The 60,581-nt window shown below is 52.0% G+C and overlaps 25 protein-coding genes across 25 annotated transcripts; 12 read left to right on the forward strand and 13 right to left on the reverse strand.

Annotated features, from left to right (window-relative positions):
* Window positions 1–438: 438 nt before the first annotated feature.
* Window positions 439–2,158, reverse strand: CYP-8 (putative P450 monooxygenase; the record flags this gene model as incomplete). Its single annotated transcript, XM_003848978.1, has 6 exons — window positions 439–594; window positions 645–1,045; window positions 1,103–1,495; window positions 1,527–1,528; window positions 1,551–1,871; window positions 1,923–2,158. 6 exons carry the CDS (start codon window positions 2,156–2,158, stop codon window positions 439–441), a joined length of 1,509 nt encoding a protein of 502 aa, XP_003849026.1.
* Window positions 2,159–4,373: 2,215 nt separating this feature from the next.
* MYCGRDRAFT_76577 (uncharacterized protein) lies at window positions 4,374–5,761 on the forward strand (the record flags this gene model as incomplete). The annotated part of the gene is made up of 2 exons (XM_003848927.1): window positions 4,374–4,543; window positions 4,606–5,761. 2 exons carry the CDS (start codon window positions 4,374–4,376, stop codon window positions 5,759–5,761), a joined length of 1,326 nt encoding a protein of 441 aa, XP_003848975.1.
* A 406-nt stretch (window positions 5,762–6,167) lies between these two features.
* CYP-19 (putative P450 monooxygenase) lies at window positions 6,168–7,991 on the forward strand (the record flags this gene model as incomplete). The annotated part of the gene is made up of 4 exons (XM_003848928.1): window positions 6,168–6,466; window positions 6,523–6,599; window positions 6,664–6,907; window positions 6,961–7,991. The coding sequence occupies 4 exons, from the start codon at window positions 6,256–6,258 to the stop codon at window positions 7,989–7,991; spliced, it is 1,563 nt and encodes a 520-aa protein (XP_003848976.1).
* A 381-nt stretch (window positions 7,992–8,372) lies between these two features.
* MYCGRDRAFT_29567 (uncharacterized protein) lies at window positions 8,373–8,621 on the reverse strand (the record flags this gene model as incomplete). The annotated part of the gene is made up of 1 exon (XM_003848977.1): window positions 8,373–8,621. A coding segment is annotated over one exon (249 nt), but the record flags the coding sequence as incomplete, so codon positions are not given.
* Window positions 8,622–8,813: 192 nt separating this feature from the next.
* MYCGRDRAFT_49046 (uncharacterized protein) lies at window positions 8,814–9,494 on the forward strand (the record flags this gene model as incomplete). The annotated part of the gene is made up of 2 exons (XM_003848929.1): window positions 8,814–9,167; window positions 9,240–9,494. 2 exons carry the CDS (start codon window positions 8,814–8,816, stop codon window positions 9,492–9,494), a joined length of 609 nt encoding a protein of 202 aa, XP_003848977.1.
* Window positions 9,495–10,266: 772 nt separating this feature from the next.
* MYCGRDRAFT_106026 (uncharacterized protein) lies at window positions 10,267–10,957 on the forward strand (the record flags this gene model as incomplete). The annotated part of the gene is made up of 1 exon (XM_003848930.1): window positions 10,267–10,957. The coding sequence occupies one exon, from the start codon at window positions 10,538–10,540 to the stop codon at window positions 10,781–10,783; it is 246 nt and encodes an 81-aa protein (XP_003848978.1).
* A 1,708-nt stretch (window positions 10,958–12,665) lies between these two features.
* Window positions 12,666–14,228, reverse strand: MYCGRDRAFT_96400 (uncharacterized protein; the record flags this gene model as incomplete). The annotated part of the gene is made up of 1 exon (XM_003848976.1): window positions 12,666–14,228. The coding sequence occupies one exon, from the start codon at window positions 14,226–14,228 to the stop codon at window positions 12,666–12,668; it is 1,563 nt and encodes a 520-aa protein (XP_003849024.1).
* Window positions 14,229–14,754: 526 nt separating this feature from the next.
* Window positions 14,755–15,663, reverse strand: MYCGRDRAFT_96401 (uncharacterized protein; the record flags this gene model as incomplete). Its single annotated transcript, XM_003848975.1, has 1 exon — window positions 14,755–15,663. One exon carries the CDS (start codon window positions 15,661–15,663, stop codon window positions 14,755–14,757), a length of 909 nt encoding a protein of 302 aa, XP_003849023.1.
* A 372-nt stretch (window positions 15,664–16,035) lies between these two features.
* Window positions 16,036–16,917, reverse strand: MYCGRDRAFT_96402 (uncharacterized protein; the record flags this gene model as incomplete). Its single annotated transcript, XM_003848974.1, has 1 exon — window positions 16,036–16,917. One exon carries the CDS (start codon window positions 16,915–16,917, stop codon window positions 16,036–16,038), a length of 882 nt encoding a protein of 293 aa, XP_003849022.1.
* Window positions 16,918–17,298: 381 nt separating this feature from the next.
* MYCGRDRAFT_49158 (uncharacterized protein) lies at window positions 17,299–18,517 on the reverse strand (the record flags this gene model as incomplete). The annotated part of the gene is made up of 2 exons (XM_003848973.1): window positions 17,299–18,147; window positions 18,203–18,517. The coding sequence occupies 2 exons, from the start codon at window positions 18,515–18,517 to the stop codon at window positions 17,299–17,301; spliced, it is 1,164 nt and encodes a 387-aa protein (XP_003849021.1).
* A 514-nt stretch (window positions 18,518–19,031) lies between these two features.
* MYCGRDRAFT_48517 (uncharacterized protein) lies at window positions 19,032–20,165 on the reverse strand (the record flags this gene model as incomplete). Its single annotated transcript, XM_003848972.1, has 1 exon — window positions 19,032–20,165. One exon carries the CDS (start codon window positions 20,163–20,165, stop codon window positions 19,032–19,034), a length of 1,134 nt encoding a protein of 377 aa, XP_003849020.1.
* Window positions 20,166–20,825: 660 nt separating this feature from the next.
* On the forward strand, window positions 20,826–21,278 carry MYCGRDRAFT_28234 (uncharacterized protein; the record flags this gene model as incomplete). Its single annotated transcript, XM_003848931.1, has 1 exon — window positions 20,826–21,278. A coding segment is annotated over one exon (453 nt), but the record flags the coding sequence as incomplete, so codon positions are not given.
* A 24-nt stretch (window positions 21,279–21,302) lies between these two features.
* MYCGRDRAFT_48308 (uncharacterized protein) lies at window positions 21,303–21,614 on the forward strand (the record flags this gene model as incomplete). Its single annotated transcript, XM_003848932.1, has 1 exon — window positions 21,303–21,614. The coding sequence occupies one exon, from the start codon at window positions 21,303–21,305 to the stop codon at window positions 21,612–21,614; it is 312 nt and encodes a 103-aa protein (XP_003848980.1).
* Window positions 21,615–24,874: 3,260 nt separating this feature from the next.
* On the forward strand, window positions 24,875–25,492 carry MYCGRDRAFT_111138 (uncharacterized protein; the record flags this gene model as incomplete). Its single annotated transcript, XM_003848933.1, has 1 exon — window positions 24,875–25,492. The coding sequence occupies one exon, from the start codon at window positions 24,992–24,994 to the stop codon at window positions 25,490–25,492; it is 501 nt and encodes a 166-aa protein (XP_003848981.1).
* A 196-nt stretch (window positions 25,493–25,688) lies between these two features.
* On the reverse strand, window positions 25,689–27,056 carry MYCGRDRAFT_63400 (uncharacterized protein; the record flags this gene model as incomplete). The annotated part of the gene is made up of 3 exons (XM_003848971.1): window positions 25,689–26,450; window positions 26,508–26,636; window positions 26,710–27,056. 3 exons carry the CDS (start codon window positions 26,983–26,985, stop codon window positions 25,935–25,937), a joined length of 921 nt encoding a protein of 306 aa, XP_003849019.1.
* Window positions 27,057–27,455: 399 nt separating this feature from the next.
* MYCGRDRAFT_48799 (uncharacterized protein) lies at window positions 27,456–27,935 on the forward strand (the record flags this gene model as incomplete). The annotated part of the gene is made up of 1 exon (XM_003848934.1): window positions 27,456–27,935. The coding sequence occupies one exon, from the start codon at window positions 27,456–27,458 to the stop codon at window positions 27,933–27,935; it is 480 nt and encodes a 159-aa protein (XP_003848982.1).
* Window positions 27,936–28,173: 238 nt separating this feature from the next.
* On the reverse strand, window positions 28,174–28,909 carry P3,4O (protocatechuate 3,4-dioxygenase, P3,4O; the record flags this gene model as incomplete). Its single annotated transcript, XM_003848970.1, has 3 exons — window positions 28,174–28,314; window positions 28,418–28,636; window positions 28,757–28,909. 3 exons carry the CDS (start codon window positions 28,907–28,909, stop codon window positions 28,174–28,176), a joined length of 513 nt encoding a protein of 170 aa, XP_003849018.1.
* A 7,642-nt stretch (window positions 28,910–36,551) lies between these two features.
* Window positions 36,552–39,958, reverse strand: MYCGRDRAFT_48791 (uncharacterized protein; the record flags this gene model as incomplete). Its single annotated transcript, XM_003848969.1, has 3 exons — window positions 36,552–37,559; window positions 37,689–38,939; window positions 39,011–39,958. Coding segments are annotated over 3 exons (3,207 nt in total), but the record flags the coding sequence as incomplete, so codon positions are not given.
* Window positions 39,959–40,438: 480 nt separating this feature from the next.
* Window positions 40,439–41,365, forward strand: MYCGRDRAFT_49006 (uncharacterized protein; the record flags this gene model as incomplete). The annotated part of the gene is made up of 1 exon (XM_003848935.1): window positions 40,439–41,365. The coding sequence occupies one exon, from the start codon at window positions 40,439–40,441 to the stop codon at window positions 41,363–41,365; it is 927 nt and encodes a 308-aa protein (XP_003848983.1).
* Window positions 41,366–41,568: 203 nt separating this feature from the next.
* MYCGRDRAFT_96410 (uncharacterized protein) lies at window positions 41,569–41,961 on the forward strand (the record flags this gene model as incomplete). The annotated part of the gene is made up of 1 exon (XM_003848936.1): window positions 41,569–41,961. The coding sequence occupies one exon, from the start codon at window positions 41,569–41,571 to the stop codon at window positions 41,959–41,961; it is 393 nt and encodes a 130-aa protein (XP_003848984.1).
* Window positions 41,962–42,154: 193 nt separating this feature from the next.
* Window positions 42,155–43,315, reverse strand: MYCGRDRAFT_48921 (uncharacterized protein; the record flags this gene model as incomplete). Its single annotated transcript, XM_003848968.1, has 1 exon — window positions 42,155–43,315. The coding sequence occupies one exon, from the start codon at window positions 43,313–43,315 to the stop codon at window positions 42,155–42,157; it is 1,161 nt and encodes a 386-aa protein (XP_003849016.1).
* A 3,294-nt stretch (window positions 43,316–46,609) lies between these two features.
* MgNTC2 (putative neutral trehalase) lies at window positions 46,610–48,523 on the forward strand (the record flags this gene model as incomplete). Its single annotated transcript, XM_003848937.1, has 1 exon — window positions 46,610–48,523. One exon carries the CDS (start codon window positions 46,610–46,612, stop codon window positions 48,521–48,523), a length of 1,914 nt encoding a protein of 637 aa, XP_003848985.1.
* A 1,623-nt stretch (window positions 48,524–50,146) lies between these two features.
* Window positions 50,147–51,055, forward strand: MYCGRDRAFT_48353 (uncharacterized protein; the record flags this gene model as incomplete). Its single annotated transcript, XM_003848938.1, has 1 exon — window positions 50,147–51,055. One exon carries the CDS (start codon window positions 50,147–50,149, stop codon window positions 51,053–51,055), a length of 909 nt encoding a protein of 302 aa, XP_003848986.1.
* Window positions 51,056–52,751: 1,696 nt separating this feature from the next.
* Window positions 52,752–53,511, reverse strand: MYCGRDRAFT_96414 (uncharacterized protein; the record flags this gene model as incomplete). The annotated part of the gene is made up of 2 exons (XM_003848967.1): window positions 52,752–53,320; window positions 53,373–53,511. The coding sequence occupies 2 exons, from the start codon at window positions 53,509–53,511 to the stop codon at window positions 52,752–52,754; spliced, it is 708 nt and encodes a 235-aa protein (XP_003849015.1).
* Window positions 53,512–54,943: 1,432 nt separating this feature from the next.
* Window positions 54,944–58,391, reverse strand: MYCGRDRAFT_96415 (uncharacterized protein; the record flags this gene model as incomplete). Its single annotated transcript, XM_003848966.1, has 3 exons — window positions 54,944–56,724; window positions 56,842–57,185; window positions 57,283–58,391. The coding sequence occupies 3 exons, from the start codon at window positions 58,389–58,391 to the stop codon at window positions 54,944–54,946; spliced, it is 3,234 nt and encodes a 1,077-aa protein (XP_003849014.1).
* Window positions 58,392–60,581: the final 2,190 nt, after the last annotated feature.

The raw sequence follows: 60,581 nt of genomic DNA on the forward strand, positions 1-60,581 counted from the left end.
TTACTCTGATGCGTGGACCTACTTCCAGACTATCGATCGCGACGAACAAGGAGAAGCATTGTACTCAGCTTTGGGGCCAGCCATCAGATCTCACCATCACAGAGTGCTGGCAGTCATCACGGACACCTGGAATGTGAGCGCCCTTTGTGCACTCGAAGAATGCACCACATCCGCAGACATTTTCCTCCGCCTGGGTGATCTCGTGGTGGCTCTGCTTCAGCGTGGGGAATTAGCTGAATGCCGCGAGAAAATGATGACCTCGCTTTGGCCCGTCACCCAGGCCAGTGAATCCCGACTATTGCCAGACCCCAAACGGAGACTTCGAAGAAGAAAGCAGTGATGTTATTGAAGTGATGGATGGATCTGGATTTCGCTCTATATTAACGAATCTCACCTCGACCCAAACAAGGCTTCTGTGTCCTCCGCCGATCATCTCCATCACACCCGCTTCCTCACGTTCACCTGAAGCGGAACTTTCTCCCACACGATGTACGTCTTCTGCTCGGCCCAATTTGTCGACTCTGGCCTCAATTCGAATTCGAAGTTGAGGAGCACGGTGGCCAGAATGAGGCGCATCTCATGCCATGCAAAGTTCTATCAGACAGGTTAGCAGTCACCCTGGCAGCACAATTTGACGTACACACCTGCGCAGAGCATGCTCTCAAACCGACACTGAAAGGCTCGAAGGAATCAACACGATCATCCTTGAACTTCTCGTCACCCATCCAGCGCTCCGGATGGAATACCCTCGGTTCTCGAAAACGCTTCTCGCTGCTGTAGGTGGCATAGTTGTATATGGCCAGTCTGTTTCCCGGTGGGAAGAAATGTCCTTTGATGGTGCAGCCCTCGTCTGGAACTTCGCGAGGGAATCCAACTGGGATAGGAGGATACATTCGAAGGCCCTCTTTGATGACTGCATTGAGGAGCTTATCGCCTTGAAGTGCGGCCATGTTCAGACTTTCGATGTCTGCGAATTGAGAGCGGAGATGCTCGCAAAGCGTGGACATCCATTGAGGGTTCTGAAGAAGGTTGTACATGATGCCGCCTGTCAAAAATGTCAGCGATGGTGCCCTGCATTGCAACCTGGAGTACGAAAGCTTACTCAATGTGGTAGCCGTGGTCTCCGTTCCGGCCATCATCAGCTCATTGGCGATCGAATATCGCTCTTGTGTGCTGATCAAAGACGCCGTGGATGTGTTGGCAGTCACGAGCGACCAAATGTCCGGCTGCTCTGGCTCCTTCGCCATACGCTCGTCCACACGATCTGTGACAGAGTGGTGGTGCTCTCTGGCGATACGACCGATAGCCGGAATCTTCATAATGAGTCCACGCAACTTGGGTCCGTACGTGCGGCTGAAGTATCGGAACGTCTTCAGGCGAGTAACGTACTTCAGGAGCCAGAATACCAGAGACACCAAAGGAGCATACTCTCCCTTTTCGAGCATGTGAAGGGGTTCGGAGAGGAGCATGTCACTCATGATGTCGAAGGTTGTGCCTGGAAGATGAGTCAGTGGATCGTCTTCTACCTCTCATGTCGATCGACGCTTGACTTGCAGTTGAACATTTTGACCATATCAGTCGGCATGTCCTGGCTTGCCTGGATGCCGAGTCGATATTCCAGCGCCTTGCACCAGCCCTTGAATCTGGTCTCGTGCTGCCTCAGACCTTGATCACTCCACGCAGGAGCCATGGTCTTCCTCATTCTACCGGCTGCTTCGCATTGCGCAGATACCGGTCCGGGAATATTGTTGACGGGCACATCGTAGTAGAGGCGATCTTTCCGGAATTTGCACACTCCATTGGCCTTGGAAGCGTAGATGTCTTTCCAGAGATCACCTTCACCGAGAAAGGCGATGAGGTCTGGAGCGAGCCTGTTTGACTGTCAGCCTGCTTCGACATTCCAGGCACAAGAATAAACCTACCTCACGGTATCGCCGTACTTCTGGTGAAGCTTGGCCACGTCTGTTGCTTCCCGGCCCATCCACATCGAATAGAGGTGCGGAAGGTTGGTGAATTTCCGCCATTTGGGCCCGGGTATGTCGGAAAGAGGACCACAGAAAGAGCGATAAAGGTTGCGTGTGAGAGCAGTGATTGCCCACAAGCCCAACGAGAGTGGGATGAGGTAGATTGCAAAAGTGGATGGAGAAGTCGGGATCATCTTGAACTGTTGATGCTTCCTTCAGATTGCAAGAAACGACAAAGAACGACGACAATCAAGCTGATGTATGAACAATGTCTGATCGAATGGACGGGAGCTTGTGGGCACAAATACTCGGGGTCAACGCCGTGATCGAGGACTTGTCATATGCATCAATGACCGGAACGCATCTAGTCCAACCAACGTCATGCTCTGATATCATCGAGACAACTGGGGTCCTGGGAAGTTACATGCACCGCGATATGAAGGCGACGCCGGTGCCCTGAGACCGCCTTGCATTTGCATAAGGCGTTGCTGAAGCGTGAAGTAGTGGCCACTCCCTGCGAGACTCAACCAATCCGACTCGACCCAAATGTCGACACTTACCCAAAGACCGCGGCGACGTGGTCGTCGGAAGCCAGCGCTAAATCCCGGTATGCACGAGTAGGGCTCTACAAGACCTGGTTCGGCATATTCCCGCCTCGGTGTGCTTCTATAGTGCCCAAGCTTAGGATGGTCCAGCCAATTCGACGCAGGAACCAAAATTCTGCCAGGTACAGGCTTCAATCGTCTAGGCCCATCGATGCAGGGTCCACACTATCCCAGATAACCACATGCTCTATAGGCGCGCAGTGCCAGACGCCGATCTACGGTAGATGTGCGGCTCCGCTATATTCTGGAGACTAATATGTATGGCTTATCTGCCTTTCCATGTGGGTCGAGATCGTTCTAGCTTATCTGGACGACTATTTGAGACATCGCTTGAGACAAGGATCACGCGGGAGCCTTATCTCGTGAACCAAGGACACCTTTCACAACTGGAATATTCTTCGGACGTTGACATCACCGAGGCGACGTATGCTACAAGGGAAGTCAGGCATCAAGCCTGACCGGGATGAAAAATGAGGCTTCAATTCCGCGTCCAGTCGGATGGAACGCAAAGATGACAGATTGATCTTGGGTCAGGTCGATGCTCCCGCGCGGATCTCGTGTTAGGGTCCCCTCGCGCCCAGTCTAGTAAGGTATACACGGAACCTTAGTGAGACGGTGGAATATCCGCCGAGCTTCCTGGTCTAGTTGGACTGGGCATCTCCCGGATATACTCGGAGCAGGGGTTGACTTCACTTCATGCCACACACCGACTCGTGCCAGATTACCCTCGACACAACGCGACCCTCCGGACCAGATTAGTCTTGCATAGCCCAACGACCCGGCTGTTTGGTGTCCGTCATTGGCATTGGGCCGGCAGACTATGTCAGGAACAGCAACGACCGGGGCATTGCTGGTTCACAAGATCACGTGAAGATCCAGTGGTCCAACCACAAGCGTTCGGATGTCAATGCAGACCGTTTCCGTGTAAGAGATCAGTGCCTGTGGACGATAATCCGGCGTGCACTCCGGCTGAGGAGAGATCGTCATCTCTCTGAGCTTCACCTGGCACTGGAATGACGTTGTCACCGGCCAGGGCGATATCAAGGACGTGGACTGGAAACACGAAGCATTGTCTGGTCCTCGGAGACAAGACCGATCATTTGGGAGAACTGTCGTCAGTTTGTCGATGCCTGCGTGAATAGTTCATCGAACGAAATGACGTCGGAAGCACTACGTCCCGGTCGCAGTCCACGTTCCAAACCCAAGTGAGGCGCTGAATAGGGGCAATTTCATTCAAGCATGACGTTCCAGTCGTTCCATTCGGGTCGTCTGTTGGGCCGCGAGGTCCGGAAGTCGCTTCATCCGGTGTCAATGTGGAAGACAGATCCAACCGTATCCCGGCGTATTGTCTGGACGAGACTCCACGTCACTATGTTGAACAGAAGCGAGCATGATTACCCCGGAGACGTCGCCCCACTTGAGACGATGCTCGGAGGAAATGACCAGTGCGGTCTCAGGAACATGATATCACCGGCCGTGCCGACAGTGGGTAGGGTGCATCCAGGAGGTAGCATCGGGAACATCCAGGGAATGTGTGCGTCACGATCAGTCGAGGACGGACCACCATTGGTCTGATCTGACCTTGCTGGTGGTCGCAACCTTCTGGAGGATTGTGAAAGGAGTTGTAAAAATGACGAAGCGAGGTGTGACTCGAAGACGGCGTGCTCAGAAAGCATTGCTTCATTGAAGTCTATAAAATGCCGCAGGATCCGCCAGAAAGCCCGCAATTTGATCGCACCGTTTGCTTCCAGCTCAAGACTTCTTTTACACGCACACCACATCACACATATCTTCGAAAGCCACCATGCAGAAACCAGCTTACAAGTGGTACTACCCCGCCGACATTGAGAACGATCTCAATGGCATTGACTTGCCCGCTGCAATCAAGGCTGAGGTTCTTGCTTGTGCTTGGGAATACTCGAGAAGTGTCATCCCGCAGTACACCAACTGGAAGCGATATGTTGCTTTCATGCGGTACGTCGTTCAACTTCAACCGCCATGACAGATTGAAACAAGCTAATGCTTCTGCTTCACAGAACCATCATCATCGGCACCATTGCAGAGTTCCGCGGAGCTATGTTGGACGTGACGTCGGATACTCCAATTCTCGGCTTCGATCTGGACCAAGTGCTGGCCGATCTCTTCGAAGGAACTCCTGGCCACGAGGACATGGCACGCGAATACAAGACTTTCCTCACGGTCACCAGCGACAAGACCAGTGATCGTCGCGACCACGAGCTGTTCCGTCGTTACAAGAAAGCAGTCTCATCAAGCCCTCAGAACTGGTTCCGTCTTCGGGATTGCGACGCTCTTTGCCGCTTTGCCATCGCCGCCGCTCTGGCCTGCAACGACATGGACGACGTCTGGTTCACCGACGAACAATTCGATGCCCTTGCCGAGATCGGCGACACCATGTACGATGCCATCGCATTCTACAAGCATCGCGCTGAAGGCGAGACAAACAACACTTTTGCCTACGTTCCTGAGGACATGCGAGTCGATGCGTTCCGTACCGCCCGAGAAACTCTCTGGGCGCTGGATACGGCATATGCAGACAGACCGGAGATGCAGGTCGTTGTCAACTTCTTGCGAGCATTCGGCGGACCGATTCACATGATCATGCGTCGCTATCGATTCTGTGAAGAGGGCTTGGTCATTGGCAAGGCCGAAGATACATCCGTGATCGATGCGGCCAGAAAACACGAAAAGCTCTGGCATCGATTGGACCAGCAGGAGATTGTTCTACAACAAGGCGTTGAGCGTTGCGAGCTCATCTTCTCCATGGAAAACAGACTTCTCTTCCGAGGGTTCACGGACATTCTACTTGATGCCGATCGATCCGACTCTCCCTTGGAGTTTCCCTCCAGCCCTGTTGAGAAGAACGGCTTCGGCGGCGCTCTGGCACACCAAGCTGCGGGTCAGATTTGGAAGAGCTACGCTTTGCGATTGCCAGAAAGAGTGAGGCGCGCCTTTCCCGAGGTTTGCCTCAATCCTTGTTTACCACAAGCGTTTGCCCAACCGATTGAGAAATTTCCGCGAGGCAAAGTTGTGGCGGAAGTGGTTGGTGCTCCAACAGCAATTACGCAAGCGAGCCAAAAGCGCTCGTATGGTGGTGATGACGGTGGGAACGGGAAGCAATACAAGGAACGCCGGATCGATCAGCGCGCCCGTTCGACGTTGGTAGAGGTGTAAAGGGATTCGGACTCTGGTAGATCCGAGGAGGTGTCTGTTTCGCGTGTACAATAGCATCATGACACTGCTCATTCACGCCTTGTCTTTTCCAAACCCTGTTGCAGCGTTGGCCCAAACATTCGGACATGATGCAAAGCCCAACATGGTTCAATGCCCGACCACGAGATGCCCAGGCATTGCGTATGATATCTCCCGGACACGAAGCGCGATGCGCGCCTGCGACATGCCCCCCCCTGGCCGAGTCGTCGGTCGAACCTTGCCAGGGTCCCCATACCTGGTCGCTTTACGGCCCGTAATCATACCCTGTCGACATGACGATTGTGACAAAATCTCACGATGCGTGCATCTGCGGCCCGATGGACTCCGCCGAGGCTGGCTGGACTAGGATGCCTTTATCAACGAAGTCAACGGACTCGCAGCATAGATTTGCCATAGTCCACGACGGTGCTTTAAGGAAATCAAAATTCCCAATTAACTCCCCATTCAACTTCAACATGAACGAAGGCATGCCATCCACCTTGACGCTTGCAACAGCTTCCGGGCTGATTGCGACTTTCTTCATCTTCATTCTGTGCCGGACCATCTTTCATCCGTTGAGATCCTTTCCCGGCCCTTGGCTGAACGCAACGACAGAGCTCCCGAGCGCTCTGAGACTTGCAAAGGGACAGCAACATATCTACTACCACAGGCTTCACCAGGAATATGGTAAGTCGGCAGACGGTAACCTTGACATCTTTCTTTCTGACAAGTCTTTCCACTAGGACCAGTACTCAGGACTGCTCCCAACGAGCTTACGTTCACCAGCGATCAAGCCTGGAACGACATTTACGGTCTCAAGGTACATCGTGCAGTTGTCGCCGGCCAAGCCTCAACAGCGGAAGCTGACATTCCTCGTGTCCTAGAACGGCGTTGTCCTGGAGAAAAGCCCCATCTTCATCGGAATCGCGTCGCCTATGAATGGTTGCGTTGGAGTCGGTCTTGCGAAGGGTAAGGAGCATACCCGGCAGCGCAGAGCTCTGGCGCCTGGATTGTCCAAGACTGCATTGTACAAGCAGGAAGAGATCATTCAACGCCATGTGTCTGCCTTGCTCGACTTGCTGCGTGAGAATGTCGAACGAGATGAGCCGTCCAACATTGCGGAATACTGTCAGTTCTCTCCAACCAACTATGCCACTTTGTCATACTGACCATCGCACCAGTCTCCTTTACAACTTTTGACGCCATCGGCGACCTGTCCTTCAGCGAGCCCTTCGGCTGCCTCGAGCAGAACAAGACCACTGAATGGGCGAGCGCCATGCGACAAGTCGTGATCTTTGCATCGTACGATCAAGCCATTCGGCGAGTCGCAGGCGTCGATACTTGGCTCCGGGATCTCTTGTTGAAAGTGTGTATGCCGGCCAAAGCCGCACACTGGAGAATGCTGCATGTCAAAAAGTCACTCGAGAAGACCGCACAGCGTCTCGAAAAGCCAGACTCCGAGAAGCAAGACATGATCTACCACCTCCTCCGTGAGAAAGATCCCAAGAAGAGCCTCAACCACGACGAGATCAAACTCAACATGATGCTGTACATCAGCGCTGGCTCGGAGACGACTTCGATCACCCTCACGGCTTGGGCGTACCTGATCGGCACGCATCCGGAAGCATACCGCCAGCTCACAGACGAAATTTGCTCCAGCATCTCTTCTTCCGCTGATATCAAAGTCGACAACGTCATGAGCCTTCCTTATCTCGGCGCCACCATCAACGAAGCCATGCGTCTCTTCCCACCCGGAGCCGTAGCAATGCAGCGCATGGTCCCTCCCGGCGGTGTCACAATCGACGGCCACTATGTGCCCGGCGGAACGACGGTCAGCGTGGCTCCGTGGGCTGCGTCTCGCTCGCCAGATAACTTCCATGAACCGGACAATTTCAGACCAGAGCGCTGGCTGCAAGCGCTCGACCAGTATCAGAGCAAGGAGTTCGCCAACGATCGTTTGGGAGCGAGCAGGCCGTTCGGATATGGGCCGAAGCGGTGTATCGGAGAGGATTTGTCGTATCTCGAGGCGAGGCTGATCATATCTCATCTGCTGTTCACCTTCGACATGGAGCTTGTTGATGGGCATAGTCCTGGCGCTGAAGCAAATCTGCGGTGGGGTTTGAGGGCTGACAGCGAGTCGATCCAGCTCTACCAGGTCTTGATGAAGCCGGATTTGTGGGTGCGCCTGTCGAAGAGGAACAATGTCTCGTAGATTTTGTATGAGTAAATGGCAATTCGCTGACCGAATCATGTCTTTGTTGTTGTTCGCGTGAGTCGACGATCGTAGCTACTGTCTGACCGTCGAGAATCGTCTCTTGCTCGAATCCGACACCACAGGAGTGCACTCAGTATCCTGCGTCCTCTTGCTCATGCTCCTTCTCGCCTACCCACCCGACACCACCGCCCACACCTCACACTCATACAGAATATCCTTCTTCGCCAAACTAGCCACACCAACCACCGTATCCGGCGGCCGATGTCCATACGCCTCCTTGTCCATGAACTCGCACCACAGTTCCGCCCAGCCACGATCCACAACATCCGTCTCGTCGACCTTTGCATCTCCTGTCTTGGTCACAATGTAGTGTTTGACCTGCACGATGTCTCTCGGCGTAGCACCAGCCGCAGCGAGAGACTTTGCGATGTTCGCGTACGCAGTCGGAGCTTGCTCAGGTACGGTTTTCGGATTCGAGGAGGAAGCGGGATCGCAGCCGGTCATGCCCGCGAGGGTGATGAGCCGGCTCGTGGGAAGGAGCGGAGTGACGCAGACCTGAGAGTAGGAGGGCGGTGGGAGCGGAACATCTTTGGGGTTGAAGGCGTGCGGCTTGGAGGATGGGGAGGAAGACATAATGGAGGTAGGAATTGTATGGACGATGTTGTTGTCCTTGAGAAGGAAGTGAGGTCGTGCCTCAAGAAGTGGAGAACTCCTCAGCTTCATTCGTGTGACGTAGCCAAGTCGGTGATGTCTTCTTGTTTCAACCTCATCTTCCTTCTTGACACAACATCATCGGAAAACAGCACGGTATCATCCAGAATGACATTCCAACAAGAGTTCTCATCCTGGTTGACGCCCAGCAACCCTCCGCCCTCCCCGGTGCCCACTCCCGGTTCCGCCGCTCCATCAACACACCTCCTCTCCATCTCCCCCAGCCGGCCCACGATCATCACCTTTCTCCGACATTGCGGTTGTCCCTTCGCGGAGAAGACATTCCTTCAGATCCGTGACATCGCGATATCAAACCCAGACCTAGACTGCGTCGCGGTCAGTCATTCCGACGAAGCGGCTACGCAGAAGTGGTTGGAGAGCCTGCCGAAGGACGAGGCTGGCGATGCGAAGGGAAAGGTGAGGGTTGTGGTTGACGATAAGAAGGAGGCATATGCTGCTTGGGTGAGTTGTCTTGATGTCCTTCTTGCTCAGGTGTTGTGCGCCATCTTGCTTACAATGCCGATGATGTCCCAGGGTCTCGGAGTCAGCAGCTGGGCACACGTCCTCGATCCCAGAGCTCTAGCCAGTGTCTTCCAATTGGCCAAAGAGGGTCTCAAGAACCGGCCAACGGAAAGCGGAAGTCGATGGCAGACGGCCGGCTCATATGCAGTCAAAGACGGCAAGGTGGTCTGGGGTGGGCCTTCGCAGAGATCGGATGACCCGGCAAAATTTGACGAGGCTGTCGAAGTGTTGAGAGGAAAGAAGCAAATGGAACGAGCATCTATGTGAGCGTGTGTGTCTATGACTATCCTCTGCAAATGAAAATGTACTGAAAATCAATGCGCAGCGCGATCTATGCTAGAAAAACCTCTGGCCGTTCCTGTTATCCCTTCGCCTCTTCTTCGATCTCGGACTCAGCTCTGGTGATTTCTCCGGAGATTCCTCGGCGAGCGGCGACTTGCTCTTCTCCCGCGTCTTCTTCGCTCGTCGCGGTCGCTTCTCCCGTGGACCATCAGAGTCGTCCGCTTCCTCTTGGTCTTCGGGCTCTGCCGTGGCCGTCTTCGGAGCTTTCGCTGTGGGCTGTCTCTTGCGCTTTCCTCTCGGTTCCGCCTGATGCCGCTGTCGCTTTCTCAATGGCTCATCAGAATCCTGCGACTCTTCTCCGTCTTCGGAGCCTGCCATTCTGTTCGACGCAGCCGCCTTCCGAGCTTTCCCAGCCGGGGTCGGCGTCTTGCTCTTCCTCCTGGACCCTCCTCCACGCCGCTTTCGCTTGCCCAGGGATGCGTCGGAATCCTGCGCATCCTCTTCGCTCTCAGGCTGTGCCATTCTGGTTGATCGACTAGTCGCTGCTGCTCTGCCTGGACGAGCAGATGTTGCTGGTGCGGCTCGTCGAGGAGGCGACGCCATCAACGCTGGCATACCGGGCGCTACCATCCTGATTAGCTCGGACCCCGGCTCTATACTTGGACTGCGTGTGGGCCGTCTACGTATGGGCCGTCTGCCTGCAGTCTGTCTGCCTATGCCGCGTGCGGAATTATCTAAGATACCCCATGTTGCTTGTGCTGGCCGTGGCGGCGGAGGATTGCCACTATTGTCATCGACGTTGTTGTCATCCTCAACAGGATCGTCTGGACCATTTAGATCATTTAGACCGTCTTGATCAGCTGGATCGTCTTGATCATCCGGACCATCTTCTTCTTCTTGGCCTTCCTGATCTTCATCAACTTCTCCTGGCCGTTCCACTGACTCCTGACGGTTGGCCATGGATCTGGTTGTTCTTCCTCCCGAGGCGGGGGCAGCAGGTCTCGTCTGCGTCCTGGGAGTTCCTGCAGATGGAACTACGCCAGTACGTGCAATGTTGGAAGCGAAGGCGGCAAAATTGCGCGGATCCTGCCAATCGGGAGCATCGGGACTTTCATCATCGCCTGCTCCAGATGACCCTCCTGCTGGCGGTGCACCATCATCATCCAGCCCTTGACCATCCTCTTGCTCATCTGGTCCGTCGAGATCATCACCGCCATCTTCTTCTTCTTCTTGCTCTACGACTGGACTCTGACGCCTGGTATTGGATCTCGTGACTCTCCCTGCCGGACGCGCAGCTTCCCTTGTCTCGCCGTCTGGCGAGCCCGAAGATGGACCCGCCGCCTGAGCAATGACGCCGTAAAGTCTGGCACCAGGTCCACCTACATCGGACTGACGCGGTTCTTGGGGCTCCTGAGCGTCGTCGCCGTCCTCCGGATCTCTCTCGGCGTTGCCTGCTGGCGGCGGCGGATCGTGATCCTGCTCATCATCGCCTTGATTGTTGTCATCCTGTGCACCCAGGGCCTCTTCTCCCTCCTCTGCCTCCTCTTCTGGCTCGACCGCTTCCTCGTCCTCTTCCCCGTCCTCCTCATCGACCGCTTTCTGGACTTGTCTGCTTGGGTATCTCCTGTGCCCTGCCGCAGCGCTACCACTCTGCTTGTAAGCAATATCCTTCGCCTTCCAGTCCGGATCCTTCACAATCCTGACTTCCACGAAGAGAACTCTGTGGGTCGGATTGTTACCCGGCTGCGGAGTTTGCAAAAAGTCCCTCGCTATCAAATTGGACCCTTGCGTCCACTGGACCAGGTCATTCCTCCCCCTCGGCAAGACCCAGATCTCCAAGGCCGCCCAGAATTTGAATGACGAGTTGGCGTCTGTCAGCAACCGACCCAAAGTCGTGGTCCGATTGGGCAGCGCCGGGGTCGGATCCGGTATCACGATGGTTTTGATGAACGCTAAAAAGGACGTATGCGTCTCATCCCAATCAAGAGCAGCCTGTTCATTTTGCGGAAATTTCAGATTCTTGTTCACCGCCTTGTTGACGAAGGTGATCACCGCACCGATATCGGCTCTGCTGTTATCTCCAGTGCCAGCAGGTGGTGCCGCAAATGGGACGATTGCATCCTGCGGCCACAATGGCGCACTACGAGCTCGAGGCCGGCGAGGCGGCGCCGGTCGTTTGCGGGCGTTCTTTTCATCATCGGTCAGTCCGTTCCATTCCCTCACCCGATCATGCAGTGTCCGACCCGCAAGGGCTCGTCTGAAATATGGGTCAGGGTTGATGGGTTGCAAGAGATTGTAGATGTCCGGGAGCGGTTCTAAGGAGCCATAAGCTCCCACGCAAGTTCTCCAGAGTGTCCAGGTGTCGACGCCATAGTATCTCACTGCCCCATTGGAAGAGATCGTGGCGATCACTCTGTAGTGAAGATCCAGAGCTTCACTGCCCTGCGGCACGATCTTGTCTTCGGCGGGGATGTTGCCGACGCGGTGATATTCAGGCCTCTTCTTTGGAGGCATTGTTGTTCTGAGGAGCTAGAGCGATCCTACGCCTTAGATGGAGATGTTGGAATGTAGATCGAAGCTGGGCATGCAGGCATACAGGCAGCGTGTTGGATGCGCAAAGGAACTTTCGTACGAAGCCTCAATGAGCTTTGTTCTTTGCCGCGGCGTTGGACGCATTTGGAAGAGATGGCGGACATTTTGCGTTGTCTCGAGACGGATGAGGAAAGCTCCAGAAGCAAAGATTGCTTTGTTCTTTGCTCTATCTGATGCGAAAGAGGGGCAAGCTGGCAAGACGATTGAAAACCAATGCTGACATACGGACTTAGGGGACAGGTATTCATGGCCATCTTGTTCATATGCTCCACTCGTCCGGAACGCCTACTTGAGATTGAGCATCATGGGCATATCGACCTTTCAATCCGTGGTTTCTCAACTCGAGTTCATTCTACTCTTCGAAATATTGCTACAGATCTGGGTCGCGACATCAAACATCTGCTTCTCTTTCCAGCGACTCCTATTCGACAAAAAATGCTGCTTCCTGCCTGACAGCTCTACTCTGTGGTCAATCTCTGCATCGCCCACGTTCTATCTCGATACCAGGATCCGACCTCAAAAACTTCTCTGGACTTCACAATTCCTTCAACGGCACCGATTTCTTCACCGCCATGCTTTCCTTCCTTTGGCTGAAGTCTTGGTTACAGGAGGGGACGCTGCAATCGTGGCTGATCGACGCGATGCTGCCTTTTTGGCTTTGCGAGCAGGCGGTAGCATCTCGGCTGGTGGACTTGGTCTGGTCGATCGGCTCGCCGGCGTCTTACATCTTATCTTGGGCGCAGGTCCTTGGCTTGGAGGCAACTCAGATGCATAGAACTCTGGGGCTCTTCCTGGTGCTGGTGGGTTGCCGTGCTCTTCCTCTTCCTCGTCGATCATGTCCTCGTCGGCCGGATTTTGGGTCAGTGTTGCAGGCCTTCCTCTCCCCCCAGTCCCACGAGCTTGTCGTTGCGGCTTCTTCGACTGTTTGGCCGCGGTAGCTGTGTTCATCGCGGCGAGCTCTCGTTGAGCCTTCTCCAATGTCTCTTGCAAGCGCCTTCTCTTGCTCCTGGGTGATTCGGGTTCAACCAGGGCTTCTTCTTCATCTTCCTCCTCCTCGGGCTCTTGCTCGGGCTCTTCTTCGGGCTGTTCCTCATCCTCGACTGGGTCCGGCAGTTGGAGCTCGTCCTCGCTCTCTTCTGCGTCAGGCTCTGCCTCAGCTTGAGTCTGACGGCCGGTTTTGGACTTCTTCCTGCTCTTCGTTGCAGTCGAACTCGCACCTCTCTTCCTCTTCTTCTCCTGCGCAGTGTCCTTGCCCATGCTGCTCTTCTTCACCCTGTCCTCAATCTCCTTACTCCTCGCCTTGAAAGCCACATTCTTCGCCTTTGCCTCCGGATCCGGTACGACTCTGACCTCCATGAACAATACTCTGCCATCAGTCTCGCATTGCGGATCGGATGCTCCCAAGAAGTCCCTAGCGACCAATCCCACCGTATCCTTCCTCCATTGAATCAACTCCGTCTTTCCCCTTGGCAGCACCCAGATCTCCAGATCCGCCCAGTAGCCCAAGGGCGAGCTACGGCTCTCCAACAACCAGCCCAAATTCTTGTCTTTGCCAGGGCAAAAAGTCTTCGCCTCCGCTTTGATCTCCGCCATGAGAGTGGCAAACGTCTCCGTCGCGTCGAGGGCGACCTGGAAGTTCCGCGGCAGCTTCAAGTTCTTCGGGATGAATGTGTTGACGAAGGTGATGACTGCAAGGATGTCGCCATTCCCTTTGTCCACCTTGCGAGGTTGCCGTTGGACTGCGGCCTGGAGGGGACGCAAAGGCGGCGGCTTTGCCGGATCATGCGCTCTCTTCATTCCTTTCTTCAACTGTGGCGGATCCACTTCGTCCTTCACGGCTTGATCTAGGGTGCCTCCCGTAAGTCTTGACTGGAAAACCTTGTCCGCAACAAGTCTGCTGTTGTACGGGCTTCTGATACGATCCATCGTGTTGTAGTCGCCGACTTGGATCTCTCGGGGGAGCGTCCAGGTGTCGATGCCATAATACTGAACGGTATCGGCGTCGTTGACCGTAGCGACGACGAGGTATTCGAGCGGAAGAGATCCTCCGACGGATGGCTTGTTATCGTTTGGGTCGGTGCCTACTCGGACGTACTCAGAAGGCTTTGGAGTCTTGATTCGCGCCATTTTGACGACTGATCTTTGTTCGAGATGTGAGGAATGAATGTTCTCGCTTCGGGAAAGATGCACAGCTTCAAGGATGGACGATGTGCTCTACTTGAGCATGCTGAAGGAGCACGCCGAATCTTGTGGTCTAGAGCTCTTTGTTTGCTGTGAATCAGCCGGACGCATCGAGACGAGTGATTCGAAGACATGTCTTTGACATGTTCGAGAACGGTGGGAATGGTGATTGAGACAATGGTTCTTTCTTCTTCGTCCTGTCCGGTTCGAGAACAAACGAAGTCACCGATTTGACGTTACGATTTATGAGATTGATGCTGACATGAAGATTTAGTGAGAAGAATTCAATCAATTATAGCATTCTCCTGGATATCTTGGCCGGGCTGGGGTCGCATTTCATGGTGGCCCAGCTTCATCGGTTACATCAACTTTCTCAAACTTCCTCGGCGGTGCCACGACGGCCGGTCCACATATTTGATTTCAAGCTTAGTCCCTCGAACTCCCTCCTACTCCCCTTTCTCCTGACTCAACTTCAACTTCCGTTGTTGTTCCGGGCGTTGTTCGCCGCCTGCATCCTCAGCTTAAAAGCTGCGTCCTTCGCTCTGTGTCTCGGATCCGGCACGATTTGAACCTCTATAAACAACAGCCGGTTGACAACCGCACCTGGAGCCACCGTCCACATCCTCAACCAGTCTCTTGCCTTCATCTTAGCTGCGTCGTCCTCTCTTGTCCACTCTACCAACTCCGTCTCGCCCCTCGGCAGAACCCAAAATTCCAAATCCGTCCAATAGTTGAACGGCGAGTCGTCGTCGTTCATCAGCGGTCCGAGGGTTCGATTCTCATCATAGGTCGGTGCCGTTGCTTCCACGAACGTTCTGAACGATGCATAGGTCTCGTCTGCGTCTAGCCAGAGGTTGAAGTTCCGCTCCAGACCCATGTGCTGTGGGGCACCTTCATTCACAAAGGTCACCACGGCTGCGATATCCCCGCCGCTTGTATCTGCATTGGGCGTGTAGTTCCACTCGCCGGTGTGATCCTCAGGCCATAGCGGCGTCGATCTTGCACGGACCCCTGCGTCCCCAGCGTTGCCCTCTGAGACCAAGCCGTTGTAACCTCTCACGGCAGCAGGGACATCTCTGACTTCCAGTGGCAAGCGAAAATATCGATCCGGCCTTACGGGACCGATCGGAGGTCGAACGTGTACGGACGGAAGATAATCCATAGACTTATATGCTCCAACGCGGCCTATTGGAAGCTTCCATGTGTCGATTCCGTAGAACTTGACGTGGTCGGTCGATGTCACGGTTGCTACAACCATGTACTCGAGTCGGGTACCACTGGGTTGATTCGGACGATCGCCGGATGTGAGATGGCCAATGCGCCGAAATGTCGGGCGGACGTATCCTGGGACCGCTACAGTTTGGGAGGCTTTGGGTGGCATGGTAAGATTCGCTTTCTGTTTGCGGTGCAACAGGTGGCTGACGTTGACTGACTAGTTCTAGAGACGGATCGCCCGTTGAGGGAATAGACTGCATTCTTGAGCATGTCGAAGAAGAATGCCGGATGGCACTCTTTGTCTCTGCTCAATGAGACGGATGCATTTGGACGCATCAATCAAATACATGGCTTTCTTCTCAAGTACGTGGTGGCCCATCCTCATCGGACCTATCGTCCTACCCAAGTGAATCCGCGTTCTTCCAGTCCAACAGAGCACTCTTCTGAGCCTTCGGTTCCGCGTTGATCTTCCGAAATTTATTTTCATGGTTCGAGCATTCGGCCTCGTGAACGCAGGCCTCGCTGCGTTCTATTCTACCTATCTCTTCCGCCTAGATTTTCCACCCCTTCCTGCGCCATTTGCCTGTCCTACTCTCTGCTTATGCTGAGTGTCCTTCACTTTCCAATTGGTATCCCTGACGATTCTGACTTCGATATATAGCAAACGAGGGCTCTTCGCACCTGCGGGCTGCCACATTCTCAAAAAGTCGCCAGCCACCATTCCTTCCGTCGGCGACCAGTGCACTAAACCTTGCTCGCCCCTTGGCATCACCCAGAACTCCAAGTCAGCCCAGTACCTCAATGGCGAGTCATCATCCGTGAGCAGCCATCCCAGAGAGCGGTTTGCAAGCCAAGTTTCCGTTTCCGTCTCGACAAAGGCCCTGAAAGTATCATAGCTCTCGTCTGCGTCGAGCCACGCTTGACAATTGCGAGGCAATCCCATGGATCTCGGAACGCTGTAGTTGATGATTTTGATCACTGCTCCGATTGGCTGGTCACTCCTGTCTCGCCCTTTTTGCACTGGCCAACCGCCCATTCTCTGAAGAGGCCACAGTGGTGCTTCAATCGCTTGCGGCTGGAGCGTCTTCCACGTCCCGTCTGCCTTTGCCGCCAGCCACGCTTTCACGGCGTCTTCAAGGTTGTCGATATTGTATGGTCCTGCGAAATATGGATCCGCACGTAAAGCGCGAGGCGGAGCGTAGATGTCAGCAATACGGTCCAGGCAATCGTAGGCGCCGATCAGGGCTTGCGGGAACCACCAAGTGTCGATGCCGTAGAACTCAACAACGTCGTTCTTGTTCACGGTTGCGACTACGTGGTATCGCAGCGTGATTCCTTCAACATCGTCTTCGTCCTTGGCTGGCATGCGACCAATGCGGACGTATGTGGGTCGAACGAAAGGCGCACGTCTCGGAGGCATCTTGGCTACTGCTTTTGTCCGGGGGGCTGAAAGATGGCTGGTGTCGATTGACTGAGCAATGCACCAGAGTCGACATTCTGCTCCTCTTGAGCATGCCGCAACATGATGCTCAGCGAATGTCTTTGTTCCTCCTTGACGAAGAGGATGCATTTGGATGATTGAGTCGAAGACATGGCTTGCTTTTGTCCCAGAGCGGAAGGATAGCACAGCGAGACAATGGCTCTTTCTTTACGGAATACCACCGTTTTGGGAGATGAGGGCGGTTGATGATGCGATAGGGGTCGGAAAGCTAACATAGGTTTGATAAGAGTATCTGGGAGAAACACCATATCATCGATCGGGAGAGAGGATAGTTGTCATACATTAAGTCCTTCGTCTCGCTCAAGTCCCATCCTTACCAACGGCCCCCACATCGCCGTTCTGTTCCTTCGCCTCCTCTTGCTTGTCCTGCACCTTCCTATTCTTACTTCTCTGTTCAACTCCAGCCCTGACCTTTGGCAACACATACCGCCCGTAATCAATCGCATCGTTCAGGTTGTCGTACCCTCTGATCGAAATCAACTCACAACCCAAATCCACATAATCCAGAATACTCTCCGCAATCGTCTCCCAACTTCCCACTAACGCCGTCGATGCTCCTCTGGCATTCGTCGCCGTCACAGTCGGATACCACAGCGCTCGATCCTGCACCTCGCCTCTCTTCGCGATGTCGAGGAGCCGCTTGCTGCCCTCATTCTGCGGTGGAGGAGCATTGGGCTGCACCTTGCCTTGACCCGCCGCGATGTTGGCGGTCAGCAAGTCAAGCGTCTTGTGCGCTTTGTCCCAGGCCAATTCATCCGTCTCAGCAGTGATGGGTCGGAAAGTGACCCAAATCCTCGGACGGTCAGTGCGGCCAGCTTTCTCCGCTTCAGCGTAGATGCGAGTGATCTGGTCTCTCGTCTCCTTGAGCGGTTCGCCCCAGAGACCGAAGATATCAGCCAACGAGCCTCCCACGCGGTACGCTTCGTCGGAAGATCCACCGACGGAGACCGGGATGCTGGTGCCGTTGACGGGACGTACGCGGTTGGTGAAGCCCTTGAATTGGTAGTACTTTCCGGACCAGTCGAAGGCGTCGGGGGAGGACCAGGCTCGCTTGAGGATCTGGATATACTCTTCCAGACGGGCGTAACGTTCGTTCTTGTCGAGGAAGTCGCCTTCTTTGGCTTGTTCTGCGTCGCTGCCGCCGGCGATCTGGAGAGGAGAGGTTAGTGTTGAGTCTTGGTCAGGTTCGTCGGAGCTGTCCTACGAAGTGAACAACTGCTCGGCCATTGCTCAACTGGTCAAGTGTTGCCAGAGCTTTCGCAGCAACGGTCGGGTAAAGCGTATTAGGCCTCAAGGCGATGATGATTTTGAGATTCTTGGTGTGGGCAGCAATTGTGGCTCCGATTGTGAATGGATCGTAAGATGAGGAGTCGTACGGCACCAAGGTGTAGTTGAAAGCATAGTCGTCTAGACTTTTGGCGTATCGAGCGAGATATGTCGGATCGATGGAAGCGTTCGCTATGGGAGCCAGCTCCGTGGAGGCATTGGGAAAGGTGAGACTGATGAACTCTGTTGGCATGATGTAAATTGTTAGTTGTAGACGTTGTGAAAATTGCGGTATGAGGAATGGATAAGAAAGTTTAAGGTACTTGGGTCAATCGAGCCGCTTATTATGCTCAGGATACCTCGTCGACGCAGAGGTGAGGTGGAGCTTAACTTCGATGGCGACAGTTGATGAATGTTGGCGTGCTTGACCATGTGGGGCTTGCTCTCAAGTGAGCGAGCTTCCTCAGCTTCCAGCTCATGCCACCACTTCGGCTTTTGAATCTCGTCCAATTAACAAAGCAATGGCGACTTACGAGTTCCATCTCAATGGTTCGTTTACTGGCCAAGTAACAGTCACAGTGGAGTGGACAACTTCCGCAGCTGCATGCCGCCTTTATCCATGTCTTCTTCCTCAGGAAGCTCGGCGATGGCGTGCTTCGTTCGGCAAGTGACTTCTTGGAAGTACCCTCACGAAGGATCAGATCTTGACATTCGCGGAACATGAAGGATGTCGCGGTATGCTTTCTGATATTGTCTCCAATCTCAGTCTAACCATCAAGTTTTGACGGCTGAACGACCACATTGACGGCGCCTCCTGGTCGATTACCAACCATCTCAAATGCCTCATTCACCTTCTTCAACGGGAAGAACTCATGTCCGAGGAAGCTGAAGTCGATGACTCCCGCATCAATCAGCGCAATCAGCTCATCGACCTCCGCGCTCGTAAACCACATCGTTCCCAAGATCGCCACATCCCGACTCATGGCCTCCAGGTACGTCTGCCTGAGTTCTCCCTCGGCGCCGCCAGCAGCCAAAACGGCGATACCTCCTCTCGTCACCGTGCCGGCGAGTCTGCTCGTGGTGTAGGCGTCGCCTCCATTGCCGAGACAGTCGTAGAGAGCGTCCGGGTCCAAGCCGTCCGTTTGCTCGCTGACCCATTCGGTCACGGCATCGATGCCGCCATCCTCGGAGCAGATTGTTCGCACACGACCTTTGTGGCACAGATTCTCCAGTTCCGCGAGACGTTCCTTGTTGCGTCCGATGCCTAGGATTCTCATGCAGCCGAGACCAAGAGCGATGGCTACGGCGGCGTAGCCGAGCGTTCCTGTGACACCGTTGATGAGAAGGGTCTTGCCGGGCTGGATTTGTGCCGTCTTCAAGCCGCCGAAGGATGTTCCAATGTAACCAAAACGAGATGCCGTGGCAAGATCGATACTGTCAGGCAACTTTGCGATGTTGACATCGGGAGAAAGCAGGTATTCCGACAATGCACCGAGAGGATAATGTGTAAGCATCTTCACACCGCCGGGACACATGGCGAAGTATGCCCGGAGGCAAGTATTTTCGCAAATGTCTGTCCTTCCCCGGCGACACTGATGGCAAGTTCCGCAAGTCAAGTGAGGGTCCACGTACACACGATCTCCGGCTCTGATGTTGAAGAATCGCTCGCCTACAGCTTCGACCACGCCGGCTGCGTCGAGACCGAAGACGGTGGGTAGCTGTGGGAGGGTGAAGACATCGCTATCGGTGCCGCCGCTCACGATGTTGCTGGAGTTCGGTACGAGGCAGCAGGCTTCGACTTTGACAAGCACATCGTTTGGTCCTGGTGTCGGCTTGTCCGCTGTGCCAACTTCGAACGGCTTGCCGATCTCGACGAGACGAGCAACGTTGATCTTGGGCATGATGGAGTCTAGAACTGTCTTCGAGCCAGATCAATGGATTGTCTTTGAGAAGACTGGAGTCTTCAGAGGGAGATTCAGTGCTCGCGAGGTCCTTTGGGATTGGTCTTTCAACGATGACTGGCTTAAAGTGGATGTTGTGCTTCTCTGGCGCACGACCAACATTTTCTTATAGCTGGTCGTCGGTGGGGACAAGACTACTTGCTGAGAAGCCATGACGCTGGAAAGTCGTTTCGCTTCGCCTGCACGATGGATCTGATGTCAGGCCGGAGTTTCCATTGGCATTGTTCTCCCGGAAGTGCATTGCAACGGGCCAGGCACTTGGGTTCCGGTCATTTTAGTGTGGGTCCAATGCCGACGTGACGTCGGGGCCGTTCAAAGAACGCATCAAATATTGATGGTATTGATGGCCCACGTCATACCGTAGTCTCCTTCCACAAGACTTCTCCTTGCATTGAGCTCCTCACCTTCATCCACCATTGTATGCCCAGAACCGCAAAAAGAATAACAACACGCTACGCCGCTTTCGCCATGCCTCCAAAACGGACAAGGTCGGCCGCAAAGGATGTCGAACCTCCTCAAAAGCGGAGAGCGACTGGACGAGCAAGTACAGAAAGCAAGAAATCATCCAAGGATGAAGACGAGAATAGACCACAGTCTCCAAAGAAGCCACAGAAAGACGACGAAGGCCACGCAGAGAAGAAATTCAAAGCATGGTTCGAGTACCAAGGTGATTCTCCATTCCCGGACTTTAAACATCCCACAGCGGAAGAATGCAAGAATGCGCATCGAGAACTCGGTGCCCTCCATCAAGAAGCCGTCGACAAAGAGTTCAACGATCCGAACACTCCCGAGACCATTCCTCATGTCCTGGACGCCATGATCGTAGCCATCCTAAGCCAAGCGACCGGCTGGAACAACGCCAAACGAGCCATGAACAGCATGAAAGAGACCTACGGCTCCGTCTTTGCATACGATGAAATAATGTCGGGCGGTCGAGAGAAACTCCAGGAAACGATCAAATGTGGAGGTCTCCACGTCCGCAAGTCAATGATCATCACCACGGTTCTCAAACAAGTCCAAGAACGACACGGAAAGTGGGATCTCGATCACCTCTTCGAGAAATCGGACGAGGAAGCTATGAGGGAGCTCATGACTTACAAGTACATGGGCCCAAAGTCAGCTTCGGTGGTGATGGGTTGGTGCTTGAAGCGAGACAGTTTCACCGTGGATGTGCACATCTATCGCATTGCGGGATTGTGGCATTGGAGGCCGGAGAAAGCCACGAAGGAGTTGACGCAGTCGCATCTGAATGCGAGGATTCCGAAGGACTTGCAGTTCGACTTGCACTTTCTCTTGCTGCAGCATGGGCGGGAGTGTCCGGCTTGTAAGGGCGGAGCGAAGAGTGGTGCAGTCTGCTTGTTGAAAGGCAAAGATGCTGGCAAGGCATGAATTGGACACCTATTAGGAAGTCCTGACTCGACCTAGTCTGCTTTGCACCATCGCTATTGAGCCCCAGACCTTGGCTCAGATGAGCCGACCAAAACTTGGTGACGTCGGAAGGCCCAGATTTCCTGGATCTCGGCGTTGAACCCACACACGATTTGTAACTGGGATTGAACCCGCACCTTCTTCTCCCCGGCATTGAGCCCACAACTCTCCAGAACGGACATTCGCTGAACATCGACATGCTTTCCAGTGTCCCTGAGCACTCAGGACACCGCTGCAGCATCTGCGAAAAGACGTTCTCAACCAGCAGCCACCTACGTCGACACGAAGCACTCCGTCAGTCTCGAACGCCTTCTATGCAAGACGGAACGCCTTCTATGCAAAGCGACAGGTTGCTGATATACTTTCAGACAATGGCAGAGTAACAGCGACTTGCCCTTCTTGTGATAAAAGATTTTCAAGACTGTGAGCGATTACACAGACCTTTGGCATCCTTAGTGCTGACCTTGACTCAGCGACACGGCTCGCCGACACGTTGCCGCATGTTCTCGGAGTCAGACCGAGCCCATCGTATTGGAACCCGGCAGACGTGGCGGTAGAGAGCGAAAAGCCTGTGTCACCTGCTCGCAGCGAAAGCTGGCCTGCGATGGCGGCTCTCCATGCGCTCGTTGTGTCTCGTCACAAGTGCCTTGCTCATACCAGCATCGTCAGTTCGACGGGTTGACTCCTGATGTCGACACACCGGGCCGCGAGCCAGAGGTCTCAGAAGCAGCAATAGCAGCTGCACCTACTTCACCAAATAATGTGCCTGGGAAAGTGCCAATCTCATTTCGACTGGCTTTTACCGCTCCAGCAGAACATAGAGCGACAGCCACGCTCCTCGACGTGGACGACGGCCAGCATGTTGACTCCATGCCATATGATGAGATTCTGGACGTTCCGCCTGCATCGGGCTTCAGTCTTGAATACTTCGACGCTCTATTCTGGGATCAACAGAGCTGGGCAACCGAGTTCCTCGACTTCACAAGCTACGCTCCAGAGGATGTAAACTCGGTAGCCTTTCCGACTCCGCCGAGTCGAACAGATGCTATTTTGAACGATCGCCTTACTCAGATACGCCAACAACTGGCTTCCACACATGCTCGCCTTTTGGCGAAGGACCCCACGTTCGATGCACACTTCGACCAGCGACTTGCAGAGCAGGTCTTCACAGCGAGGAATCTGCAATTGGCTGTTCAGACTTACTTCCGACTGCTCAACCCTTTCTATCCTTTCATTCATCGTCCCAGCTTCGACTGTGAGACTGTTACCTCGTACCTCTTACTGGCAGTATTCCTGTTCGGATGTCTGGCATTGCCCTCAACGGACCTCAACTCTTTGCGCGCACGGTCTTTGACATCGCCGAAGAGCACATCTTTGATGCTCCTGCTCTTCAGCACTCGCACGACGGGACTACGTCTCACGAAGACGTTGAAGTGCTCCAAGCGGCATTGATTATTGAGATCATACAGAACGGAACGAATGATGTGCATACAAGAAGACGACTCAGAATTCAGCGCCACTCCGCGCCTCGTGGCTGCTCTCAGAAACCACCATATATTCGAAGCTGTCGCAGAAGATCCACTGCGAATCGAACGCTCCGTCAGGCCCGCATGGCAGGTTTTCATTCGTGAAGAGACACGTATCCGGCAAGACTTTCGCCGGCACAGCGCAAGGACTTACGAATCGGCACTGACTTCCGTCGCAGACTAGCATCCTGGGCTTTCACAATGGACAGCTGTTTCGCAATCATGTTCAACAGCTGTCCGCTCATTACAAGCAGTGAGATGCAAACCGGATTTCCATGCCGAGAAGACGTCTTCGAAGTAGAGTCAGAAGCTGCGTTCGACACTCTCGTGTCATGCCGAAATCCGCGATTCCACCGTACGCCAGCGCAGACGTTCAAGGACATACTGCTAGACGATTGTAATCCTGAAGCTTACATCGACGTTGATGCAACAGGCTTGGGTATTGTCATTTGCGGTACGTACATCGCTCATGCAAAGACGAGAGACTTTTATCCAGCGGCGGGACTGATACTTCACAGCGCTGCAATCCCAAACGATGATCGCCCGGCATTGGTCTCTTCTACCAGCAACGCAATCTATCATTCTCCGCACGGCTGACAGATGGGAGCAACTTTGGCACAGCTTGACGGACCGCGACGGTTCAGAGGAACCTCCGCTGAAAGGCTTCACCAAGAACAACGAGGAGTTGTGCTCGTTCGTCCGAATGCTGGTACGAGCGGGAAATATCGAAGTCCCTGGTTGCCGATATACGAGAATTCAGCCGACGGATGATATTGGGCATCTGAATCAATTCTTGAAGAGGTTTGGTGCGGTATGATCATGGCATGGAGTCTAGTCGACGATAAGCAAGGAGCCTCCTAGTACTGCGGCTTCTTCTTCTCGATTGGCTTCCGCTTGGCGGTACCTTTGTTCTTCCTCCCTCGCACTCTGGCAGCGGCTAGCTTGGCCTCCTCATCTTCGATTCGACTAGCAGCTCTATTCGGCTGTTCCTCTGCGATCGGAAAGATGGCCAAAGGACTTCTCATAGGGGATGCAACCTCTTCTTGCCGTTCGATATCTCTCCGGCGGCAGGCGTATGCTGTTGATGCGTTGGGTTAGTACCCCTATCGACGAACGATCGCGAAGGTCGCATGTTGAGGCCGAGGGATCGCTCAACGAGGATGTCGGCTTCGAAGTCGGAATCGGTAGGGTTCTCGGGCCATGGGCCGGAGAGATGGTAGTTGAACATGAGTGCTGTCGCGATTGCACCTTGCTCAGCGGACACTTTTGGGTCTGATGGAGAACCCCATCTCGTTTACGAGGTATGGGAGGCATGTGTTGACTTTGGTAGTGAGAGCATCGTAGGGAGTATCGGCGTGGTAGACTAGAACTAGTACGAGCATCCGGTACCATTGTCTCTATGCGCCGAGTCGCAGATGTTGATTGTGCAACATCCTCGGAGAAGTGAGGTTGAAGGTTGACCAGCCCGAGTCTGCGGTACTTCTTTTTATTTTGTCATCACGCCTTTCCGGATCATGGTAGTTCCGGTCCAGTGTAGTTCCGGTCCAGTAGTTTCACCCTCGTAAGGCCTCACCGCCATGATGCTTGCAGGCATGACCTTGACAGTTTGGAACTGCCGTTCTGTGACCTACCGAATAGCTCTGCGAAACAACCCCACTCGAAGAGAGTTCCAGAGATATACACAAATCCCTCCATCTCTCCTCCCAACAAGCTTCGACCTCATCTTTCCAACAAGAACCGCACGGAATAAACATCAAACCGGCCACAACCCACCCGGAAAAGACGACATACCCCGCCCTCCACCCCCAAAAAATGGCCTCCCCCTCCTCCGTCCACTCCAAAGCCCACGCCTTCGCAACCTCCTACGCCGCCGCCATGGCCCTCTCCCAAGACCCCTCCACCTCCTCCCCCCTCTCCGTCGCAACCGCCCTAGCAGCCCACTACTCCCCCAACCACACGACCTTCTCCCTCGGCAGCGTCAACCAAATGGGCTCCGACCCCATCCCCATCGTCACGGGATACCTCAACATGCTCACCGCCTGCGGTCTCGGGTACAACATCCACGTCACCAACACGCGGGTTGAGGTTATCAGTGATGCGGCGGCGGCGGTGTGGATGACGTTTCGGATTGAGCCGGCTGAGGGGGCGGGGGTGGAGGGATGGGAGTGGACGAATGTTTATGGGTACAGGGATGGTGGGAAGCAGAATGGGTTGAGCGTGGAGGGGAAGTGGGAGTATGCGATTTCGGATCAGGAGATTGAGGGGGTGTTGAAGAGGAGGCCGGATTTTTTGAGGGGGTTTGGGGCGGCTTAGGAGGAGGAGGAGATGGAGGGTTGGAGGATGAGGGTGGGTGGAGGTGGGTGTATATATGTTTGGAGAGGATTACAAAGCATGTCGTCGGGGTGGAAGTGGTATGTTGGAAACTCTGTATATGAGTGCGTCTCGCTGCGGAGGGCGGAACTTGAAGTCCTTGGGCTTATTGGAGCTGCAGCGCTTGAACAGCCACGATGAGAGAAGGACGTAGAGTAGAGGCACCAAACAAATCCAATTGCCCATCCAAGCCGATCCACACATCGAATCGCTATGGTGTGCCACGCAAAACACGAGTATCCTCCATGGTATCCCATCCTGAAAAAGCACGAAGCCTTGACCTTAAAATCCAATCTCTCCGAACGATTGTCCACTCTCATTCCTCCTTCCCGCAACATCAATCTCCTCCTTCTTGTCCTCCTCCCAATCCATATCCCTCACCCTCTTACGCCTCATCCCTCGCCTTCCTCCACTCCGCCTCCTGCTCCACCTGCAACTCCTCCAATCCCTTGACGCTCTCCTCGAGAATCTCCGCCGCCCTGACGTGATACTCCTGCTGCGCCTTGGCCAACTCGACCAAATTCCTCAACGGCTCCGGGGTATCCAAGACATTCCTCATCACACTCGTCGCCTCGTCCACCTTCTCCACGAAAACATCCTCCGCAGCCTCGATACTCTTCCTCTGGGCGTCCGTCAAAGCAGCCTCATTCCCAGTCCCAGTCTTCGACTTCACAGCATCAAGATTGAGCCTCGCATTCTGCACCGCAGCACGCGCTTTATCGGCAGACTTGATAGATTGGTTGAGCGTCGTGGACCAGCCAGCAAGGAATTTGCCCTGAATCTTCTCATCCTGGTCAAGACGCGCTTCGCCGACTTTCTCGCTGGAAATGGCGAATTTCTCGAGGCCGTTGGAGAGCGGGTCTTGCTCGGTGGAGCCTTGAGGCGTAGCGGTGGAGATGGTCTGGAATGTCGTTAGAGGGTCGAAGGGTTGAGGGGTGAGGTATTGAGGTCGTCGTACCTGGGAGCCTGAGAGGCAGGCGCGCGCGATGGCGTGGCTGAAGGTTTTGGGCTGGGGTTTAGCGGAGGGTGGTGCTGTCAGCGCGGCTTGAGCTTCTGCTGCGGTGCCGGCTTTGGAGAGGAGGTTGACCTAGATGGACTGAGATCAGTACGCCGTTTCTCATGCCGGAGTTGGCTCTTCCTGCTCATGCGGAATGTCCTACCTTCTCACCAATACTCTTGCCCAAATCCTGGAAGCTCTCGCGCACATTCGGCGGGTAATCGTACGCCTCGTTCGCATACTGCGACGTCGCGGCCAGCAGCTTCTGATGGGTCGCCTTGAGAGCGTCGATGCGGGTCTCCAGCTCGACGTAGTCATGAGGAAGCTCAGTCTTCTCGGTCGCGTTGCCGGTCTGTTCCTTGATCCATTGCTGGCTGCGGTTGGCGAGCGGCTGGACGGAGGAGGAGATGGTCTTGGTGAAGGCGCGGAACTGGTCCATGATGGGTGGTGGTGGCGGTGTGTGGGTATGGGTGGTGTCGACGACGGTGAGGTGTATGGGTGTATGTCGCGGGTTGTTGTTGTTTGTTTGCTGGGAAGATTGTTGGGAGATGCCTTGAGCTTATCCAGCGACGTTTTGGGACAGCACGAGGACCAGGGTCCAGGGGTCGTCGTCGCCCCGCCAGATGTCTTGGCACTGTGATGGCCATCTCTCGAGGTCCAACTCCTCTTCTCTTCATGCATAACAACATTCACTTGACCATTCCATCTCCGCTAGTGCATCTACTAGACAGTATCACGAGCAAAAGCCTCCAAGAGCAACGCATGTGAAAGGAGGTCTCATTGAATAAAGCAAGGTAGGACGCCCACAACCTCCCTCAAGCCCGCCATCGAGTCACATCGACCATATCCTTCTCCTCCATCTTCTCCCTTCTTCTTCTCCTTCTCCTTTTCCAACAACAAGCATCGAAAATGTCCACTCAACAACAAGTCCGCGTCGGCATAGCCCTCTTCATCCTCCACCCCTCCTCCACCCCCTCAAACCCAACCTTCCTCCTCGGCCGCCGCAAAGGCTCCCACGGAGCCGGAACCTACGCCCTTCCAGGCGGGCACCTCGAGTTCGGCGAAGATCCCGCTACCTGCGCTGGGCGAGAAGCGATGGAAGAGACAGGACTGGAAGTCGTGGATATCGAGTTCTTTACTGCGACGAACGATTATATGCCTGACGAGGGGAAGCATTATATCACGCTCTGGATGGTTGGACGACGGAAAGATGAGAGTGTAGAGGCGGAGGTGATGGAGAAGGATAAGTGTGAGGGGTGGGAGTGGTGTGCTTGGGAGAAGTTTGTGGAGGAAGCGGGTGAGGAGAGAGAGGTGGAGGGGAGGAGATATTTTTTGCCGATGAGGAATTTATTGAGGCAGAGGGCGGGCGTGATACCAAGTCCGCGGTGAGGGTGTTTTTGGTGGGAGGATATAAGTGTCCTTGTCTAGGAGTTGCAGGTGTGTTTGAGGTACTGGACATGATCTGCGTCGTCATGACATTGCAAATTCTGCACATTTCCTGAATTCGCTTGCCTGTAAAGCTCCTTTCTCTCGCCAAATCTCCTCCTTTGGCATCTGGTCGCGACTTCTCGCCCACTTTGCTTCGTGCCCTCTTCCCATACCACTCGGCAGGTTGCACGTCGCATGGCTAGACATCCTCCGGCTTCGCCCTCTCCCCCAAATCCATATCCCGATGCTCATCAACATAATGCGAATCACCCTTCTTCTCAGCCTCTTTCCCTCCCGCGGCTCTCCACTCTTCAATCGCCTTCCACGCAACTCGGAAACCCTGTATCACACCCGTCAGCTAAGCCATCCACCTCCACCACCACCTCCCACCTCCCACTCCCACAGTCATGCGCCCATCACCCGCAAGAAGAACAAAAACTCACCTCAATCCCACTCGGCATCCCACAATAACAAGCCGCCTGCAAAATCACCTCCTTAATCTCCTCCTCCGTCGCACCATTATTCATGGCACCTTTGACATGCGTCGCCAATTCCTGAGACCGGTTCTGGCAGCAGAGCATCACGATGTTGAGGAAGGAGCGGGTTTTGAGGGGTAAGCCCGGGCGGGTCCAGATTGAGCCCCAGCAGGATTCGGAGACGTACTATGGGGAGCGTTAGCGAGGTCATACAACGGCGAGGGATTGGTTGCCAACGAGGGTTGAGTGTTCGAGGGAAGCGAGAGGAGGGCAGGGAGGGAAGGAAGGGTGGTAGGATGTATGTACTTCTTGCATAGCTTTCGAAAAAGAATTATCCGCGTTGGCGAGGGCTTTGTCGACGTATTCTTTTCCGGCGACTTGGTAGCGCATTTTGATGCCTTCGTTGTAGAGGATGCGGTGGGCTTGGGCGATTTCTTCGGGGGTGTAGTTGGAGGACATGGTTGCTGTTGGATGGAGGGAGGATGGAGGGGTTGTCGGGAGGAATGAGGAGGAATAGGATGGATCTTGTTTCTTTCTGGAGAGGTCGTGGTAGGATGAGGGCTTCACAATCGAGATCTAGGGGTATGTGTTTCGCACGAAATGTGAGAGTGAGGACGATGAGTAGCAGGAGGAGGAGGAGGAGGAGGAAGATGAGGAGGAAGATGAGGAGATGGAGGAAGGAACAAGCAATGCCCGTTCACGAGCTTACTTTCGTCAGCGCCTCGGCCAGCCCAAAGATATGAGCACGCGGACAGCTACGCCATTGATGCTAGAGCTTTTATCCGACTCCTCTTATCCGGGAGTTCGAAGCTCAAAAGCCGACGTCGGAGCGATGGAGCTGTATGGCGGAGAAGCTACCTACCTTATAGCTAGACTATTGTTGCTGACATAAGACGACATGTATACCTTGTTGTGGATCATTAGACTAACCATTAGTGAAGTGCACGTGACTAGTGCTAAGGCATTCCTACACACAGATAGCTAAAGTAAGAATCTTATACTTAAGATTCTCTCTGTATAATAATATATACCTGCTAATTAGAGGTCTTCTTCTACTTAGCTTAAGTCTAATTATAACAGGTTATAAGCCTAGCGTAACTACTGCACACTTAAGGAAGAATTATCTGTTCTAAGCGTAGCTACTAGAACCTTACTATATACTATTTAGATAGTTAACTAGCGAGCCGAGAAAGAGCTAGTTATAACAATAGCCGCAATATAGGCTAATAAGTTTAAGACTGCGAAGGAGAATAAAGTCCTAAGAAAGGGAAGTAACTTCTTAGACTAGTTAAGAATGCTTAAAGCAGCCCTTATAGACAAGGAGGTGTTAGGCTATATCTTTTATAACATTCCCTAGTGCCCTGCCTAACTAAAGCTAGGAATTAAAGTTAGATATCCCTCTCTACTAACTAAGAAGAGTACTACTTTATCCTCCTAGGCTCTAACTCCTTCCTAAAAAGAAGGAGGGGATACTTTAGTAATAGAACTTATTCTAACTAGTAGACTAAGACTAACTCCTCTCTAAGTCTAATATAAGTATAACCTAATTACATATAGGATTGTTAGCAAAAAGATTAACTAATCTCTAAGGCCTAACTTTAGGGATATAGAGAAGATAGCTAAGGAACTATATAATACTATTGCAGCTACCTACAGGCCTATTGTAACTATAAACATTTATAATAGCCTAAGGATTCTTAGAATTAGCAATATTAAGATCTAAGGAATAAATACTTAGAAGTACTATAAGGACTTCTAGAAGTAGTATTATAAGTATATCTCTGTAATAGAATAATACTCTAGGTCTAAGAACATTCTAGTCTTAAAGTTTACCTTTAGTAATAAGCAGATTAGGCTATTCTTTATCTAGGGCCTCTACTATCTAGAATACCTAAGAAGCTAGAGACAATCCTATTATATTAAGAACATAACTCTTAAAGAGCTAATTACCTTATTAATTAAGGAACCTCCTCTACAGATATAGAGGATAGTAGGAGGATTTAGGGGTACTACAGTAGATAATAATTAGTATACTAAGTATACCTATTATATCTATATAAATACAGATTGCTTTAAGAAGTACCCTAATAAGGCCCTAAAGTCCTAGGTATATAGAGGAAAAGGAGGATCTAATAAGGACAAGAAGAAGTCCTAAGATAAGAGTAAGAGATATAATAAGAAGGGAGGAAAGGGTGCTATAGTAATTAAGCCTATCTCCTCTTCTAATACAGGCTTAAGCTCTAATTTAGACAGCTTATTTATAGGAGCAGCAATTGCTGCTGCTAGAATACAAAGGAGTAACACTATTATCTAGGATTCTAGTATATTATACTACTTCTTTAATAATAAGTCCTAGTTCTTAGACCTTAAACCCCTAGAAACCCTAATTAGGTTCTCTTAAGCTATTAGACAAAGCACAGTTATATACTTAGGAAGTGTAAGGATTATAATAAAGTATAAGGGGAATAAGTTAAACATTACCTTACAAGATATGTTATACTCTCCTAACTCTAATTATAACCTTATCTTAGTAAAGACTCTCTAGCTAAAGTGCAAGGTCTACCTAGATAGGCTATCTTTATGCATTCTAAGGAATAATAAGAAGATAGGCAAGGTTTAGTCTACTTATAATATTCTAATCCTTTAGAATATAACTGTCTCTCTCCCTAAGAGGAGTACTAAAGTTGCTTCTACAACTAACAGGAATATATCCTATCTAGCCTTTGCTATGCCTAAGGCTAATATAACAAGATAGTACTAGAGACTAGGCTATGTAGGGAATAAGATTCTTAATGCAACAAAGGCTTAAGTCTAAGGACTTAAGCAGATTAACATATCTACACTTAAGTACTATAAGCTATGCAAGCTTGCAAGGTTATAAAGAGTAGTATTAAGAACTCTAAGACTAATACCTTAATTCTTATTAGATAAGGTCTATATTAACATTATAGGACTAATCTTTCTACTAGACATCTTTAGATGCAAGTACATCCTTATAATTACTAATGCAAAATTAAGAAGGAGATAGGCTATCTTCTGCAAGCTTAAATTACAAGCTGCACAAATTATTAAGAAATAGACTACTAAGATATTTAACTAGTACAAAAAGATAGTTAAGATCTAGTTCTTAGATAGAGGAGGAGAGTTTAACAATAATAATCTAATTATATTTGTAGAGAATAAGGGACTAAGATAGGATTTCTTAGCTCCCTATACTCTTAAGTAGAATAGAATTGCAGAATTATCTAACAAGGTTATCCTTAATAAGGTAAGAGTAATAATAATTAATTCTAGTCTACCTCTCCCTTTCTAGAGTTTTGTAGTTGCATATGCAATCTTCCTTACTAATAGGCTAGTATGCTTATTAATTAACAAGATTCCTCTTTAGGAATTTAATTAAGATCTTAATACTAGAACTCTATATATTAATCTAACAAAGGTTAGGAGATTTAGATATAGAGCATATCTATATAATTAGGGGAGACCTAATTTATAGAAGTTCTATCCTAGAGTAAAGAAATACTAGAATCTAGGATTCTAGGAGAACACTTTAACTAACTATATAGTTTAGAAGTTTAAACTATCTACCCTTACTAGGTTTTAGCATAAGATTATAACCTCTCCTTATATAATATATAATAAGGATAAGGTATATAGTATAATACCTGCTGCCCTAGACTTCTAAGGGGAGAGTTTCCTATAACTAATATAACCTATTACTATAGAACAGGAAGTCTATACTATCTATACTAAGGATTAAGATTAGGGCTAGGATGCCTAAGGGCAAGAAGCCTAACCTCTTACTACTTCTTATTTTTAAGAAGTAGAGAATATATTTAATACTATACAGAGAGAGAGAAACTAAGCCTCCCTTTTAATATCTTAGGGGGAGCAAACATTAGGTTAGGACATATAGTCCTAGGATAACTAACATAAGCAGTCTAAGCCTAATTAGCTAAAGGCTACTAAGTATAAAGAAGCCTCCTAGCTAGCTTAGGGGAAGTATATTTCTAAGGAAACAGGAAGTCCTAAGGGATTCTAAGGAAGTCCTAAGGGATTCTAGGAGTAGGCTAATACCTTATTAATATAGCTATAATATTAAGTATTAGCAGAGGATTGCCCTAAAAGGGAAGACCTCTAAGATTATACTATAACTCCCTTCCTAGACATTTATATTATAGGAAAGAGGAAAGTAAGGAGAAGCCCTAAGAGACCTAAGAAATTAGGTAATAAAGCAAGTCCTAAAAGCTTAGGCATATTTAAACTCTTAAGAAGTAGAAGATTAATTGTAAGAAAAGACTATAGCAAGATCTAGAAGATAGGACTTAAAGTAACAAATCCTAATCTGTCTAATCCTAAGATAGTTAAGAAAGCTCTCTCTAGATCTAACTATAAGGAATAAGAGAAAGCTATTATTAAGGAAGCTAAGTTACTTAAGTCTACAGGATGCCTTAAATAGAAACTTATTAGCACCCTCCCTAAGAGGAGAGTCCCTCTTATAAGGAAATAGGTCTTTAAGATTAAGGTGCTCTTAGATAGAACTATAGAGAAGTATAAGGCTAGATAGACAGCTAGGGGATTTATATAAAGGAAGGGACTTAACTATATTAATACCTTTGCTCCTACCCTAAGAGCTGCAATAGGGAGAATACTTCTGTCCCTTTTAGTTAACTTTAGCTAGAAGAGGAGATAAGTTAATATTAAGACTACATTCCTAAATCCAAACTTAGATAAGCAGATCTTTATTAAGCTACTAGAGGGAGCTTATCTCTTTAAGAAAGATACCTATAAGTACATTATATATATTAAGAAAGGACTATATAGGCTTAAGTAGGCAGCTGCTCTCTAGCACTACGATACTATAGATACTCTCTAAAAGCTTAGTCTAATAAGAACTGTTAGTAATACTTGCCTCTTTTAAGGGAAAGGCATCCTTGTTCTCCTTTATATAGATAACTTCTAGATCTTTAGACAGTTAGACTATAAGATTAACAAGCTAATTAAGGGATTAGAGCAGAAGTACATAATTAAGGTTGTTAATACTAATGTCTTTCTTAGACTTTACCTAAAGGAAGGGAAAGATAGCTCTATATCTGTCTCTTAGGAACACTATTCTAAAGACGAACTTTAAGGATATAGTCTTAATAATGCAAAGAGTGTTAAGTACCCCCTTAACACCCTCCTTAAACCCCTCTAGGATAAGGGAACAAAGGAGGACTATAATCTCTTTAATAAGATTATTAGGGAACTGCAACATCTGTTAAACTATACTAGACTAGATATTAGTTTTGCTATTAACTACTATATAAGGTTCCTTTAGAACCTAGGACCTTTGTATATTTAGGCAGCTAAACATATCTAGAGATATATTGCAGGTACAATTAACAAGTGCCTTATATATAGGAAAACTAAGGAGCAAATTTAGATTAAAGCATTCTTAGACTCTAACTTTGCTAGTAATCCTAGCATATCTAGGTCTACCTTAGGAATGCTCTTTAAAATTGTAGGAGGCCTAGTTGTCTAAAGATCTTAACTATAGAAAGAAGTAGTACTATCTAGTACTAAGGCAGAGTACCTCTCTCTTACTAAGGCAATAAGAGAAGTAAATTAGGTAAGGAATCTTATTAATAAGCTCTAGCCCTTTACCTAGGCTAAAAGCATTTCTACTATCCTTATTAAAGTAGACAATTAATTAGCTATTAGCCTTGTAGAAAACTATGCTAACTCTAAAAGATTAAGATATGTCTCTCTTAGGAACTATTACTGCAGAGAGCAATATAATAAGGGGAGTATTAAGGTAGAGTTTGTAAGGACAGATATGCAGCTTGCAGACTATCTAATAAAACTAAAATCCCTAAACACTATCCTCTAATATATAGATCTATAAATCTAGCAAAAAGATACTTATATATCTATGTTAGGCAGCTAACATAGACACATAAGAGAGGCTAATATAGGAATTAAACCTGTAACCTTCTAATCTGTAGTTAGAAATTATACTACTAGACTAACTAGCCCTTAATAAGAAGAGGGAAATTGCTCTTAAATTTATGCCTTAATACCTGCATTCCTACCTAAGAAGGATTCCCTCCCTAGAATTATACTATTTTATTTGTCGCAAAACTAAGAAGCATAACACTTAGAATACTTATTTTATTCTTATCTGTATAAAGGAAAGGAGGTAACTATATACCTTTACAAAAGTATCTAAGAAACTATAAGAAAAACACCTAGCTAAAGGAAAACTTTTCTATAAAAACCTAAAAGCATTAGAACATATCCTAGAACTTGCAGCCTACCCCCCTAAAACTACTACTAAAAGACTAAGCTAATTCCCCTAGAATCTTAACTTAAAGCCTAGGAGAATGTTAGTTTCTATTAGGGAAGAAGGGATTTTAAGGAGAACATACACAGGATGCTATACTACTAACTACTACTTTATCTCTGCTTTGTTAGAGCTTAATATTTAGCTAAGAGGAGTCTAGTTATAGTATAACACAAATCCCTAAGGATTAGGAGTTGTTAGACTAGGGTAGTTTTCTACTAGGAAGGCCTACTCCCTTAGGTTATATAGCTCCTTTATTACTATATTAATAAGGTCTGTAGTAAGGAGATCCTTATTAAGCTTAGCTATAAACCTATTAAAGTAAGCTATAAAAGAGAAGGGATCCTAAGCCCTAACATTTACTCTGTTATAGTATCTATTTATCTCTCCTTTAATAAATTAATATATAGTCTAATATACTATAGAACTATCTTTGTAGATCTATAGGAGATCTCTACTACTAATAGCTCTTACTTTATCGATAACTTGTTAGAAGGTTTTCCTAGGGACAGAGAAAGCTGCTCTTCTTCTAGAAGCTATAGCTAGTAATATAGATTGTATTATTAATAGCTGTAAGGGATAGATAATAGATTAGCTAATAAATTAGCTAAATAGATAAGAGGTATAGATTATAAAGTAGAGGAATAAAAAAGCTAGAAGAAGATACTTTTTAATAAGCTAAAGCCGAGTATTAGCTACGTAGTAGGTAAATACCTGCTATATTTAGGTAACAGACAGCTCGTAATAATGCAGCTGCTAATAGGGGAGTGTTGTGGATTATTAGACTAACTATTAGTAAAGTGCACGTAACTAGTGCTAAGGCATTCCTACACACAGATAGCTAAAGTAAGAATCTTACACTTAAGATTCTCTCTGCATAACAATATATACCTGCTAATCAGAGGTCTTCTTCCACTTAGCTTAAGTCCAATCACAACATACCTCACGTCGTTGCTACCAAGAACTATCCTGCATCTCCTTTGCAGCCCCTTCTTGTTCGAAGGAGTTGATCTTTCCTTCCTCGAAGCGCTTGAAGTAGACGTACCTGTCCGGATCATCTGTAGATATCGACGCAGTATCCTCGTAGGATCCTAGTTCTGTCTCCCACCCTTCAAATTCAGACTCTGCATCTTGTAGCTTCGACCAAAATGACATGTAATCTGGGTTTCCGGCGTTGGGATCCTCCTCGCCCTCCAGCTCGGACGTCCATTGTGCAGTCGTCAGCCTGCGAACGGCATCGTAAATCAGTTCGGCGCTCAAATTGTCGCTCTTATACCATACAGTGCTCAACGCCTCACGCGATTGCAGCCACGAGTTGTCGCGGACAAGGCGAATCGTGTCCTGTGGTATGATGAATTGTTCAGCTTCAAGTAGTATGTCCAGAACAAGGCCCAGGACCCCAGGTCGCCGAGCTGCGTAGAATAGCTCAGACCACAGTGTTTCATGGCTGCAGTTGCCAGCAAGCAGGCTCGTGCCGAGCTTGTTCATTCCATGCCATCGTAGCAGCAATTGGGGCGACGCCATGCCACATTCCCGTGCTAGGTCTCCTTTGTCAAGACCAATCTCCATGAGCATCTTCACAGCTGGACAATCTTCAAGGCTAGCGCCGTATAACGGGGCCGCGTGTTCCCTCTTGCCCGGTATGACTGTGCAGCCAAGATGAGCTCCTTGCGCAAAAAGGAGTGCTGCTAGTTCCGCGCGTTTCCTTGCGGCTGCATGGGCTATTGGAGTCATCCCTCCCGCATCTGCGGTGTTCACGGCAACCTTGTTCGTATTCAGAAGTAGGCCCACAATGTCAAGATTCCCGGTTCTGGCCGTCCAAGCAAGCGGCGTCAATCCTTCTCTGTCCACCGAAGCTGGATTTGCGAGGCCAGTATCCAGAAGCATCTTCACAATTTTGGTGTAGGACGCATGGCTCTTCTCTCTATTGATTGATCCCGCTGCCCACGAGATCGGCGTCCGGCCATCTTTGCCGCGTGAGTCCGTATTCACCGAAAAAGAGCTCAGGAGCAGTTCCACAACGCTATGGTGTCCATATGCTGCTGCAAACGAGAGCGCCGTCCGATCATCAATATCGCTCATGTCCGGACTCACCGTTGTAGAGCTGAGTAGCAGCTCCACAACGCTGAAGTGCCCGCGGTCTGCCGCATACGTGAGTGCCGTCCATCCTCGTGCATCTCGCGAGTTCGGAGTCGCCGGAGTAGTGCTCAGCAATGCCTCGACAACGCTGGAATGTCCGGCCCAAGCTGCATACATAAGTGCTGTCCTTCCGGTCTTGTCGCGCGATTCGGGGTCCGCCCGGCCAATGCTCAACAGGAGGTTCACAGCCCCGACATGTCCAAATTCTGCTGCCCAGCTGAGCGGTCTGCGCTCACCCTCCTCTCCGATGTCTCCCGATGTGGGGTCTAGCTTTAGGAAGAACGAGATCGCATGCTCGCTCCCAAAGCGCGATGCATAGATAATAGGTGGCAGACTGCCTGGTGAATTGCTCGGCAACTCAATCGTAGCCAACGCACAGAGGATTTGTAACGACTTCGCGAGATCATATTTGGCCAGAATGTGCCATGGCGTGAGTGAGCTCAATGCGATGCGTTTTTCGGCTAGAAGAGTATCGTATCCATGGTAAAACTCCATAATGCACAACGCGAGGAGGCGCTTGGGATCATTCAGAAGTGCAACCACCCTGGTTAGGATCAACCGCTCGGTTCCCCTGTCTATTGAGGCTCGTTCGATGTCTTCGACGTGTAAAGCCCAATTACGACTTGCGTAATTCAAAAATGGCCACTCACGTAACGTCGGCAAGGGGGAAGTTGGAAAAATTCCACAAAGTTGGAATCGCCCAATCGGTTTCCTGCCATGGCGCAAGCTGGCGCTCTGCGGACGAGAGGACTCTAGACGACGGTAGCTGGCCACGGCAGGGAATGTTAGATAAGCAACGCATGTCTCTGCAATGGCCATGTCGCCGTTCGGGAACCAAAATGGCAACTTCTCTTGAAAGTATTCCCGAGTGGTGTAGTGAACCAGCCTGACCACGTCACTTTGCGGTTCGATCGTGATAAGACCTGCACACGCGGATATGATCGTGCTAAGTGCCGTCATTCTCTCGGGGTCGAATTTCTCGTCGTCCTGTCTGACCGCGAGAGCATGCTGAAGTTCCAGAGGACTCAGTTGACGCTTGGCATGGACCAGCAAGGAGAGCGCATCCTGTGCCAGTGCGGCCTGGCCACTTGAACTGATCCTGGACATGGTTGCTTCGTAAATGTCTTTGTAGGCCTCGACTCCTTTGCGGAGTCTGTCAAGTCTGTCTTTGACGGCTCTTACGTTGGACAGAGTGGTGAGTATGTTCATGTGAAGCCGCGCGAGGAGGAACATGCCATCTGCAGTTTCGATGACCTCGTTGACAACCCGCGCCATCACATCGTCGCGGTTCTGTATGTCTTTGTCCATTTCAGCGAGTCTTCCCTTGACGTAACGTCGAATGTCCTCTTCAGAAGCCCTGATCTCGATCTTCTGGTCATCGGCAAATATCTCTTCGATGAGCGGGACATGTCGAGATGTCGCAAGAAGTGCCAGATTGGGCATTCCCTTTACAGCAGTAAGGAAGTCCTCGCAAGCTGGTAAATTGCATTCGTCCAGAGCATCAACGACGAGATGAACGTTTTTGGAGGCTTTTAAGGTCGTCTCCAGCGTGCTGAGGAGCTCGCTTGTGCGTGGTCGGGTCTTCCGCGGCTCGTGTTGGCGATACAGCGCCTCGACATCTGGAACGATGCAACTTTCTCGAGTACAACTCACCTGTCGCAAGAGCGCACACATGAGATGCTCGAAAGTTTGATCCTGATGTTGAGCATAGTCGCAAAAGATGTAGGCCACCTGGCCAGCTGCACCGGAAGAGTGTAAGAGGTGGTGTATCGCAAGCGTGGAGATGACCGTCTTTCCAGTTCCTGGATCGCCTGGACAAAAGAGAGCGCTGGCATTTGTCGAGAGAGCCCACTGTTGGAAATGCGGATGCTGGAGAAACCACTCTGCGGTACCAGCGGAGTGCTGACGGCTGAGGTCCGTAAATTGCTTCGAGTAATCGGTCGGACAGAGCCAGTCAAGTATTCTTTGCGTCTCCGCGCTGGCATGGAAATCCCGAACGGTCTGTTCGGTCTTTTGTACGGTCTCCTGGACTGGAACAAACATCAGGATTGAGAGCCAGATATTTCAGCTTATCAGCGGTACTCACTGCTATTCACCGTCTCGACCAGATCTCCGATCTGCGGTGAGATCACGACATCTGCTGGGCGGACATATCCCAAAAGCTCTTTCGCAAACGCAGCTGCCGTACCCGCTGCGTATCTCTGCCAGACATCATTCTTGTGCTCGTCTGCGTAGTCGCAAATTCCTCGGATGACAAGGCATGGAAAGCTGTTCATTAGGCTTGCCGCCTCCATTTCAAAGCATATTGGCTTGATGTTTTCATTGCTGAGCCATTCCAAGACCTCGTCCCGCTCTTGTGCATTTTTGATTAGGCGATTGCCCGATGCGATGATGCCATACCGAATTTCGGGATGAGGGCGAGCCTCCGTACCCAGTTCGGCTCGCAATGGATCTTTGTCGTTGCCAGGGTAGCCGTATGTCACCTTTGTCTTCTTATGACGCTGGAAGACTTGCATGAAATGTTCAAGCTTCGAGTCTTGGAACTCGTGATCCGCTTTCAGGCTTTCGATCGCATTGCGAAGTGCACGAGGAGGACTGGCCAGGAATCCTTTCCGCTCTTTAGTGGCCACACCACTGCTGACCTTTGCTTTGTACAGATCGTACTGGGCCACACCTCCGCTCTTTCCGTCAGGACTACTGACTACGACGTCTCCAAGCAGAACATCTCCGATCCACGGTATACCGGCGCCGATCCCGACCATGAGACCAATCCGAATGTGTGGAAGGGAGGCGCGAAGGCCGCTCACTGTGACGGCAGCAGAGACGAGACCGTACTCGCCGTCCGGAAGAGATGCAATGACGATGTTGTGCTTTGCGATGCGGCCCCAGCTGTATACATTGTCATCCCTCAAAAACTGGTGGAATCCGTCCGGCTCCTGGTGTCTCTCGTCCAGCATGAGTAGAGCTGCCGCCTGCTCAATCGGAAGCGCACATAGCCAGGCCACGGTATAAGAATCCGCCCGGAGTGGTTGCTCGGACGCCATGTCAATGCAGTTCGCCTTCAGAGCGATGGAAGCCTCGAAAAACAACAGGCTCTTCAACGAAAAATTGGAGGACAGAAGAAGATGGGAAGAGAAGAAATCAAGGGAAAATCAGCCTTGCTTACCATCTTACCTTTAGCGATGCGTCGTCTTGTTACACAACATGAGCATGCGCATAGCTCGAAGGAGTTGAAGACTTTAGGAGCTGACTTTAGAGGGGCAAATGGAGAAACTATATATGGCTCTCATTGCTGACGTAAGTAATGCGCCAATATAGACCGAAGGATTCGAAGGCAATTGCTACGCGGGGAAGACATGACCGAGGAAGAGAGCAGCTGCAATGCACAGAAGCGTCAAAAGGCATATTTACCATGAGGTAGGCTGCTCGATTTCATTCACTTGAACATCCTAGCTCCTTCCTATTCCGAACCGCCATTATCCTCTACAACGCCGATCCCGGCGACTTGCCGTATCTCCATCACAATGACATTCCCTCTTCCTCCTGCCCGCGAAAACCAAGTGTACGTGACCGTCTCGCCCCTGGCCGGCGGCTACATAACTCTCGCAGACCACTTCTTCGTCTCGCCGGCGGAGCCAAACGCAGCCCGCACAGTACCTTCTCTGTCCTTCCTTATCAAACACCCAGGACCGAACAAGTTCTCCTCCAAAACTTCAAGACCCTTCCACCTCATGTTCGACCTCGGCCTACGCCGCTCCAAAGACCGCTACCCGTCCGCTTTACAAGCTCACCTGAAAAGTCGAGAACCTCACCATCTGGAACCGGGTGTAGCAGCGCAACTTTCCGCCGGCGGACTAGATCCGGGAGATGTAGACATGGTGATATTAAGTCATGTGCACTACGACCACCACGGCGATCCGGAGGATTTTCCCAACGCACAATTCCGAGTCGGGAAGGGTGCATTAGATGTACTAGAACACGGGCTCGGAGCGGGAGGCAGTCATCAGCATTTCGTGCCTGGAACACTTCCTTCCGACCGGACGCAGGAGCTCTCAGATCCAGCGGTGAGAGGGGAGTGGAAGTCTATGGGTCCGTTTCCGGCTACGTTGGACTTATTTGACGACGGGAGTGTGTTTGTGATTGATATGCCGGGCCATCTTCCCGGACATGTGAATTTACTTTGTCGAACGGAGGGCGAGAGGTGGGTGATGTTGTGTGGTGATGCGTTTCATGATCGGAGACTTTTGACGGGGGAGAAGGAGATTGGGACGTGGGAGGGGGAGGGCGGGAGGAGGCTTTGTATTCATTGTGATGAGGAGGGGGCGAGGAGGAGTATTGGGAGGTTGAGGGAGTGGGATCGGGTGACGGGGGAGCAGTGTGAGTTGGTGGCGGCGCATGAGGATGCGTGGTGGGAGAGGAATCGGGATAAGCAGTTTCCTGGAGTGCTGTAGGCTGAGATAATCCCGATCGCGGGAGGTGGGAGGTACTCATACGGACGATTGAGTTGGTCGATCAAGGATGAGATGCCTGCGCCTCACCAATCTTGATTAGATCGCCATCCCAAGATGTAATCGATAATACGCATCTCTCCGAACCGCCCAACTGCTCAAAACCCGCCACCACGCCTTCCAAAGCAACCGATACCACCACAACCATGGCCGGCTACCATCCCTCCACCCCCTGGCCCTCAAACCTGGCAGAATTCGACCTCGAAGCCGACATTCTCGTCGAGCAATCCTTCGACTCCCGCACCCCTCAACTGTCTCCAGCTGCTTACGATGACCGAAGCTTCGGTCCGGTGATGGGAACGTTACCGAAAGCCGTTGCTGGGGAGGAGAGTCAGCCGGCGGATGAGGTTGAGAATGCCCGTGATGATCCTTTTGTGACTTTGCCTTTGACGGGGGAGCGGCCGAGTAGAGCATCGGACCCGGTGGAGGATGGGGAGGCGAAGGTGAAGGCTGTGGATGCGGCTCCGATGAGAGCAAAATTGAAGGATGGGAATGAGGGGACTACGATGAGGTTACCCATCAGGGGGAAGAGGCCGTGAAGGTATGGTGTGATCAAGTAGCGGAAATAATGTTTGAGTAGTCATGTCTCATTCAATAGTCTGTACACTCGTCATCTCTCTCAATCCCGGCGGAAGAATCTCTCGCCTCTATGCAAGAAAAAATGACATCACAACCCAGAAAATCCCGATCGCAATGCAATGCTTCAAACAAACATTCTCTCCCACCTCTTCCTTACGCCCCGCCGACAATAATCGTCAACGCCTTCGGACTCGTACTACCCACCAGCCCACTCTGGTTCCCACCTTCCGGCTCCACATCATCATACGAAAACGCATACCCCTTTCCCTCGACTTGCATCTTCTTCAACAGATCCGCATACCAGTTCTTTACCGGCTCCGAAGCGGGGTAATAGCACTCCGGTCCCACGCTGGGTTGTACATTGCCATCCTCGATGAGGAATGTCGCACGGTTGAACGCCGCACACAATCTCGGGACGGTGGCGAGATGCACGGCGTTGTCGCCGGGAAGGATGGCGAAGGGGCCGTCGTTGCAGCCGAAAATGTCTTTTGCGTTGGGTTTGGCGTAGCCGCGGTTGTCGCCCGCGCAGAGGAGTTGGTCGCCTTGGACGCGGCAGGTGACGTTGCCGGGGGTGGATTGCGTGTTGATGATTAAGTCGTTGGCGGCGTAGTGGGTCCAGACGGCGTTGACGTAGCTGTCGAAATATCCCTGGAAAGCGGTGGCGTTGTCGGCGATGAGGCTCGGAGGAGCGAGAACGCGGCGGACGTCACCGGCTGTATCGTAGGCGCAGAGTTGGTCCCATGGCTGTCCGTCCTTGGCGGCTTGAGCTTTGAGTTGATTGCAGAGAGCGACGGCGGCGTCGGCGGGCACGCCAGGGACGCGGAAGTCGTTGTCGTCGTAGGTGGTAAGTTCCATGCCGAGAGGGAGGCCGACGAAGTCGACGTAGGAGACGTTGACGTAGATTCCGTAGTCGGCCGCCCAGGAGAACTCGGTGAAGGAGTAGTTGACTTCGGAGTTGGGGTCGGCGGGGTTGACGGCTGCGGGTTCGACGAGGCCGGGACCGTTGGTTGTTGCGACGACGAGGAAGGAGAGATCGCCGTCGGCGATCCAGACGCGGGAGGAGGAGATGAAGCCGGGGAGAGAGATGGGGGTGGTGCTGTTGGCTGGTCCGAGTGGGATGGCAATGTCGCCTTGGACCGGGACAGGTTGAGCGGAGCCTGTGGTTGGGTAGATCCATTGTCCGTTCTGGCCGAGCATGACGAGAGCGCCGTTCGGGTCGAGGCCGGAAATGTAGGCCCGGACATTGTTGGAATTGAGCTTGTTGACAAGCTGCAAGGAGAACACACCCTTGGAGATGGTGCCATCGACGCCCATTGCGACCGTTCCGGCATCAACGCGGGAGGAGTTGAGGCCAAATCTGGCTGGGTTGGCGCGAGCCCGGGCGCCAGCAATGTCGGTGATGGTGTTGTCGCGGTTGATCTTGTAGTCGACGCTCTCATCGGGAGGCGAAGATGTGAGAAGTTCTGGCTCGTCGCTTGCTTCCCGAGTGTCAATGTTCACATTAATGGTCACATTCTTGGTCTCCATGTCGTCGGGTACAGAGATGGAAGTTGAAAAGGGGACAGATCCGGGTAGTGAGGATGAGCCCTGCGTTGATCCTGAGGATGATGGGGCTATTCTTGTTGATGTCGTGAAGGATGCTGCTGCTGATGTGCTGGGCGATGTCTGAGGTGATGCAGTACTCGATCCGGATGTGAGAGCCCGTGTCGAGCTAGCGCTTGCGACATCGCTGGAAGATGCTGCGGGCGCACCTGCTCCCTTGGGTGCGTTCAGGATTGTCGGAGCGTATAGTCGTGAGCTCGATGATGATGACTTGGGAAGCGAGACAGAGGCGGTGACGGTCAAATTATCCCCTGTCAGACTCCCAGGAGTGGTCACATTTGATGTCGAGATGGCACTCGGAAATGTCGGCGGTGTTGGTGATGTTGTGTTCAGTGCTGTGACGTTGCTGCTGCCCACGTTCGCCGTTGTGTTGTAGCTCGGTGCTGTCACATTTGAAGGTGCGAAGTTGACGCCGTTCCATGTTGTCGCATTGAGGGTGTTGGCTTTGCTGATGAAGACTCCCCTTTCGTTCGAAGCGGGACGAAGCTGGACGGGTACTGAGAGAGCAGGAAGAACAAAAGCGGGAAGCAAGAACAGCGGAATGCTGCTGGAGGAATACATGATTAGCAAGGTATGTCTTGTCAATCAGAAATGATGTGATGATGACACTGACTAGGAATAAGGGTCAAGTCGTGTGTCCTTATATGCGAGCAGAAAATGAGCTCTGCGCTGTAGCAAAAGGTGTGGCAAGTAGAAGTTGAGGTTGGGAGACGGGACGTTTGGACGTTCGGCATCGGTGGCCGGATTTCGACTTCAGCTTCGCAAACCGTTGCTGAGAAAGAATGAGCAACGGTCGCAAGCTACCTTTCGAGTTAGCGCCGCACTCTTCACATCTACCGTCAAGAGGTGACTGTGTGATATGTGAATGCACATCTGGCGTGCTGATCCGGCATGTTCCATGGGTATCATTGAAGACTCCTGGAAAATGCAATGTGCAGTTGTATGCTTCGAGGGCTGTCTGTCACCAACACCAGCGACCTGGCAATCTCGGCGGCGAATGCGACGGCCGTTGCCATGCGACGCAACCCAGCAGCGTACACTTGAATGTCTCACCAGGCCAAGTTTGTAGGTGGTGGGCCTAGAACAACGTTGTGCCGCGTGGTAGGGTGACTTCGCAACGGCGTACCAGTACCTCGCTATAGGCAGCGTATGCCGGTGGTCTGCCCGAGGAGCACACAGTCGTGCTTGGGATGGCATGTGAAATCGCATTGCGCCGGGGAACCAATCGCGAGCCGGTCATGTAAAGATACGATGTCCATCATAGTGCAAGTCACTCTTTCGGAAGTTGCAAACTGCCAGCCGGCTGGGTTGTCACCCGAAAGATCAGCGCAGGCGGCAAAAAAACCTCCGATGAAGAGAATCTGGACTCCAATGTGGCTGACTGATGATTCTCCGTGGTGAGGCCAGCCTATAGCAAGACCGATGGTGCAAATTTCGCATGCTTTCGGGCAGTGCTTCTAGTCGGAGGTTGAATGAGCGGCGAGAGATCCGAAAGTTCGGGGCTGGGAGGCGGCCGTTGGATTACCTAGCGCTGGAGATCTCGCATGGCGACGGGCCGCCGAGATTAATGCCAAATGACAGACGGCAAGGAATTCGTCATCTTTCTTGGTTGCCGGTGTGGTTTGGTTGTGAAGAAAGGATCGCGGCGGAATTTGCATCATGATTGGTGAGAATGCCGCCCACTGGACAATGGCTTGCTGGCGGCGGCGGCGGCGGCGGCATTCGGAGACTTGCATCGCATCTTTACATCAATGTTCTTGGAGAGGCGAGTCCGCGGCACGTATAGTCTGAATGCTGTATGCTGCGTTCTCGACCGAACATGATTCGAAAAGTCTGATGGTCTTCGCCGTTGGTGCTGGAAGGTGTGGCTGGGAAGCCGTTTGCGACCGTTGTAAAGGTCTCGCATCCGCTTGCCACGAGGACTTCTCGAACGCGCGTTCGGTCGCCATCCTTTCGGCCAAGTCGATGTATCAAGCAGGTAACGTACGGATATTCTGGTGCAAAGGAGGAGGTGATGTTGTGAATACAAGCAGGGATGCTCGGTACACTTGAAACCGTGGCGAAGGCCCTGCGTCCCGTCAGCCTCCTGATCTTATGTAAGCGGGAAACCATCGACACTGAGAGATGAGATCTCGCTTTCTTTCTCTTCTTTCTCTTCTTGAAAACATCACGGCTCGGATCACCCACATAGCTTCACGTCTCGACAAAAGACAACCTTGAGGGCCAGGCCAGGTGCTGTCATTTAGACGCATAAGATGCTTCCATCCCAACAGCGAAGAGACGGTCCAACGAGCTCGAGAAATCGGGAGACTGGGAAGAGGTCGAAAAGGCTATTGTCGAGCTCAAAGAACAAGCATTCGGGGACATTCTGAGTGAATTCTGAGTGACTTGCTCGCGGCAGGAAACAATCACGACTCGCCGGAGGTGATGAGGCCACTATCGATGGACGTCCCGAAAGCGTCTCCTTACGAGGATTCATGTCCATCAATGCGCATTCTGCACACCCAGAGACTCTGCATATATATATATCGATAGCTGACTTTAGGCCTCCAAACCCGGCGCTGTCAGTCATTGAGAAATGTCTTTCGAATTTCCAGGTCTCCGTATTCTGGGCGTCCTCCCATGTCTCGGCACGGACACATGCTGGTATCAGCAGAACGGCAATGCGACTCTGTTACCGCCATGAAACAAGTCCCTAGTATCGACAGGACTAATGCGGTCTCCAACTGCGTACACGTGATTGAAGCATACTCACAACCGAAGATACGCTTTTGCTCGCGCCCTCGGCTCCCGCGGATCTCAACCAGCGGATGACGCCCAGCCAAGCTTCACTAACGCGAGACCGCGAAACTCAATGATGTCGGAGGCGGTAGCGAGGAAAAGGAAAATCTCGACGTCGCTGAATTATGGCAGATGGCTATGTATATATGAGGTCGGTGAGCGCTGATTGTCGACCGTCCGGTCATCTCCTCGTATCTCATCCGATCCGCACAATTCATCGTCGACATGAAGAACTATCTCCTGCTCGCAGCCGGCCTGCCTCTGATCGCTGCCACATGGACCAACGGCTCTGTCATCGCTCCATGCGAGTCTACGTTATATTGTCAGGGAGAGATCTTGCGAGCGATACAATTGGCCGGCGCATTCGTTGACAGCAAAACGTACGTCGACTTGCCGACAATTCGTCCTCTGGAAGATGTCGTCGCTGCATTTGAGCAGCTCACCCAACCATTGTCCAACAATACAGAGCTGCAAAACTTCCTGAGCGAGAATTTTGGCGAGGCTGGCAGCGAAGTGGAAAATGTCGACCCGGACTCGCTCACGACTGACCCCACATTTCTGGAACATGTGGACGATGAGGATCTTCGAGATTTTCTGGAGCAGGTCATTGATGTCTGGCCTGAGTTGACCCGCAAGTACGTCGGAGCATCCGACTGCACTGGCTGTGTGAGCTCGTTCATTCCGCTGAATCGCACATTCGTGGTTGCTGGAGGACGTTTCCGTGAGCCATATTACTGGGATTCGTATTGGATCCTGCTCGGTCTGCTTAGGACAAAGGGATCATTCACCGAGATTGCACTGAACATCATTGAGAATTTCCTCGACTTGGTGGACGAGTTCGGATTTGTGCCAAACGGGGCCCGGCAGTACTACCTCAATCGCAGTCAGCCGCCCGTCCTCACACTGATGGTCAAGGCCTACGTGGAGTACACCAACGACACTTCCATCCTGGAGAGAATGCTACCAACGCTCGAGCGGGAGTACTCTTTCTGGACGACAAACCGCTCCGTGGACGTCGACGTAAACGGCACAACCTACATCCTCAACCGATACAACGTCAACAACAACCAGCCTCGTCCAGAATCCTACATCGAAGACTACCGCACCGCGACCAACAGCTCCTTCTACGCCCCTTCCGGCATCATCTACCCCTCCAACCCTCTCAACGACACCCAAATCGCCCAACTCTACAGCGACCTCGCCTCCGGCGCCGAGTCCGGCTGGGACTACTCCGCCTCCCGCTGGACCCGCAACCCGACCGACGCAATCACAGACACCTACTTCCCCCTCCGTAGCCTCAACACAGCCAACATCATCCCCGTCGACCTCAACTCGATACTCTACGCCAACGAAGCCATTCTCGCCCAATTCCACAACCTTACCGGCAACGCCACCGCCGCGGAGCAATGGTCCGCCCTCGCCGAAACCCGCTCAAAAGCCATGACCGCCGTGCTCTGGGACCCCGACCAATGGGGTTACTTCGACTACAATATCACCTCCTCCTCCCGCCAAATCTACGTCCCCGCCGACTCCTCCGCGACCTCCGATCACACCCACTCCCCCTCCTCCCCGCCCGGCCTGCAAGTCACCGTCCACGCTGCACAATTCTACCCCTTCTGGACCGGCGCCGCTCCGATCTGGCTGAAGAACAACCCCTCCGCCGTCCTCCGCGCTTTCCGCCGGGTGGAAAATCAATTGGACACTTTCCCAGGCGCGCCTCCAGCCACAAACCTCGCGACGGGACAGCAGTGGGATGAACCCAACGTCTGGCCTCCCCTGACCTACATCCTCGTCCAATCTCTCCTCAACGTATCTCCGACTTTCGGCACCGAAGATCCGAGCTATAACAAGACGCAGACTCTAGCGCTGGAGATCGCGCAGCGGTATGTCGACAGTGCGTTCTGCACGTGGCGGTCGACGGGCGGACGGACGAGGAAATTGCCGCCGCTGGGAGGCGAGGAGGGAGGGGAAGGTGCGATTTTTGAAAAGTATAATTCGACGAGTGTGTTGGTTGGTGGTGGGGGTGGGGAGTATGAGGTTCAGACGGGGTTTGGGTGGACGAATGGGGTGTTGATTTATTTTGGGGATGTGTTTGGGGGGAGGTTGGGGGTGGGGGGGTGTACGGCGGAGGGTGGGTGATGGGTTTGATGGGCTATTGCCGCTTAAAGAGCTGCGGACCAGCTACGGACGGACTTTGCGAAGGCTCCATGAGCTTCGGTGCCGGCGATAGCACCGATGGGTCTGTTTCTGGTCTGCCACGATGACTTAAGCCCGCAATGAGGTTTCGAGTCAAGAGCTTGCCCACCTCTCCTATGCTTCTCGACGTCTGCTCGCAGCGGACGCGGTGGACGAAAGCACTCCGGATAGATCGCCTGCGCCGCGGTCGAGCCAATCACACAGTCCGAAGCCGTCCGCCGCTGTTGCTGTACAGCTGGGCTCACAATTTTGGTATCACGGCACGATCGGAGATGTGAGTGACCGCAGTGTGTATCCAGGCCCTGGTAAGGAGATTCGCCTACGGATATGCGAGCACCGCAACACGAGACCGCTTACTCGCTACCGATCAGGGCATATCCCGGCCATCAAGATTTCTGTATCAGCAAGCGATAGTACACATCATGCTGCGCGACATGGCCAAGCGACCATGCTTCAAAGTCGGCACGCTTTGCGGAGCTCAATGTAGCCCGGGTTGTGACAATTCGCTCTTACAAATTTCTCTCAAAAGTACGAGTCCATTTTAATTCATCACCCCTAGGCCGATGCGAAGCAGTCATGAAATGGTTTTGGTGGAACAGCGGCGGCCCGAATCACTGGCGAGACATCAATCAAGTTGTGCCCGGCCCGCCCATTCGGACGGTTCTCTCCTTTACCAGGGTCTGCTGGTGCAATCTTTCGTTCCGGCTGTTTACTACCAGTCTGAGTGCTCGCTCCACCGCAGCATTCGCATGGAGGAAGTCGTCGAGGCTTTGGATCAAACGTTAGGCAACATTGCTCTTCTTTCCAGCTTGAGTTATCTGCGTATTGCAAAGACTGGTCCCGAAGGATCGCGAGCGCTTCGAAGACAAGTCCGGTCCGTGCCCGGCGCACGGCTTAAGATTGGGCTCAATGTCCAGGGGTTGCCATGTAATGCCACCTCCGACCGGAGCCGGAACGCCAATACTTTGCTCCAATGTGGAGCGGCCGCCCTCGCTCGTCTTTGGCCCGTGTATACGTGGCCGTCTTACCACCGGGCGTCCGTCTCCTTTCCCTCACCGCGGCAGTCGCTCATCGCTCCTATCATTCGTCACTCCAACCCATCGTCCGGGCAATCTTTGCTGCATCATGGCTCCGGCGCCACCATATACGGCTTGCAACAACTGTCACGCCGGCCACACCTTTTGCGATAAAGAAAGACCCGAATGCGGCAGATGTCGTGCGTCCGGGAAGCCCAATTGCACCTACCCGCTGCAGAAAAAGGATAGTGCATCGCCAGCGGCATCGTCAGCGCACCAAGTCAAGAGTAGCTCCATCAGCACGCCGCAGGTAGATGTATCGAAGACGATACAGCCACGCCGCGAGACCATGCCCGCCGAAAAGCCTGCACCCGGGTCCGTGGGCACTCCGTCAGCCTCAAACGGAAAGCGTGCAAGATCACCCGATTCAACCATCGAGTCTACCGCGAACAACGATCGAGCGAAAAGACCAGCACATGGCTGCTTCGATGCAGAGCGAGAGGCTCGAACACCCATGCTCCTATTCGGCCATGCCGCGAAACAAAGACAGATGGAAGAAGTGAACTTTGACGAAGGGAAGCTGGACTTCGACGGTCTGGATCCTCACTTAGGCCAGCGCCTGTTGGACATGCACTGGAAACGTCAACACCATACATACCTCGTCGTCTACAGACCAGCTTTTACGCGAGACATGGCCTGCGCGGGACCATACTTCTCCAAAACTCTGCTGAACGCAATCTATTTCGGCGCAGCAAGTCTCGCAGGGGAGTTTCGCAAGGACCCTTACGATCCGCAGACAGCTGGATGGCACTTCCGGGAGCGAGTCCGTGTACTAGTCAGAGACGCCATGGAGAAGAGCGACATCACCACCATCCAGGCTCTCCTACTGATGACCGACTCTATGTTTGCCATGGGTGATAGACAAAGCATCGACACGGCTTGGCTGTACGCTGGCTATGCAGTCTGCATGATCAAGAAGCTTGGGTTGCATATCGACGTTACAAAGAGGCCGAACGTCATGAATCTGAAAGAGGAGGACTTGGAAATACGTCGCCGGGTATTTTGGAGTGCATTTGTGATCGACAAATTGCACTCGATGTATCAAGGTCAGGCGCCCCTGTTGCCACACTCTCAGTGCGATGTTCCCATTCTCTTCCAGGATGACTACGAAGAGCTGGAGCGATGGATACCTATGACTCACGAAATCAGTCGCTGTCCAGGCTACCGTACTCGCAGTGTGTCGACTTTCACGCATCTATGCAAGCTTGCAGTCATTATGAACGAGATCCTCGAGCGGTTCTACGACCCGAAGGGCGCAGAGCACGAGGCGGAAGCTTCTGATCGAGCAGTGACCTCGATCGACAAGCAGCTGACCGACTGGGCCCGTCAGCTTCCAAAGCATCTTAAAGGGCGTGAACCAGATTGGATACTGCCTTCGCATGTCATGTCTCTCGGGTAAGACGATCCGCCGCTTCTTTGATCGACCACGCTGACTATCAGCCAGGCTATTGAGCCACGTCGTGCGACTCCTGCTCCATAGGCCATTCACCCGTCGCGACCATCTTCTACCAGCAGCCTGGACAAAAGGCGTCTCGAGGGATCGTTGCTGTGATTTCGCAAAGAAGATCGACGATTATCACAAATGGGCTCATCGGTCACTGGACAAAATACGTCTCCCTTTCCTCAATACATACGCATTATACGCCGCGGCCATTACGACTCCTGCTCTTCCACCGGACGAGTTCACGATGACGCAACGGGCCATTGAGCGATACAACTCTTGCGCAGCTCTGCTCCGACAGCAAAGCACTATCAATCCTGCTGCGCGCAAGGCTCGCGACATCGTCGATCGTCTGGAACGTTTCCTCACGACTGCAGGTCCGAGAGGGACATGCACGCACCGAGCAGGTCCTGCTTACGGCGATGCTCTACTAGGTAAGAACTCCAAGCTTGAAGCAACGGACTCGAGAATGTTGTCTGATGATTGTACAGATGCTGTGGAAGGTAGCTCCGCCGGCCAAGCAAGCGAAGAGAACATCACCGTCGCGCGACCTCAGCGCCAGTTGTCTTTGACGGATGCTTCGGCTTCAGGACATCTTGACCGGGCAGTTGAAGAGATGCAGGATCTTGATCTCAGGATCTTCGGCCTCAGTGATCCTGATTACAACCCGGAGTTCTGAGGTTACTGAGCTGCGGAGGGACCCTTTGCTTCGAAAAATTTATCGCTCTTGTCACCTGCTTCAGTTGACTGTCGGACCTGTTCTACTGTTGATTGGGCCTCGATGGACCCCTTGCTTATGCGCACCACTTTCGAACTGGGCCATGGGGTATGTCTGCGCATATATTCTTTGTCGCTTGTTGCCACGCTGAAAATTCCCTCGACGAATCGACGAAGGGCCATAGTCCTCGCAAGTCGCAAATCAATCGATCAGGGTGCCTGGTAGTCTTATCAGCCTTCCATTCTCGCGGTCCTGATAGACGTGCCTTGTAGCTTCGAGACGTTGCTGAATGATGTTCTACTACTCCTGCTTCGTGTTACTGGGAAGTAGGTAGTGGATTTCTACACCCGTGGACTCGGAGTAGTCTTCCTTCCGCACGACCTTTGAACGACCCGCACGAAGGGTTGGCCTAGTGAATTTGCAGAGATCGCGTGTCAAGTAGAACCGAACAGCTCACCGCGGCGACGGGTCGGCACAGTGCTCCAGCTGGAGAGTAGAGAAGGGGGGTCTTGCAGATGGACGTCGTCTAGAGACGGAGAGGACTGCTCACATCGTCCTCAAGGTGGGTATATGTCAAGTCTCTTCGTGGGATGAGTGAAGAGAGGTGTGGGATCTGGTGCGAACACTCATCATCTATGATTTTGGAAATGCTTCAATAGTGGTGCTGATGGCTTGGCGGCATGATGATGGATGCAATGGTACGGTTCACGAGGAAGACAATGGAGTCAGAGTAGAGAAGAGAAGTGAGGTGGTTTTACAATGCATTTCATTCCATGTCATGTTCTCATGGATATCGTGGCAGCGCACACTAGGCCCGTGATTTCTCATAACTCCAAGAAGACTGCCCAAAAACAAGCTCGAAGTCCCAAACGCCTACTTGTTCACGGCTGCCATCGCCTTTCGAACCATCCTTGCCTCCTTCGTCGCCACAGCCATCTACCACGGCCTCGCAACAGCCTGCACTCGATCACGACAGTCCTGATCCCACCGATGCGTCGAAGCACCAGCAGGAAGAACATTCAACCTCTGGCCCGGAGCACTCGGCGGTGCGCAGTGGTTGACAGGGTTATTCACGATGCTCAACACATCGTCCGTGGTGTACTGGTCGGCCACACCATGATAAAGAGCCCACCGGATGGCCGCGGTGAAAGGTCCAGCATCCTCACCACTCGGGTGCTCGACTACACCATGCGCGACTTGCGCAAGTGTTGCGGTGGGAAGAGGGCGCACGCTACTGGGTGGCAGGACTGGTGGGTTGGCGCGCGAGATGTCGTACAGCGCCTGATTCGCGGCGGCGCTGCCCTGGTTCGTGAACGGTTGGAAATCGGGATGGCCGCGCCACTGCACGTCCGAGGCGGAGAAGTTGTGAATGCCGTACTTCTCGTTGCCGGCGGTGCCAATTTGTTGGCGCATGGACTGGGCGCGCTTGGTGAAGGTGTCTTGATCGTACGCGTCGCGTGCGATCAGTTGCGCTTTGGCGATTTGGGCGAGGTTCCAGCCGTTTCCTGGAGGTGAGTTAGTAGTTGAGTGCTTCGCTGGGCGAGAGTGGTCACGAACGATGGTAGCGGAACATGATCTCTGGGTAGGTGGTGTGGTGCGGGAAGTATGTAGCGATCTCGCGAGTGGACATCGTGCAGGGAGGGAATGGGTGGCCGCGAGGGACAGCGCTCTCGATCTTGCTGTCGGTAGAAGACATGATGGTAGTACGCTTCTTTGTAGGGTGGTTTGATTGTGGTATAGCGGTCGATGAGAGGTGGAGGCGAGGTTGGTTTGGTGCTTGGTTGTTGGAGCGAGGAGTTGAATGTGTCGGAGTGGATGAAGAAGACATGGTGTAAGTTGGAAAAGAAGTTTATATAAGCAAAGTGCAAGAGATCCCGTAGAGCACGGACGTCGAGGTCGTTAGCGGCCGCTTTTCACCCAGGTTGGCTTGTCGAGGCACGAGTATAGACGGGCTTTCTGGACAATCAGAAGCGAGAGGCTCGGGTGAAGGCGGAGGGGGCAGAGTGAAGGCGGAGGGGGCAGAGTGAAGGAGGGGAGGGGTAGTTGAGTAGGGATTTGTTGTATTGTTTTCGAACGAGGACTGAACGGCAAGATAGTTGTACTGGTTCACAGCATGGATGAGTTGCTTTGATCAAGGTGTACTACCACAAGCCGCGGGACTGCTCATATATTGATAACATGTTTGCCTGTACTCCCCATCGCCTCAAAGAACAGCATGTTCTCCAACCTAGAGCAAGCTGCATAGCCAGAACACTTTGCTACAATCCAAAAGACGTCTAGCCAACATGTGCATTGGACAATCAATGCATTCGCAGCTTTCCTGCGTCAGAGCAATCCATTACCGGCATTCACTCTTTCAATGGCACGGGAAGATCATTCGTCCACCGGCACTCCTACCATGCGTGAATACTAGGTATTGTGTGCTGACGGGAATACATAGACTGGGGGTCAGCCGCGATTCGTCAACCCCTGATCACGATGTGCCAGTATCTAGCGGCATGTATCAAGGAACCTGTTCTCGCTACAATTACAGGCAAAGGGAGTTTCCATTCAATGCTTCAATTAGGAACAAAGGTAAGCCTGGAACATCGACGCAAGCGACTTGGAATGGCTTTGACATTGTCTCTCTCTTTGTCAACCCCTGTCGGTAAGCAAAACTTACCAAGCAAAGCGAACAAGCAAACAATCGTCATCCAGAAAGCAACATGAGGCCGACAACAGTTGCTGTATTGCGACAGGTATCGTCGAAGGGAAGTCCTACCGTCAGACTTTGCTCCGGCTTCTTCACGCCGAACACCACCTACAGCCAGCGGCTCAATGACAACGTTGGTAATGACTTTCAGCCTACGATCTTGAGAGAAACGATCAACCTAACAAATCAAGACAAGAATTCAAAGGCAAAAGAAGCGCCTCTGCAGTTCTCACCAGCCGGATACACATTCTGGATGACTGGATCGCACTATGCTTGGAACAGCGATCCTGCTCAAGGTGACGAAGGAATTTGGAAGACGGTCAACGATGGGGACATAAGATTTAAATAGTCCTATCGCAACGCAATATTGAGCAAGCCATACTATATCTGCTCCATTCCAACTCTTCTCGACGACACTTCGGTATGCTTCGTCAACCTAGTCCACGTCCATCTCAAGCCCTTCCTCAAAATACCCAACATCAGTATCGTCGATGTCCGATGGTACTTCCTTGTACTCACCATCTTCGTCCATGTCTGGCTTCTCCTCCTCTTCATCGTGCACCTCGACATACTCTCCTCCTTCGAATTTGATCGCACTCGGAAGTTTCCTTCTCTGCCTCCTCGAACGCAGAGCCCGCCCTCCAACTTCATTCCCTCCAGTCCCAACATCCTCATCCCCCTCCTCCTGAATCGTCTCCAACCTCTCCACCCTCCTGATTCCGTCCCGCATCCTCCCTCCATTCCTACCCATCTTCACCACACCAACACTGACCCCATTCCCCTTCCTCTCCCGATTAAACCTCCTCCTCGCCTCAGCATACTTCTCTCTGTCAGACCCATACTTGTCCTTCAACGCCTTGGTAATGCGTTTTGTGTAGAGGTTGTGAGACAATTTCTTCGTTGATTGCGCGTTGCACCGTTCAGCGATCTCGGTGTTGCTGTAGGACCTTGCGAGGCGGAGGATGAGGTTGCCGACGATGTATTTGGGATCGATGGCGCCGGAGAGGATTTCTTCGTTGGTGAGTGAGTCGAGCTGGGTGGTAGTGGGCTGACCGTTGATCTGGCGTGGGATGATCGGGTTTCGGGTTGTTTTCGGTGCTCGTGGCGGTGTTTGCTGGTATGGCTCTTGTTCTGCTTGAAGAGGTCGATCGGGAGTTGAGTGCGAGATGGAAGTGGTCGGGGAGGTTGTGTTCTCGAACCAGCCCGGGTGGTGGCCGAGTTGGGTGAAGAGTTGGGATCGATCGGTGAGAGAGTTGAGATTGGTCGTCTGGTCGAAATGAGGATTGTCGTAGCCGTACTGCGGATAGGTGGAAAGATAGTTGCCGCCATTGTCGAACATACTGAAGTCTCCATACCCTGGTAAATTGGCAGCGCTGGTGTAGATGTTGGTGTTGGGCATGGAGTCGAAGAACCGTTCTGGTTGATACATTTCGGCGGTTGCCAAGTCGTCCATGAGTTGCTGAGGCTCTGCTTGGTGGCCTGCGGTATGCTCCGAATAAGGCTGGTATATCAGGCCTTGATACTGCTGTTGTGCTAGAGAGCTTTGAACACTCTCACGAGGCAGATCGACTCTCTTTGACTGTAGCTGAGGGTCAATTGCAGTCTCGTACGGCTCTGCCAGCTCTTCGTTGTTCGCTGCAGGGTCGAGTGCTTCTCGACGAGACATGAAGCCTCTCCAGCTCTCTTCAATCGCCATTGCCCCACGAACATCAGTCGTACACTCACGAAACAGCCACATTGTGTCTGTGGCAGCCTTCTCGACATCCGACGAGAAGAGATAGACATGATGCTCATCATCAAAATCCAGCTTGCTGAGTATGCCGACTTGACAGACATGGCCCTTGCCGTGAAGTCTCTGGTGCACTTTCAACGCACCCAGAGTCTTGTGTATGTCCAATTCCTTGAGGCTGAACGGCGGATTAACTTGATGCCGAAGGTCGATTGGATGAGTCCAATCTTCTGGTCTGATGCCTCTCGAGGCCTGGTAAGTCGCAGATCGTTTCGGCAGCTCCATCGTGTCTCTGAGACTCGGTAGAGCATCTTTCAAGCGCAGAGACTCCAGCGATGTCGCCAATACTTCTCCTGCATTCTGTGGCTTGCTGAGCTGTACAATCAGGTCTTCTTGTTGGACAGCCTTTTGCAGCTCCGATATCGCAGATCTTCTTCCTTTGAGGATGATGGCTGGACCTGGCTTGCCGAAGATCCTGTCGTGTGGTACTGTGCGTGTTGCAATATCGTCATTGTTGCTTGCTGCCGGATCTCCTCGCTGTGGTGGTGGCGGGTTGTTCATGGTGGCTGGGCTAGGAAGTCACAAGAGGGGTGGAGAGGCAGTACTTTGAGCGACGCGCTGTAGATTGCACTGCTTGAGAGATGAGCAGGTGGCTGACTGGCCATCATCTAGGCTGGTTTTGTCGCAAGAGTTGGAGAAAGGTGTTTGCTGTACCAAGACAATGGCATTGACGAGCGATGTCTCGGCCGCGGACAACAAAGGCAAGAAGTTTCGGCTGCCGACCAGGACCTGCTGCAGGTCTCGAGGTCGATGTGGAACATCCTGCGAGACAGCGGGGAGGTGAGACATGTGAACATGGACAATGGAAGGGAAGAAAGAAGAGACTTCGGGTCTCGTATTGTAGTACATTCCTTGAACTTTTGAGAAGCCATTCTCGGTGCAAGGGAAGCTATTGAACGCAACAGAAAATCATCGCGATGGTATACAGCGCATAACTTTTGAACCACCCATCGCTGAAAACAAAATCTCTTCATCTCCTGTCCTACTCTCCATCGCTCTCCATCTTCACGTCGCCGTCCAACTCGCTGTAGTCACCGCTGAAGCCATCCTCCTTCGATGCACCTGCGGTCGGCATCTCGCTGTCCCAATCCTCCAAGACCTCTCCCTTCACGTCATCCTCGTCATCCTCACCATCTTCCACGTAATCCTCATCCTCTTCCTCCTCCACCTTCCGCTTCACCCCGGAGTTACCAAGGCGCACATCCTTCGTGCCCAACTCCTCACGCTTCCCGTCGAACTCAAGACGTGCATCCTTGTAGGTGACCCCATTCCGCACCGCATCCCACTTCGCCGCCTGCGAGATCAGCTTTGTGATCATATTCGGAGTCCTCGGCTTCATCTTCTCCTTGACGCGCAGCTCGTTGATCATGTCGGAGAGTTGTGCATTGGTGTAGTGCTTCGCTACACGGAGGAGAAGCTGGCCGAAGATCTCGTCAGGGTGGGCGGCGCCGTCGAGGATTTCTGCGCTGGTGAGGTGGGCGTACTTGCAGTACGCGGCGATGTCTTTGTCCGCTGTGTAGATGAAGAGGCGGGTATGCTCGGGACGCGGAGTGGAGTTGTTTGGGCGGAAGGTGAACGGGGAGAAGGACTCGCTGTAGTTGGCGGGATCGGAGCCGATGAAGATGAAGCGCGCGAGCCAGAGGGTGTTGGTTGCTTTCTTGTTACGCATCGTCCAGAAGAGCTCGGCTTGTTGGCTGTAGCCTTCTTCGGCGGTGGTGTAGGTGAGGACGCCGAGTTGGAAGATGCGGTGGTGGAAGAGGTCGTTTGCGGCGTCGAGACCGGCCAACAGCATGTCGATGTTGATCTCGTCGTTGAGGAATGGAGCAGAAATCGTGGTCTGCGCAGGTTCGTTGAGGGGTTCGGAAGGGTAATTCAAGACCTCAAGGTCTTCGTGTGGTGGGAAGCAGTTGATTCTGCGCAAGCACTGGACGGACTGCTCAACGACTGCATCACCGCTGAGTGTGCTTGAGGTGTCTGGTGCGAGGCGGTAGTGGTTGCATGCCCGTTGGAGAGAGTCGAGAGCCTCTTCTGTGCCGTGAATGAGAGTGGGCGGGACTGGATGATCTTTGAGGGAGATCATTCGTGAGGAAGACATCTTGCGCTGTGTGGTTGATGTATCGATGGTGTTGAAGGTATGGTTGTCGAGCTAAGACGGCTGTAAAGAAGTCGTGAAGGATTGCAGACTTTGATGAAATTGCAAAATGGAATGTTGAGGGATGCGTGTTCTTCGAAAGAAGCGAAGCTCTGTGTAGAATTTACGGTGGGTATAACGGGTATTTCTACGCTAGCAGGGATGGATCTGCCATTCACATTCGATATGTGGTTACTCATGGCCTGTGCAATTGATGTTATTGTCCTCGGATTAGGTACGTAGAATCTCTCGAAGATGACAATGAGACATTGCAGAAACGACCAGGCCGTTCTGTCTGTATTGTTGGCAAGAACGCAGTTACTGTATCTTTCATGTGATTGCCAAGCTTCCCCTATTCGAAAGCCTTCCCAGAAGTCTAAAACACCGAGACAAGGCCGATTACCTGAGGCATACAACTCCATTGATTGATCTTAGCCTGACACTGCTCGTTCCTCATGAACAAGAGGTTGGTACAGTCTTCTTGTCTCACTGTGCGGCGATGTAGGAGTATGAAACAGCTTGGTAAGAAAAGACGTCGTGGAGGTAGGATTTCTATCTCGTATGATGCCGCCGGATCTTGCCCAAAACGACGTGGGAAAAACACATTTTCTTGTCCAGACGACGTCGTTTTCATTTGCGACATACTTTGAGACATTGCAACCTTCAGAACTGCTTGCTACTAAAACCGCGGCGCTTCTACCTTTTACGAGACGAATCACTGCAGTATGAGCAGGCGAAAGCTATCGTTACATCACCATCGACTGCCTCCGAGAGATTCGCCGGCAAGGTCAAAGCGAGTGGCCAGGATGGAGGATGGGTAGGCATCCTGCGGACCAGCAGTACCGGAGTTCCTGGTCTACCTTTTGCTATGCCCAGGACCATCGCAAATGACCGACTTCAGACCCGAATGTGCCTCCGCACTTGGAGTCAGCAGCTCCGCAACTCCGAAGCCTCTCGCATCACGTCTCACGGCACCTCCTCGCCTTGGAATAACGGGATCGACCACACAATGGCAATGTACTGCTCTGCCTTTGTTGGTCTGAGTTTCCTCCTCTACAACGCCAATGTCCGGACAAAGCCAGCGAGCGTACAATGGCAATGTGTCGAGTCACTACTCATAGCTATGGCAGATGTGTCGTATAGCCATGCAGGATATATACTACGATGCACTTCACTTGGTATATTCACTTCGACATACTTCACTTGACCTCTCAAAACACACGATCCTTCCGAGAGCCAACGATCAAGCTCTCAGAACTTCAACGAGACCTACACTCTTGAACAACACTCGTGCAACTCTTCCCAAGCACTCAGAACCGTACACACACACTGCAACGATGGAACGAGACGACTCCGATACGTCGTCCGAGCATAGCGACCGAGCTGCACCAGCAACGGACTCAGGCTTTGCGAGCAGCTATCAGCCCTTCGTCGAACGTGTCACACGATCTGAGCACAATACCCAGTTCCTCCATGATCTGTGGTTCTACGCCAATCAACAAGACGATGACGATGCTGAAGCCGCGCCGGACGACCACGAGGATGAAGACACCAGCATGGGAGATGCAGCGAGTGAGGAGACTCAGCGAGAAGATGATCGAGAAGCTTTGCTTCGAGCTGCTGCAGGGATTCAAGAAGCACTCACCGCAATTCAGACCAGGCTTACGGGCACTACTGCGGCCACTACGGGAGTTCAAGAAACCCTCAATGGCATCAACGCGAGTCTTCGCCAGGTACAAACGCGCCTTCATCCAAGATTGTCGGACGATGAGGTCCAACAATACCGCACGGAGATTGACACGCTCCAACGTACCAGGAACGAGCTTCGTATGAACCACGCTATCAGGCTTGCTCCAGACGAAAACATCAACACCGTCACCGTGCAAGACCAATTCAACGTGTACGACATCCTCAGCCGTCAGATCACCCTCCGCGAGACCGCAATTCAGACCCGCGTTCCCCTCAATCCTCCAGCCGCACAACTCTCCAGAACAGCTAGTCGACAGGACAACACGATTCCGAGACGCTTCATGCTGGAGGAGACCGTCCGCGTCGACAGTATAATTCTGCTTCCAGAACGTCTCGGCCTCGGAGTCCTGACTCTCAACGCCCAGGAGAGAACACAGATGGGCCGAGTTCTGCACCGTGCAGCCA

The sequence above is a fragment of the Zymoseptoria tritici genome, chromosome 10 (genome assembly GCF_000219625.1).
Source record: "Zymoseptoria tritici IPO323 chromosome 10, whole genome shotgun sequence".
NCBI classification, from domain to species: Eukaryota; Fungi; Ascomycota; class Dothideomycetes; order Mycosphaerellales; family Mycosphaerellaceae; genus Zymoseptoria; species Zymoseptoria tritici.